Here is a 57,659-nt window from a genome sequence, read left to right on the forward strand (position 1 = left end):
AATGGCGGCAGCAATGAAGGGCATGTACATTCTGCTCGTAATGTCGGTACTCGTGGCCCTGGCTCCAGGTGGAGAGGCTCAGCTACAGTGCGGCACGGTGATTTCATACTTGCATCCATGCGTCCGTTACGTAAGCAGCCCCCAAGGTCCTCTAGGCAGCTGCTGCAGCGGGGTTAGAGGCCTATACTCCACCGCGAGGACCACCAGAGACCGACAGAGCGTGTGCAACTGCCTCAAAGGTGTTGCAAAGTACCACCCTGAGTATGATGTCAGCAAAGCCGCTGCACTTCCTGGTCTGTGCGGCGTCAACGTTGCATCTAAGATCAGCCTTTCTACTGATTGCACCAAGGTGAGCTGAATTTGAGTTGGAAGATATATGGCGGCGTCGGTGCTGCGGTACTTCTATATATTTATATTGCGTTGGAAGAGTTGTAAATTATCATGAAACTAGCTCAGTTTGATGATTAATCTGTGTTGACGTTTATATTGATCCATGTACCATTACACTTTCTGCAAACTTGCCATTAGTTAACTTGATTCAAGATGATGCCACACAGTCCATGTAATACAATCGTTGTATAATACCAAAATACGTATATATATACTGTTGAAAATTTACCCGAATATAAATAATTTGTAAACGAACTCTAACACATTGCTTTTTTTTTTTAAGAAATTTTTTTTCACTCGTTTCAGTCGATCGTTACACTCTTTCATGAAAATCAATCATAAAACAAAATGTTGTTTACAAAGAGTAAGACAACTCTTGTGAATGATTGTGTTGTTTCCAAAAATCGATTCCCGTAATTTTTGCAACGATAAACATTGTTAATTATCGATAAACTAAATAATTATGAAAATTGTTCAACGTATACGACGAGAATGTAATAATTAAAGACTACACCAAGATCTATATATGTCGATTAGAATAAAATGACAAAAACACCTTTGAAGCACTTTATCATACATTTCCGTAAAAATGGCTTTGAAATCACCATTGAAGTTTCCTACTTCTACGCAAGAATCAAACTTTGTAGCTATTGCCGTCGGCCGCCATCTTCGTACTGTTTTTTTTTTTTAAAATAAAATTATAAACTGAAATCTAAATTTTTTTCCTATGAGGAGCTTTACTATATTTTAGTTGGCTAAATTAAGAAAAGAAGATTCCATAAAAAAAATAAAAGAAAAAGACTGAAGGGAAAAATTAGAGAATAAGTAAAGAAGAAGGCAACGGAGTTGTAAGGAAGAAGAACGAGGTCAGAGGTGCAATAAAACCCCAGAATTTCGTTTGTGACGATTGTTTACGGAGAGAAGTCCATAATATTACGCCGAGATAACTCTAGCTTCCTCTGTAAAGTTCGAATTTGACGGAATTTTTGTGCCACCATTTTCTGCGCCGACCACCAAAAATTAATTTTCTAACATTCCTCTAAAATTCGAGCTTGTGCATAAGAAGCTGTGTGGATTTTCGGTACTTGAAATTTTTTTAAAAGGACAACTGGGCAGTGGTACAAGGGTAGTAGCAGTAGAGCTTCTTGACTCAACCATGGAGTTTTAGATATCAAAATGTACTATGAATCGCATACAAAGTTGGGTTTTGTGTTGCAAATTTAAAGGAGATCTTTAGGTAAAGTACAAAAAATTTATTTTACCATTTCATATTCGAAACAGATCACATATATTTTATTATATAATATTAATTATTTAATAATCTTATAATTATCATATCTCAGACGTTAAAACATACTTAAGTTTGAAATTTGATACAACAAATGACCAAAACGATAAAGAAAAAAATTACAACTAATTTTGGTATGCATAAATGGTTGCAGACGAGTTCTGTATTTGATGCTGCGATTGTATTATTTGAGCATATAAAAAAAAAGAAATATTCAAAGCGTCGGGGGCAAGGTAGATGGAATATTTATTTATTAGCAAAATGTTAGCCTCTAGATTTTTCAGTGGTGCTAAAGAAAATTTTGAGGCCGTCCTATCTCATAAAAGTATAATTAATCAGCGTACACCCACAAGTTAAGAAGGACGTGGACGTGGGAGGGGCCTCGCACTTTATTATATAATAATAATAATAATAATAATATGTCCCTTGGTAATCGTGGTCAGTTCGAGTCGGCTGGACTCTTAAAAAAAGTGAAAATTAGAGAGAAATTTGAGATAAAAAAGATTTCTATTGATATTTATTGAATGAACACAAATACGAGTAGTTGCTCTATTTTTCTCGGGGTCATATAAATTTATGAACCTCCTTCCAACACTATTTTTAGAAAAATGATCCTCCTTCGGTCACTCTAAAATTTTAAATCTTCCTGTCGCGGGAAGACCGGAGTAATAGATTTCTGAAGGGAAAAGTAAATACAAAAATTTATTAATAAAAAATCAATGTGTCGAGTTACCCTCCACATCATGCAGTTAGTATTATATAATAATGTCTTGATTTGCATACTTTCTCTACTTCTTTTTTTTTTTAGGTTTTTAAAATCGAATACCGTACCTTCATAAAGATGATAAAATAAACTGAGTTTTTATCTACTGATTTCTCGAAATATTGATATAATTTTTTTAAAAAAATAATTTTATTTTAATGATGATAAAATACATGTATGTCTTTTACCCAACATTTCATGTATATCTGTCAGTTGTCTCACATCGGTTGGACAAAATACCTGGAAGTTGTTTATACGGTTTTGGACAATCCTCCCCCTTGAGCTAGCTTTTGGGGTTGAGTTAGATTCAAATTCCAATCTTAACATGGTATCAGAGCTCAGATTCCACCGCTATGTGTTGGACTGTCCATAGTTGGGTCATCCGTTCTGGTTATAATTGGGTCATTTGTAAACTTCACGCTCCAGATGTTCATTGTTACATATATCAAATTATTTTAGTCTCACTCAAAAAACTAGGGAAAATAAAGTTTGTTTCAAAAAGAACCTACACTACTGTGGAGTTGGGAGGATCATAGGGGACGGGCTAATCTATATATGTTTACATAATTAGCGTCGCAATTACGTTGCGTTCTACACTACATATATAGATCCTGCAGAAAATTCAACTTTTATTGAATTTCCCTTTACTTCACACCAGTCCGGCCTCTATATAAGGGCCTTGTATATGAAGAACCTTTACATCGATCCATCCACTTCTACCAATCAATATTTCTACAGATTCTCTAAAGGTTTCCTTCATTTTGTATCCATGGCGTTAAAAGCAATGATCTTGATTAGCATCATGGTGGTGGTAATGTGCATGGCAGCACCTTCGAATGCACAGGGCATAAGCTGCCAGACGGTGGAGGACAACTTGGCGCCGTGCGAAAAATACCTCCAGCAGGGTGGCGACGTGCCAACTGCATGCTGCGATGGCATTAGATCTCTTAACAGCGCCACTAGCACCGCAGCAGACCGCAAGACCGTCTGCCAGTGTTTGAAGACCTTAGCAAAAGCTTATGATGTCAACCCTCAATATTCGGAAAGGCTGCCTGCCAGTTGCAACGTTGACATCCCCTATCCCATCGGCCACGACACCGACTGCAACACGTAAATCTTTCTTGCGATTATTACATTGTCGTTATTTACGTACATATTGGACAAGTGCTTGGTTTGTATATCTTCTTTTATTAACTGTTTCCTGTAAAAAATTCTTGCAGTGTGCAGTGAACGTTTGGAGCTTGCTGAGACGTGGAATTGATCAGTGATATACGTATTCAGTAAATATCGACTTATTTCTCTCTACCATGCGTGGGGAGAGTTCGTAATAAACATTAGTGAAGGGATTAAATGTGTTTTAATTTCCTTCGGTTTTTCTTTCTCATTACTTGGCCTCACTTTACTATTTCAAGTTATGTGTTTCAATAAAAATATATTTACCATTATGATAATTTTTGAAAGGTATTTTATCATTATATTCTTGTACTAATGATCATGATAAATGAAACATGAAAATTGAGAAAGTGGAGGTGGAAATAAAAGGCCACCATTCTTTGAGGAACAATCCACAGTCCACACCAAATAATCACGCTTAGCAAGAAAATTCCTCTTTGAATGTACTTAGCAAGGTAACAGTCACTCATGAACACATATCTTGGCCAGCAAAGATTAATGATCCAAGTACAATTCATGCTCACTGAGCAAGGAATTAATCAATGGTTGCAACTGTGAGACAATGTAATAAAATATCTTCTTCTGAGTTGGTGATTGACAAATAGTCAGGAGTTCGTTTCCGCTGCCTACACTTTCTCGGAAGTGTGCACCGAAGAAAGTTTTCGGGTCATAAAAAAAAATTTCTTTTGGCTTGCTCAAACGGGGATTTTGGAATCCAATTAAAGGCTAACACTATATTTGAGATTTCACGGTTAAGTTCCCATGCATAATTATTCACTTGAATGAACTGCTATTTTCTTCGGCTTTACACTATTTCATCTTTTATACTACGACTAAAGCATGTCAATCAAACACACAATTATCAATCAACATTTATTTCTTCGCTAATTTCTACTCGACCTAGTTCTACAGCAGATACATTTTGGGTGAAGAAGGAAAAAAGAACCGTTTGCATCGATGGATTTAAGAAGACGAAATTTAAAATTGTCACTTGTTTGGATAAACAAATCAATTTTCATGGTTTGTTTGAATATCCAAAATTGGAATCGATTTTCATCCCATCCATTCCAATCCAATCAAGTTATACCATTTCCCTCGAATCCATCCTCAAATCAAATCACTACGTCCCGATAAAATCCATCGTTTCAAGCTCAAGGTTACGTGAATTCTATAGAAAAGAAACATTACCGGGCTTCCTCCCTCTTCCAAAAGAAGCGAAGATATTCTCTTTGAATTATCCATGGAATTACTGCAAATGGGCCCCCGACGTTTAATCGGTTCCTTTGGGCGTGGAGGATCCAAGTTATAGGGTTCTAAATACGTTGGGCTTCATCTTTAGCCCATTGGGTCTTTGAATTGTAGGCCCATAGTAACGGCCAACAAGCCTAGGAGGAGGTTTAAAGTGTCCTTTATGCTTATTGATGCCTTTCTTCTTCGCTGATGTTGCAAGTAAACCAGCAGCAGTCATGGAGTGTAGCTGTTCGAGCAAAATCAAAGAACTTATATTTCAGTTTAAAGGCGTCCAAATTCTCGCCCCTCTCCAAGATCTTCCGGTTTTCTGTCCGGTTTAAGCTTCACCCATTTCACTTCAAAATCAAATCTGAACCTCATTCCTCGTTTTCCTGGATACCAAAATCTTTAAAACGCAAGATCTTTCAGATATTTCGTTCCAAACGAACCAAAAGGAATGAAATTTTCGGGACATTGTATGCTCGTAAGGTATCACACTATCAATCGATGAAAGTTTCGGTTTTTTTTTAATATATAAAAATGAGATAATTTTTTGTTGATCGAGTATATCACTTATTTGATCCGTCGGCTGGCCACTCCGATACTTAAGTCAGTAGCCTTTTCAGAGGAACACAAGCAATATTTGAGAGATTAGACTGCCTGTATCAATAATACTCAAGTGTGGTTCAATTCTCGAGGTAGCCCGGGTAGTCGATTACCCGGGTATTCGGATGAGAGTCCGGGCTGTGATGACTGCTTGGGAAGAGGAGAAAATACCCGGTTTCTTGATGGTACCAATGACCCGGATCCTTATAGGGGTATCACCACCCACCCCTAAAATATTCAGGCTAGAGCTTGACTCGTTGTCCCGATCAGTCATACTTGTAATTTTGTTTGAAATATAACTCAGAGTGAATAAGAGCATCGGGTCTTCAAATATTTCACATATGAAATGGGATACCGGGATCTGATACAACCCGGGTTTTGAGTAAGATGCCGGGGCCTCCTCTCTCCTGGGCTTTGCAATTCTTGTCGTTTAGTATTCTCGATCAGTCCAAGAGGTGTCATAATGACGCGTGCTTTAGCATTTACACCGCCGAAAATCCTTTCATATTTCGAGGCAATAATGAGCCTGTTCCCTCGATATCCATACGCGCCCTTTCACCTGTCTGCGCAATTTCCTAGATTCGTCTCGTTCGTCCGATTTTGATTAAGATAAACAGCGGAGATTGATTTCCTTCTCTTATATATAGTAACCCTCCTATTTTTCAATCATATTAGCAAATTCTTATCCGAGAAGCATAATGGCAGGTTCAAGTAGCTCGAAGACTCCTGATATGGCGGAGGAGTTCATACACGCAGCTTTTGAAAAGCGAAAAGATGAAATGGAAGATGAAGTCTTCCAAAAGATCCTTCGCTACTGGGAGGAGCTGCAAGGACTACAGTTTCTCTACGAATGTGGAGAAGCTACTACTCCTCGACTGGTAGCAAAGCTGGAGAAATATCGGGAACGCCTGCACGTTGCCGAGACAGTGAATCTCTTTGAAAAGACGACTACGTCTACCAGCTGATGCTTCATAAGGAGAGGAAGATTCTGACGAACATTACTGACTCCGATAGTTTCCTCAAGACGTCTATTGGAAAAATAAAAAAATGGATGACCATGTGGATGTTATTTGTAGAGGAGGAGTACTTCAATGTAATCCACAAAAATAAATAAAATGCTTATCTAGTTTATCTTTGTTTTTTACTTTGCTGCACAAATTTAATTTCATCAGTTGATATGTATATCATGAACTGAACAAAATAACTGACATAAGACTTAGCTGACAATAACTGATAAATGACGAAATGAAATGCCAGTACTTAATATCCCCCGAGTTTGAAATAAAGTGCCGGAGCCTCAAATCTCCCGGGATTATGAGACAATATGCCCGGGCCTCAAATCTCCCGGAATTTATAAAATAAGATGCAGGGGCCTCAAATCTCCCGGGTAATAAAATAAGATACCGGGGCCTCAAATCTCACGGGTAATAAAATAAGATGCCGGGGCCTCGAATCTCCCGGATAATAAAATAAGATGTCGGGGCCTCAAATCTCCAGGGCTTATGAGATAATATGCCGGGGCCTCCAATCTCCCGGGTAATTGATGTGGTGTTATAATGAGGTCATGAATCAGCATTAAATTTCCGTCGAAAAACGTTTCATATGTCGAGATGGATAAGACTGACGCCTCGATAACCGTATACGTCCTTTCGTATGCCTGGTACAATTTACGAGGCGCATCCTAGTCGTCCACGTGTGCCTAAATCAATGGCTGAGATCTTCCCCCACCGCCTATGTATACTAGGCCTCCTATTTCGGAAAAAACACTTGCAAATTCAAAATCTCGGCGAAGCCCTTGCAAAATTTTTTCTCGAAGCTCTTCCGCGTAAGCTCTTCCATCTTCGGTGAATCTCCGCCGCTGCAACCACCCATTTTTTCTTTAAAAAATCGTAAGTTCTCTCTCCTAACCATGTCTAATTCTACTTCCTCTACTTCTGGAGCCAATGCGCGAGGCTCTCCCAGTGATGAGTCCACCGCGCTGCGCTCCAACTCATCCTCATCTCCCCCTCGCCGTCGCCTCCTTTCCCAGACTTCTCAAAAATCCAGAATTCTTCAAACCAAACCCTCATTTTCAAAACCTTCTTCCTCGGATACCTCCCGAGCTCCAAAACAGGATAATGGCAAGGGTAAAGCCCGGGCTCCTGACCACCCTTCTTCTGAGACTCCGGGAGTTCCTTGGTTTTCCTCAATAAGCAGCTCTTTGCGCTCGGGGGCGATCGAGGAACTCCGAACTTTGGGGTCTATTCCTTCTTCCTACTCCATTCTAATTTCCGGGGCTTCAGATAGGGCAAACAGCCCTCCCCCAGGCTAGACTACCTTTTTCCGAGACCAACTCAGAAATGGTCTTCGTTTCCCCTCCCTCTTTTTTATGTTCAACTCGCCGAGTTTCTTGGCATGCCTGTCAATCAATTCCACCCTAACTCCTTCCGTATCATGGCCTCGACCTATGTTTTGTTTAAAATGAATAACCTCCTTATCAGCCCCCTCATTCTCCATTATTACTTTTCTTGCCGGCTCGGGGATAATGCATTTTCCCTGACTGCCAGGCAAAATGCCCGATTCCTTGATGACATCCCTTCCTCTCAGAAAGGGTGGAAAGGAAGATACATTTTTATTCAACTTCCCGGTCCTCTCCCTTGTCTAACCGGGTTCCTTTCTTCCCTTCCCACACAACCCTCCCTTCCCCAAGCCTACAAACTTGAAGAGCCCTTCCTTGTGAGTCAAACCATGGTGGAGGGCCAGAAACACTCCTCCTCTGTTCTCATTTCGAATGAGAATCTGGAAGCTTATGGGTTGAGTACCCGGGTTGGGGACCCTTTGGACAGGGTGATTGACGAGGTTGCTGGCTCGGGTGCTCAGCCTGGTATACTTTCTTTCAAATCTGTCTATCAATTTTACTTTTTATACATACTTCGCAATTTGTACTAACTTTCTTTCCCCTATTTGTGTAGATAACTCGAGGATGCAAGAGGCCTTTGCGAAGAAATGGACAGCTGAAAAGGCATCCAAAGAGAAAAAGTTGGCAGCTCGGAAAGCTGCTCTAGAAAAAAAACAGGCCGAGGAGCAGGCAACCCGGCAAGCTGAGTTGAACCGGGCGGAGGCCCGGCAAGAAGAGGTGACCCGGGATTCATCCCAGGAAGACCCTGAAGACCACGTACCCCTTACCCAGAGGAAGTGAAAGGCTTTCACAAGCCCGGAGCTGGTTTTGGTTGAGAAGAACCAGGAGGGGGTCAAGACTCCTCTCAAGCAACCCGGTCAGCCACTCCTTCCCCCCGGGAACAATCCACCCAACACCCTCTCCTCCTGGAGCAGCCTCCCCGAGCCCATATCCTGGATGCGGGATCCTCGGCAAGGGGTTTGAAGATTTTTAAGCAGCTCCTCACTCCCGATGAAGAGGCTTGCTTGAAGAATTCCCGAGCCTCTGCCAAGCTCTTCGAGGGCTCAAATAAGCTTCTGGAGGTTATCTCTCATATCTTTCCTTAGTCTTTTCTTGCTTTGATTGTTGATCATTGTTTATTCTTACTGCTATATATTTTTTAAACAGGCTGCTCACCTGCTAATCTCGGCTTTCAAGGAGGTTGCCGGTGCTGCCACTACCTCTGGTAAACGAGCCCGGTTCTTCCAAGACAATCAAGAGAGGCTTCAAGAGGAGTTAGCCCGGGCTTGAGCTGCTCACGAGGAGGTAGTGGCTAAACTGCGCGCAGCCCTGGACAAGGCCCAAGAAGACATTACTGAAGGCCTTGTCCGAGAGGAACGTCTGCAAGGCTCTCTGTCTGTCTCGGAATCGAGTTTTCGCTCTATTTCGGAACAGGCAGAGTTGCAATTGCAACGGGCTGAGCGTGCTGAGAACGACCTGGCCCTGGCTGAATACAATAAGGACAAGTGGCAGACTTCCTTCCTCCAATCTCCTGAGTTCAAGAAGGTCGTGGTGGACAAGGCCTACCCTCTTTTTCAGACCGGCTTCAAAAAATATCGGGAACAATTTGAGGAAGCCGGACTCCTGCCCCAAGATAAAGAAAATTTTCCTGATTTTGGTCTGGCCATTGCATCCCTTCCCAAGGACGGCGAGGAGGAGACAGAGGCAACCCAAGAAGAGCAGCCCGAGCCTGAACACATAGACATAGACTAGGATTTGTATTTTTCTTTTGTCTTTTCTTCTCTTGTAACTTTTCGGCCCTCGGGCTTTTATTAATGAAAATTTCATTTTCCCTTATCTTCTCTGCAATCATATCCAGAAAATTTTCTAAGTGTTGCGAATTAACCGGTAGCTTTAAATAAGTATCCGGGATATTTATCCCTGTAATGGATAAAATGACTTATATTCCGCAAGTAACCCAGATGTAAGTAACCTGAAACCCAGGTATAAAACCTTGGCGTGTATTCCAAGTAGAAAGGCCGGGCAAGAGAGCATATTTCGGGATTTTGACTGATCGAGGTGCGGTGCCCCGGGCCAGAGTGTAGTGCCCCGGGTTTTTAAGATCCAAGGTACGGAGATTTGGGCCAGAGAACATGTCGCGGGACTTGGAAATGGTCGAGGTGTGGTGCCCCGAGCCAGAGTGTAGTGCCCTGGGCTTTTAAGAACCTAGGTACGGAGCCTTGGGCCGGGGAACATGTCCTGGGACTTGGGAATGGTCGAGGTGTGGTGCCCCGAGCCAGGTTGTAGTGCCCTGGGCTTTTAAGAACCAAGGTACGGAGCCTTGGGCCGGGGAACATGTCCCGGGACTTGGGAATGGTCGAGGTGTGGTGCCCCGAGCCAGGGTGTAGTGCCCTGGGCTTTTCAGAACCAAGGTACGGAGCTTTGGGCTGGGGAACATGTCCCAGGACTTGGGAATGGTCGAGGTGTGGTGTCCCGAGCCAGGGTGTAGTGCCCTGGGCTTTTAAGAACTAAGGTACGGAGCCTTGGGCCGGGGAACATGTCCCGGGACTTGGGAATGGTCGAGATGTGGTGCCCCGAGCCAGGGTGTAGTGCCCTGGGCTTTTTATAACCGAGGCCTAGTAATTCCCGGGATACGATAACAGAAGCATTTAGAACACGCACTGAGAAAATATATCTTTCATTTATTTCATCCATAAAATAATTACATCTGTCATGCATAGTACTTCTTTAAATTAAATACATTCCAAGGCCTTTTGAGGGAGCGTCCTTGCGTATCTTCTAGATAAAAAGATCCCGAGCTGACCCTTCGAGTAATTTTATAAGGTCCTTCCCATCGAGCTTCCAATTTCCCAACATCCCCAGCAGGGTTGACTTTCTTCATGACTAGATCCCCCACTTGGAAGTCTCGGATTCGAACCTTCTTGTTATATGATTTCATAAGCCGGCTCCTGTATGCTTCCATTCGAATGAATGTTCGGTCTCTCTTTTCTTCTATTAAGTCCAATTCCATGGCCCGGATCTGATCATTGTTGTTCGGGTAAGATTCTACCCGGGAAGAAGTTTGCCCGATCTCAACTGGAAGGACTGCTTCAGAACCATATACCAGATTGATTGAATGGAGTTTCTTGAGTAGGTGCCTGGGGAGTAGTTCTGTAAGCCCAGAGGACACTGGGCAATTCTTCCACCCAATCTTTTCCTTTCCCTTGTAGTCTCGTTTTCAGTGCTTGCACAATAATTCTATTGACAACTTCTGTTTGACCATTAGCTCGAGGATATGCCACAGAGGTAAAAGATTGAGTGATCTTCATTTTCCGGCACCATGATGTAATTCCTTTGCCCTGAAATTGTCTCCCATTATCTGAGATTAGTCTCCTGGGCACCCCAAACCGGCACACAATGTTTTTTCACAAAAATTTCAATACTTCCTGCTCAGTAATTTTTGCCAAAGGCTCAGCTTCTACCCACTTGGAAAAGTAATCCACAGCTACTAACAAGAATTTTTTCTGAGCCCGACCAATTGGGAAAGGACCCACGATATTCATGCCCCATTGATCAAAGGGGCAAGATGCCCAGATAAGCTTCATGAGAGTAGCCGGGCTGTGTTTAAAATTCGTGTGATGTTGACAGCCCTCACAAGATTGGACCACCCGAGCAGAATCTTGACTAAGAGTTGGCCACCAGAAACCGGCAAGCATTGTTTTCTGGGCCAAAGACATTCCTCCGATGTGCTCAGCACAACATCCTTCATGAATATCTCGGATGACATAATCGACCTCTTTCTCGGGAAAGCATTTCAAAAGAGGTCCCTGGAACGATCTTCTGTACAAAATATTATTTAAGAGAACAAACCTGGGAGCTTGTCTCTTAGTTTTCTGAGCTCGGGCTCTGTCCTCGGGTAGTTCATTATTTACGATGAACTTGATCAGAGGTGTCATCCAGGAGTCCTCGGGTTCTGGTAACATTTCTTCCTCAGTAGAAAGGATCAGCCGAGATGCATGCAAGATTTCCCGGGTACTAACTTCTGAAAAAGAAGCAGCCATTTTTGTCAGAGCATCTGCCTCGCTATTCTCCTCCCGGGGTATTTGTTCAATAACCCAATCCGCAAAAGCTTCTGCTCGGGCTTTGATGAGCTGTAAATACTTTAGCATCATGTCATCCTTAGCTTCATACACGCCCTTTATCTGCTGAGTAATGAGTTGCGAATCAGAATATAGAATAATCCGGGAAGCCCCGACTTCTCGAGCAGCTTGAATTTCAGCTAGGACAGCTTCATACTCGGCCTCATTGTTGATTACACGGGAGTCAATTCTCAGTGCTAGTTTAATCTTTTCTCCCGGGGGAGATATTATCACAACCCATATTCCACACCCAGCAAGGCTAGATGCCCCATCCACGAATATTCTCCATACTTCCTCCTCATTGGGTTGGACCATCTCGGATAAAAAATCTTATAGAGCTTGTGCTTTGATGGCAACCCGGGGTTTGTATTCAATGTCATACTCTTCCAACTCTACCGTCCACTTGATCATTCGCCTGAATACTTCAGAGTGAGTCATGATCCTGCCGAGAGGACTATTGGTAAGAACAATGATTTGATGTGACAGAAAATAGGGCCTTAGCTTCCGGGCGGTCATGATCAAGGCCAAAGCAATTTTCTCCACTCCACTGTATCGGAGCTCGGGACCCCTTAGAGCATGGCTAACATAATAGACAGGCTTTTGATCAGAGCCTTCTTCTTTTATCAGAATTGAGCTGACAGCATACTCTGTAATGGATAGATAAACAAATAATTTCTCCCCGGGCTCCGGCTTTACCAATACAGGAAGCTCTGCAAGATGAATCTTCAAGTCCTGGAAGGCCTGTTCACATTTATCATCCCATCCAAATTGCTGGGCCTTCCTCAAGACTTGAAAGAAAGGATAACTCCTGTACGCTGATCGGGAAATAAATCGAGAGAGGGAAGCAATCCTCCCGGTCAGCTTCTGTACTTCTTTGACAGATCGGGGAAATGGCATGCACAACACAGATTTGACTTTCTCCTGATTCACCTCGATTCCCCGATCTGTCACTATGAATCACTCTTTACGCCAAAGATGCACTTGGCAGGGTTAAGCTTGATCTCGTACCGCATGAGAGTGGCAAAAGTTTCTTCCAGATCAATAATAAAGCTTGCAACCTCCCGGGTCTTGTCCAGAATATCATCCACATAGACCTCCACATTTCGCCCCAGCTGCTTATCGAAGACTTTGTTCATCAGACGCTGGTAAGTAGCCCTTGCATTTTTCAACCCGAAAGGCATTACAATGTAACAAAATGTACCTCCCGAGGTGATGATGAAGCTGGCTTTATCTTGATCATTCTTGGCCAGGGGGATTTGATGATACCCCTGGTACGCGTCCATGAAGCTCAGCAATTCGAAGCCCGATGTGGAATCCACCAATTGATCAATACGGGGCAGAGGATAATGATCCTTGGGACAGGCCTTATTAAGATCGCGGAAGTCTACACACATGCGCCATTTTCCGGTAGATTTGGGCACCAATACCACATTTAAGAGCCATGTAGGGAATTGAATTTCCCGAATGTGGCCGGCCTTCAGGAGTTCTTTCACCTGCTCATCAATGACTTTGTCCTTTTCAGGACCAAAGTGTCTCTTCTTTTGTTTTACCGGGTGAGATCCTGGGAGAATGTTCAGTTGGTGCTCCGATATTAAGGGAGAAATCCCTGTCAGCTCCTGTTGGGACCAGGCAAACACATGGATATTAGCTTTTAAACAATTAATTAAACTAACCCGGGTGGATGTACTGAGATCCCGAGCCACCCGGATTTGTTGGCCTAGTCCGACTTCTACTATCTCCTGCTCTTCTTCTGCTACAAAATGCACTTCCCCTTTTTCCACCACTCTTCCTCCTGCTACATCCACTTTGGCTTTCTTCTCTTCCCTCTTGGATTTGCTCTGATCCGCCCGGACCGCTTCCACATAGCATTTCCGAGAAGATGGCTGATCTCCCCGGACTTCTCCCACCTTGGCTCCCACAGGAAACTTTATCTTTTGGTGGTACGTAGATGCCACAGCCCTCAGCTCATTCATGGCCGGTCTCCCTAGAATGATGTTATAAGATGATGGGGAGTCTACCACAGTGAAAGAAGTCATCACCATTTTCTTGAGATCCTAGGAGCCTAGGGTTAGTGGTAAGACAATCTCTCCTTCCGGGTAGACCACATGGCCAGCAAAGCCAAAGAGGGCAGTTTCAACAGTTTCCAAGTGATAGCCATGCAAATCCATCTGCACAAAGGCATCTTTAAAAATTACATTTACAGAGCTGCTCGAGTCAATAAAGACTCTCAGAATGTCATAATTTGCCACCCGGGCTTGGATCACCAAGGCATCAGTGTGGGGTAGATTCACTCCCTTTAAATCCTCAGGGCCAAAACTGATGACCGCCTCATTTCTCCTCATCCTTTCTACCTCCATACACTCCCTCCTACTCCTCGACTTCCTCGCCCGGTTGGAGTCTCCGTCAGTAGAGCCTCCTGATATCATTTTTATCAACCCCGTAGCAGGGGGTGAATTCTTTTTTCTCTCAACCTCACGGACTATTCCTTATACCTCCTCCCCGGGCGTTGGACCCTGACTGCCGAGATGTCCAAGGTGGCAATCTCGGCTCTCTGTTGTTGTGACTGGGTCCGGGGATGGAAGATGAGACATAATTTCCCTTTAATGTTTTGCAATCTTCAGTGTTATGGTAATACTTTTTGTGGAAGGTGCAAAATCCTCTCTTTTCTGTCAAAGATAATTGATGGTCCGGGGCCAGGTCTCTACTGCATTCTTGTACTTCCCTTTCCCGGGCAATCTTCAGAGGCACGTGCTGAGAAAAATGTCCTGGATTACTCCTCTTTTGCCCCCTCTCCTCGGGCTTAGACACCCGATCTCCTCTCTCCTTCTTAACAGCCTCCCTCTTCTGCTTCTGAGCCTCTTCCATGTTAATATACTTCTCTGCCCGGGACAATAAGTCCTCAAAATCCCCGGGTACCTTTTAGTCAATGATTTGAAAAACTCACCCTCTCTCAGGCCCTGAGTGAATGCGGTAGTCTTTGTTTCAGTGGCACAAGTTGGAACGTCCAGAGTCACTATGTTGAATCTTTGAATATAAGCCCTCAGACTCTCCTCCGGGCTCTGCTTGACTTCGAAAAGACTAAAAGCAGTCTTCTTGTACTTTTTGCTGCTACTGAAATGGTGCGAGAACGCCTTTTGGAAGTCTCTGAAAGAACTAATACTTTGAGGGGTCAAACCTTCGAACCACCTTTGAGCCGAATCCACCAATGTTGTCAGGAACACCTTACACTTGATTCTATCAGTGTAACAGTGTAGCATGGCCATGTTCTCAAATCTGGCCAAATGTTCCTCTGGGTCTATGTTGCCATCATAATCATTTATTTTGGCTGATTTAAAATTTCCGGGAAGAGGTTCCCGGACAATGATTTCAGCAAACGGGCATCCCCTAGGGACTGCCCGGGAAGTACCTTGATTCTATAAATGTCCTTCCAGCACCTTCATCTTCTGTCTCAACTCCAACAACTCCTCCGCCACGGTAGGGGATTTGGACCCGGCGCTGGATTCCTCATCTTCTCCTCTCTGCTCCTCCTCCCTCATCTCCTGCTCCTGCTCACGCTCCTGTCTATCCCCGGGTGGCGTAACAGGATAAGAAACTTCTTTCCTCGCCATGGCTTGCTTTATGGCATCGGACACAATCTTTTGCAACTCTTCCGGGGACAAAGTGATGAGATTTGGTCCAGTGTTATTAACACCAACTTGTCTTGAAGTCTGCCCTCCACCATCCTGGGCGCGAGAATTATCTTGATTAGTTCTTCTGGTACGAGCCATATCAACGTCTTGAACTCAAGTTTCCCACAGACGGCGCCAATGATGTGATCTGTCTGAAATGGATGAGCCGGGTAAGGAGCTCCAACGGATCAAATCAACAATTTATAATGTTTGGGAATTTTGAGTGAAGATAATAGCTTAGACAGCACCTGCAAATAAGAAAGTAACTCGTGAATCGGCGCCGGAGGGGTATCCGGCGTGGCCACTCCGATGCTTAAGTCAGCAGGCTTTTCAGAGGAACACAAGCAATATTTGAGAGAAAATATGTGTAATGCTTGGGATTAAAAGATTTAAGAATCGTTTAATGACATTAATACCTGCTATTTATAGTAAAAATGGGGTAGGTACCTCGATTCTCGTGCCACCTACTAAGTATGGCAAGTCGGCTGCCCATACTTGTAGCTTCTGATGGCTTCTAGGACACTCCAAGCCCAATTTGTTCTGACAGATTAGACTGTTTGTATCAATCATACTCGAGTGTGGTTCAATTCTCGAGGTAGCCCGGGTAGTCGATTACCCAGGTATTCGGATGAGAGCCCGGGCTGTGATGACTGCCCGGGAAGAGGAGAAAATACCCGGTTTCTTGATGGTACCAATGACCCGAATCCTTATAGGGGTATCAATCACCTTTGCAGTGTTGTGTTTGTGTGAGTGTGGCATTGGTTGGAACAGTAATCCCACATTTGTGCAAATTAATATGGGATCATAACTGCTTCTCATTCTTGTGGCTGTACTTTCTGGGTCTTGGATTGAAGAGTTGGTGGTTTGGAGGAAGGAGAAGTCACAGCTTTTGGTGGATAGTCGTCACGGTTTCAGCAATGGGTCTGCAGCAGCTGAGTAATTTATTTGTCTGGGACTATTTTTGTAACGTACCGTACTTTTACTACTCAAAATTTGCGGAAGAATTAAAATTTTTCTTAAAAAAACGTGAACATTCAAAATTTGCTAAAATAAATAAACTATACGCCTCACAAGTTGTCGCAACAACAGATTTGAAAGTTAAGGTTTGACAAAAATGTTCAATATTTTCATAAAGCTTAAAACATGGCGGTCCTCGGGTTTAGCCTCCCGCTCAGTCCAAGCCTGCTCCTCGGTCCCCACCTTCAGTCTTCCTCATAAATATCCTCACCTGCATCGATCAAGTCTAGTGAGTCTAAAGACTCAACACGTATAAACTGGAAGTAACGAGTAGTACATAATAAAATCACATGCAACTTTAAAATAGGACATACATACTGAAAACTTGAACTTGCATAATAAAATTGAACATACGTACATACATACTTAGACGTGACATCAACATAAACTTTTCTTAAACGTGCTTGCATACATGAACATACTTGAACATACATAACTTCATCATTTTGCGTAGAGGATGTTTCAAAGCAAGTGACCCATAACATAATTCGTCTGATCAGACTAAACCACAGTACTGGGATGACAGGGACGTATCCACTGCCACATACATGAGATCCCCGTTCATAATTTAACGGGCTGATTGGTCCACGTTCATAATTTAACGCTTTTCAATCACGATCTAAACCTGTTCATAATTTAACGGGGTGGAGAGGTCTTCGGCCACGTTCACCGACTTCCAAACTCATTCATAATTTGGTCACAAGACATTTAGCATACCTCAAAAAGACTTGAAATATTTTCTTTTGCACGTCAACATACTTACTTGGCGTTATGGGATTCGTTGGACTTCAATTGGGGCCGTTGCTGCACATACTAATCATGAATTTACATGCTTAACTTGCATAACCTAGACGTAGGTAATCATGCTTACTTACGAGTTCATTCAATTCCTTAGGACGTTCTAAAATTCCCGACCTGACCTTGTAAATCATCGTACTAAACCATGACATCAAACCCCGAACATGTTATATAAAATTTTTCCCAAAGTATGAAGGACACGGACCCCGTGCCTAGGTCCGGGTAGGGGTCCGTGTTTGTGCGCTAAAATGTGTCGTGCAGAAGAAGGAAGGCACAGACCCCGTGTCTAGGTCCGTGTAAGGGTCCGTGTGTGTGCGCAAATTGACACCGAAAAGAATACAAAGGCACGGACCCCGTGCTCTAGTCCGTGTGGAGGTCCGTGTCCGTGCGCAAAAATGACGATCAAGAATAGACAAAGACACGGACCCCGTGCCAGGGTCCGTGTTCGGGTCCATGTATTCTCGTTGGACGCGAACTCACGAAAATCCTATACGTGTCATGCTTAACATTCTAGACTCGTTTGTACGGACCAAGAACCGACACCTCGAGACACATCCTAACATGCCAAAACATCGAACCAATTACATACAAGTACCCAAAGCAACGATGTTCACCCTACGACACATACAATTCAAAAACGTGGCAATTGACACCAAATCGGTTCCTACGACTTCTAGTGTATTCGAGTGCCTAAAAACACCGAACGACATGTCAAATAACAACCCAACATCATACTAATCATACCTAGACGCAGCAACGATCACCCGTCGATTCCCAACGAAGCCTGCAACAATAAAATCTCAAAAACGCATCAACACATAATTTTCTGAAAAACGAAGTTTGAGCAGTCCCACAAAAAACGTCATAACTCACTCAATTTTTATCCAAATATTTCGAATTTTATATCAAATCGAAGGTATCAAAAAATTCTACAATTTTCACGTTGAAAGTTTTCTCAGAATCCCGACCGAAAAATCTCAGTGTTCAAAAGAATATCAAAAACGGGATTTGAGATCTAGACTTATTTCAAAACTGATCCAAATCGTTTTCCGCTCAAACAACGAACGTCACCCATGAATTTTTACACATAAATAACAACGCAACGCATAATATGACGAGGTCGATGCAGAAATAACAGAATATACGTGCCTTTTGATATTCAAAAATACTGTGACGACGATACCGAAGCGGGGAGAGATGCGAGGTTGATCCGGGATGATCGTGGCGCTAAAATCTTGCAACGAAATTAAAGAAAAGTTGCTGGAAGGTTTGAAGGAGAGGGGCGGCCGCTTCTTAGATGAAAACCCTAGGTTTTGCACTCTCAAAATAATAAAAATCTGAATTGTGATAGTGTGTGTGTTTTACGGTTTAGTGTGTGTAAAAACGTGTAAGTGTGTGTGGGTGTGTGTAACGTGTGTGTGGGTTTTTGATTAGGAGAATTAGTGCTAAATTAACTAAGTTAAATACTAATTAAAAGTTAACACACACTAATTTAATCAAACTCCTCATTTAAAATGATTACACACTAATTTTAAAAGTTCAAAACTCTTAAATTACTAATTACATAAACAAAATAAGGCTTTAAAATGCTAACACTAAATAAATTATTTAAAACGTCCCATCCTTAACTTAAAATAAAATATCATCTTTTGAAATTGCCAAAAATCGTCACCGGGTCTTTTCCTCAATCCCGTCTCGAATAATCGCCTGAAACATGAAACTCGAAAAACATTTTAACGTGCATCACATAAACATGACTAATTTAAAACAATGTATTTAAATAAATCATGCACTACTAGAACTCGCTTTAAAATTAAATAAATGCTTTAATAATTAAATAAATGCATGAGTTATACGTGCACTGAATTTTTGGCCACTACAATTTTAGCAGGTCTCGCATTTCATTTTCAAGGTATATTTGTTCATTGTTCAGGTGAACTGCAATGGAAGAATTTGAGTTATATTTATTGTTGGAGCTCTATTCAATTATCACTGTGTTTTGGCTTATTTTATAACTTATATAATGTGGCAAGATATCAGTGGAGTTTGTGTTTGCTAAGTTAACAACTTTGGAAATCTATAATCATTGCAAGATGTATGTTTAAAGAGGGAAAAAGAAGGATTTATAATATTTTATTTATATTCGGATCTCAACCTGTCATGCTAAAAATCCAAAAAGGGGGAAGTAAAATGAAAATTCCACATGACATGCCAACAGCTATTGAAGACTTCTCCTATCTAATTATAGGGTAACAATTACACACATTTTTTTACAAATATTTTTTGATGTGATGCTTATGGTTTGATGAATCAAATATTTATCGACCACTTTGTATTTTGGATAGTTCTGTAATCTCAAGAATAATATTACCAAACTACATGTCCAACACAATATTATATCAGGTGTTAGTTATATATGATTTGAAAAAATTTCCTTTAAAACAATGTAATTTATTCTATTTTATTAAAGTTGAGGACATGATAATAACTACCTAATAAAGACACCAACTTTTAAGCTCGGGATAGATTCAACAACAGTAGTGCAGTGGCTCAACGGTGAAGTGACCCCTTGTTCGCCATCGTCCAACGTAGTCTATAATTGTCAAAAGTTACTCGCGAATGAATGGGAAGTTCGGGTGCATCACATATATAGAGAACAAAACAGAGTGGTTGACTTTTTGGAATCGATATCACTGGATTACGACAGAGGTTGGAGGAGTGTCGAGGATCCTTCGCCAAGGCTGAGGAAGATTATTGATGAAGACAAGCTAGGAATAAGTAGACATAGGAAAGTGCCTAGAAATAGTTTTATGTAACCGGTATCCCCATCCCGTAGAACAAAAAAAAAGGACGCCAACTTTTTCTTCCAACTTTACCCTTATATGATATTAATATTACACTTTTATTTTTTAAAAAAAAAAATTTCAACACATTTTTATTTATTTTATTTCAAAAATTCAAATATCAATTTAGTCTCTTCATAATTTGTTAAATTTCACTTTAATCAATCGATAATGATAAAAAACTGCACACACAAGCATCGCATTTGCAGAGTAACTGGTTACTGCTTTTGACCAGCAACAATTTTCAAACATGGGAATTAGGAGGTGTTTTAATTGAGTTGAAATTACGATTTTCATGAATGAATCGTAAATGGTTGTATTCAAATTTGAAACTCGTATTCGAATATCTTGGGCACATCTTTTTGTTTTTTCCAAAAAGTAAGCATGTTTGTTTAACGTTCGTTCTCATGATATTACATACTAGTACACCATTTGAAACTGAATTCAAATTCAAAATTCCATGAATTCATTGAAGATCAAAGACGCAAGAACTTACACAATCATGAATTTTTATAAGATCAATTTTTTTTAAAAAAAAATGAAGTGGATGCCAACAATTTGTCATCTGAAATACATAAAGAATCGATGATAGACTAGATATAGAACGTACATGCATGAGACGAAAGAAGTGATTCAAGCCTACCCGGAAAGAATCGCGGAATGGTTCGAAAAATATGAGGTACGCAGTATGTTGGCTACTTGGGATCAGTTGCAGCAGCATATGTTCTTGATCCTCTCTTACAAAGATCAAGAATGGGTTGGAACATTCTCTTTATCACAGCCTGAAAACCCGACCCCCGATTGCGCCGCCCTCTTCTCAAAGGAGTTTGGCCAATAGCTGGGATCGATCCCGACAGGCTCCGCGCCAGCATGGCTTGGTTGAGGTGCAGCTCAAAGGATAGCCGCTCATACTGGTCAAGCAATGTGCTTTGTTCGTCACCGAAACTCTTGGAGATGGAAGTCATATCCTCCAGTGTTTCCAATTGGTACAGCAAGTTGTTGAAGATAACCACTCGCATGGTTGAAGTAAATTTAAATGCGCAGAAATGTAAAGTTTGCACGTTTTGTCAAATGGCCGCCATTCAAGAAAATAGAGTTTGGATTTAGTTGCGAATTAGATCAGAATAGAAGGAATACAGCAAACAATCCTTGAAAAGGTGGATAACAATATGACACAAAGCATGAAAAAAGAATAGAAAAGAAAAGAAAAAAGCCCTATGTGATGAATTATTGAATTTATTGCACATAGCAACGTTCAGGAAAAAAAAGAAAGACAAAAAGTAACTTGTTTCTCTCACGCATAATTTGAAAATGCATTATTTTGTTACCTTTTTTGGATCAAATTAATATTATTAAATTAATTTAAAATAAATCACCAAGACAGCAAATGAAGAAAAGAGTAAAATAAAATAAAATGCTGATGCAACACGGCAAACATTTATTTCTTATTCAAATGTAACATTACACTCTCCCTAGGGGCAGCTGACTGGGTACCCCCCCTTGATTGTCCAGAGGCATGTATTGTGCCATGATAGCTCGTATCTCGGAATCCATGTATCTCTGCGTAAAAACAACTCATGTATTATCATCATCGCCGTAGTAAAAAAACTTGAGTAAGACTGTGTATTCGAATTCATAGATACCCGAATCATGTACATATAAACAGCATATCCAGAAACTCCAGTCACCGCCAACCCGACAATCACAAACGACGTAAACCCCCAACCTACTTCTCCACTGCCATCTTTACCTGAAAAAATAAAAGACACAGACAACATAACTAAATCTCGTTAACTAACATGATATGTACGTAGTTGGTTTCTACGCACAAAATGATTTGTGATAGATGAAAATGCCTTGAGCTTACTTATACATGTGTCGTGTTCGTGTATATATAGAGTTGCCTCTGCAACTGCATTCATAACTTTCCCAGGTGTTCTTGCATTTGCAGTCTGCGCATTGGCATGCCAGTTTTTCCTTGCATTCATCGATATCTGAAAGAAACAACCCAGAGTTAAACTCACATTCCGCCTCTGAAACTGTAATTATTTTATTAAATTCATTAAAAATTAAATTATATATTTAAAGAAAAATATAATATTTTTATTAAATTTTGTAAATTTATTATAATAAATAAATTTAATAAATTTTTATATATATTACATGAACAATGTACAAAATCAATAAATCAAACATCAAAACTATTATTTTTCATTTAAAAGATGACTCATGAACTTACAAACGAAAATGTTCACGAGCTAACGAGTCGAATATTGTAAAGTTTGAATTTGGTTTGTTTATTTTAATGAACCTCATTGAACGAGATCAGACGTTTCAAAAAAAACTCATAAATGATTTGGTTTATTTATATCTCTAATAATTATTATTATTATTATTATTTTATATATTCCTAAATTTAAGGGGTTAGAAAGGCCCGAAATCGAGCTTTTATAAGGAGAATCACGGGTGAAACTAGTAAAGTCAGAGCTCTAGTTGACAAGATATAAAATTACTGGAGTAGTAGATTAATTCAACATATAATATTTTGGACCTCAAGTTTTCAAAGCTCTACTAGATTGTAGACTATTTAAACGGGGTTAAGTCATACTTATTATGATTTTATTACATTGGCTAATTTTCAAGCTAGCTGCTTGAATTATTTTTTATTCAGTTAATTTTCTTAAACAAACACCTTCGTAAACATCGAAAATAAAGTTCAATATATTTTCTAAAAAATTAAGTAATAAATAAACGAAGTTCAAAAAATGTAGTTTTTTTTTTATAAAAAAAATAACAATAATAAATAAATTTCAACACACAAGAGGGGACATAAATTCTCACAGCAGCTGTGTGCACTTATCCCGCGTCCACCCACCTTAGCGATAATGGCGTGTTCAGCAGCTGCTTCAGTGGCCGCTCTCCTCTCATCCAACCCCAATCTAAAACCCTCCATCTTCTCCAAACCTCCCGCGCCTAAATCTCTCTGCAGCTCTCAATCTATCTCGGGTTCTTCATCATTCTCCGGTCTCTGCAAGCTTTCTGTATCCCACGCTTCCTCGTCTTCGACCTCGAAAAGATGCAATTTCATCGTCCGTGCCGTAGGTGCTTCTGTTGAATTGCATGTCTGGAATTTATTTGCTATTTTAAATCGGTTTTTAACCAGTGATCTTGTGTTTAAAAGGACAACTGGGCAGTGGTACAAGGGTAGTAGCAGTAGAGCTTCTTGACTCAACCATGGAGTTTTAGATATCAAAATGTACTATGAATCGCATACAAAGTTGGGTTTTGTGTTGCAAATTTAAAGGAGATCTTTAGGTAAAGTACAAAAAATTTATTTTACCATTTCATATTCGAAACAGATCACATATATTTTATTATATAATATTAATTATTTAATAATCTTATAATTATCATATCTCAGACGTTAAAACATACTTAAGTTTGAAATTTGATACAACAAATGACCAAAACGATAAAGAAAAAAATTACAACTAATTTTGGTATGCATAAATGGTTGCAGACGAGTTCTGTATTTGATGCTGCGATTGTATTATTTGAGCATATAAAAAAAAAGAAATATTCAAAGCGTCGGGGGCAAGGTAGATGGAATATTTATTTATTAGCAAAATGTTAGCCTCTAGATTTTTCAGTGGTGCTAAAGAAAATTTTGAGGCCGTCCTATCTCATAAAAGTATAATTAATCAGCGTACACCCACAAGTTAAGAAGGACGTGGACGTGGGAGGGGCCTCGCACTTTATTATATAATAATAATAATAATAATAATATGTCCCTTGGTAATCGTGGTCAGTTCGAGTCGGCTGGACTCTTAAAAAAAGTGAAAATTAGAGAGAAATTTGAGATAAAAAAGATTTCTATTGATATTTATTGAATGAACACAAATACGAGTAGTTGCTCTATTTTTCTCGGGGTCATATAAATTTATGAACCTCCTTCCAACACTATTTTTAGAAAAATGATCCTCCTTCGGTCACTCTAAAATTTTAAATCTTCCTGTCGCGGGAAGACCGGAGTAATAGATTTCTGAAGGGAAAAGTAAATACAAAAATTTATTAATAAAAAATCAATGTGTCGAGTTACCCTCCACATCATGCAGTTAGTATTATATAATAATGTCTTGATTTGCATACTTTCTCTACTTCTTTTTTTTTTTAGGTTTTTAAAATCGAATACCGTACCTTCATAAAGATGATAAAATAAACTGAGTTTTTATCTACTGATTTCTCGAAATATTGATATAATTTTTTTAAAAAAATAATTTTATTTTAATGATGATAAAATACATGTATGTCTTTTACCCAACATTTCATGTATATCTGTCAGTTGTCTCACATCGGTTGGACAAAATACCTGGAAGTTGTTTATACGGTTTTGGACAATCCTCCCCCTTGAGCTAGCTTTTGGGGTTGAGTTAGATTCAAATTCCAATCTTAACATGGTATCAGAGCTCAGATTCCACCGCTATGTGTTGGACTGTCCATAGTTGGGTCATCCGTTCTGGTTATAATTGGGTCATTTGTAAACTTCACGCTCCAGATGTTCATTGTTACATATATCAAATTATTTTAGTCTCACTCAAAAAACTAGGGAAAATAAAGTTTGTTTCAAAAAGAACCTACACTACTGTGGAGTTGGGAGGATCATAGGGGACGGGCTAATCTATATATGTTTACATAATTAGCGTCGCAATTACGTTGCGTTCTACACTACATATATAGATCCTGCAGAAAATTCAACTTTTATTGAATTTCCCTTTACTTCACACCAGTCCGGCCTCTATATAAGGGCCTTGTATATGAAGAACCTTTACATCGATCCATCCACTTCTACCAATCAATATTTCTACAGATTCTCTAAAGGTTTCCTTCATTTTGTATCCATGGCGTTAAAAGCAATGATCTTGATTAGCATCATGGTGGTGGTAATGTGCATGGCAGCACCTTCGAATGCACAGGGCATAAGCTGCCAGACGGTGGAGGACAACTTGGCGCCGTGCGAAAAATACCTCCAGCAGGGTGGCGACGTGCCAACTGCATGCTGCGATGGCATTAGATCTCTTAACAGCGCCACTAGCACCGCAGCAGACCGCAAGACCGTCTGCCAGTGTTTGAAGACCTTAGCAAAAGCTTATGATGTCAACCCTCAATATTCGGAAAGGCTGCCTGCCAGTTGCAACGTTGACATCCCCTATCCCATCGGCCACGACACCGACTGCAACACGTAAATCTTTCTTGCGATTATTACATTGTCGTTATTTACGTACATATTGGACAAGTGCTTGGTTTGTATATCTTCTTTTATTAACTGTTTCCTGTAAAAAATTCTTGCAGTGTGCAGTGAACGTTTGGAGCTTGCTGAGACGTGGAATTGATCAGTGATATACGTATTCAGTAAATATCGACTTATTTCTCTCTACCATGCGTGGGGAGAGTTCGTAATAAACATTAGTGAAGGGATTAAATGTGTTTTAATTTCCTTCGGTTTTTCTTTCTCATTACTTGGCCTCACTTTACTATTTCAAGTTATGTGTTTCAATAAAAATATATTTACCATTATGATAATTTTTGAAAGGTATTTTATCATTATATTCTTGTACTAATGATCATGATAAATGAAACATGAAAATTGAGAAAGTGGAGGTGGAAATAAAAGGCCACCATTCTTTGAGGAACAATCCACAGTCCACACCAAATAATCACGCTTAGCAAGAAAATTCCTCTTTGAATGTACTTAGCAAGGTAACAGTCACTCATGAACACATATCTTGGCCAGCAAAGATTAATGATCCAAGTACAATTCATGCTCACTGAGCAAGGAATTAATCAATGGTTGCAACTGTGAGACAATGTAATAAAATATCTTCTTCTGAGTTGGTGATTGACAAATAGTCAGGAGTTCGTTTCCGCTGCCTACACTTTCTCGGAAGTGTGCACCGAAGAAAGTTTTCGGGTCATAAAAAAAAATTTCTTTTGGCTTGCTCAAACGGGGATTTTGGAATCCAATTAAAGGCTAACACTATATTTGAGATTTCACGGTTAAGTTCCCATGCATAATTATTCACTTGAATGAACTGCTATTTTCTTCGGCTTTACACTATTTCATCTTTTATACTACGACTAAAGCATGTCAATCAAACACACAATTATCAATCAACATTTATTTCTTCGCTAATTTCTACTCGACCTAGTTCTACAGCAGATACATTTTGGGTGAAGAAGGAAAAAAGAACCGTTTGCATCGATGGATTTAAGAAGACGAAATTTAAAATTGTCACTTGTTTGGATAAACAAATCAATTTTCGTGGTTTGTTTGAATATCCAAAATTGGAATCGATTTTCATCCCATCCATTCCAATCCAATCAAGTTATACCATTTCCCTCGAATCCATCCTCAAATCAAATCACTACGTCCCGATAAAATCCATCGTTTCAAGCTCAAGGTTACGTGAATTCTATAGAAAAGAAACATTACCGGGCTTCCTCCCTCTTCCAAAAGAAGCGAAGATATTCTCTTTGAATTATCCATGGAATTACTGCAAATGGGCCCCCGACGTTTAATCGGTTCCTTTGGGCGTGGAGGATCCAAGTTATAGGGTTCTAAATACGTTGGGCTTCATCTTTAGCCCATTGGGTCTTTGAATTGTAGGCCCATAGTAACGGCCAACAAGCCTAGGAGGAGGTTTAAAGTGTCCTTTATGCTTATTGATGCCTTTCTTCTTCGCTGATGTTGCAAGTAAACCAGCAGCAGTCATGGAGTGTAGCTGTTCGAGCAAAATCAAAGAACTTATATTTCAGTTTAAAGGCGTCCAAATTCTCGCCCCTCTCCAAGATCTTCCGGTTTTCTGTCCGGTTTAAGCTTCACCCATTTCACTTCAAAATCAAATCTGAACCTCATTCCTCGTTTTCCTGGATACCAAAATCTTTAAAACGCAAGATCTTTCAGATATTTCGTTCCAAACGAACCAAAAGGAATGAAATTTTCGGGACATTGTATGCTCGTAAGGTATCACACTATCAATCGATGAAAGTTTCGGTTTTTTTTTTAATATATAAAAATGAGATAATTTTTTGTTGATCGAGTATATCACTTATTTGATCCGTCGGCTGGCCACTCCGATACTTAAGTCAGTAGCCTTTTCAGAGGAACACAAGCAATATTTGAGAGATTAGACTGCCTGTATCAATAATACTCAAGTGTGGTTCAATTCTCGAGGTAGCCCGGGTAGTCGATTACCCGGGTATTCGGATGAGAGTCCGGGCTGTGATGACTGCTTGGGAAGAGGAGAAAATACCCGGTTTCTTGATGGTACCAATGACCCGGATCCTTATAGGGGTATCACCACCCACCCCTAAAATATTCAGGCTAGAGCTTGACTCGTTGTCCCGATCAGTCATACTTGTAATTTTGTTTGAAATATAACTCAGAGTGAATAAGAGCATCGGGTCTTCAAATATTTCACATATGAAATGGGATACCGGGATCTGATACAACCCGGGTTTTGAGTAAGATGCCGGGGCCTCCTCTCTCCTGGGCTTTGCAATTCTTGTCGTTTAGTATTCTCGATCAGTCCAAGAGGTGTCATAATGACGCGTGCTTTAGCATTTACACCGCCGAAAATCCTTTCATATTTCGAGGCAATAATGAGCCTGTTCCCTCGATATCCATACGCGCCCTTTCACCTGTCTGCGCAATTTCCTAGATTCGTCTCGTTCGTCCGATTTTGATTAAGATAAACAGCGGAGATTGATTTCCTTCTCTTATATATAGTAACCCTCCTATTTTTCAATCATATTAGCAAATTCTTATCCGAGAAGCATAATGGCAGGTTCAAGTAGCTCGAAGACTCCTGATATGGCGGAGGAGTTCATACACGCAGCTTTTGAAAAGCGAAAAGATGAAATGGAAGATGAAGTCTTCCAAAAGATCCTTCGCTACTGGGAGGAGCTGCAAGGACTACAGTTTCTCTACGAATGTGGAGAAGCTACTACTCCTCGACTGGTAGCAAAGCTGGAGAAATATCGGGAACGCCTGCACGTTGCCGAGACAGTGAATCTCTTTGAAAAGACGACTACGTCTACCAGCTGATGCTTCATAAGGAGAGGAAGATTCTGACGAACATTACTGACTCCGATAGTTTCCTCAAGACGTCTATTGGAAAAATAAAAAAATGGATGACCATGTGGATGTTATTTGTAGAGGAGGAGTACTTCAATGTAATCCACAAAAATAAATAAAATGCTTATCTAGTTTATCTTTGTTTTTTACTTTGCTGCACAAATTTAATTTCATCAGTTGATATGTATATCATGAACTGAACAAAATAACTGACATAAGACTTAGCTGACAATAACTGATAAATGACGAAATGAAATGCCAGTACTTAATATCCCCCGAGTTTGAAATAAAGTGCCGGAGCCTCAAATCTCCCGGGATTATGAGACAATATGCCCGGGCCTCAAATCTCCCGGAATTTATAAAATAAGATGCAGGGGCCTCAAATCTCCCGGGTAATAAAATAAGATACCGGGGCCTCAAATCTCACGGGTAATAAAATAAGATGCCGGGGCCTCGAATCTCCCGGATAATAAAATAAGATGTCGGGGCCTCAAATCTCCAGGGCTTATGAGATAATATGCCGGGGCCTCCAATCTCCCGGGTAATTGATGTGGTGTTATAATGAGGTCATGAATCAGCATTAAATTTCCGTCGAAAAACGTTTCATATGTCGAGATGGATAAGACTGACGCCTCGATAACCGTATACGTCCTTTCGTATGCCTGGTACAATTTACGAGGCGCATCCTAGTCGTCCACGTGTGCCTAAATCAATGGCTGAGATCTTCCCCCACCGCCTATGTATACTAGGCCTCCTATTTCGGAAAAAACACTTGCAAATTCAAAATCTCGGCGAAGCCCTTGCAAAATTTTTTCTCGAAGCTCTTCCGCGTAAGCTCTTCCATCTTCGGTGAATCTCCGCCGCTGCAACCACCCATTTTTTCTTTAAAAAATCGTAAGTTCTCTCTCCTAACCATGTCTAATTCTACTTCCTCTACTTCTGGAGCCAATGCGCGAGGCTCTCCCAGTGATGAGTCCACCGCGCTGCGCTCCAACTCATCCTCATCTCCCCCTCGCCGTCGCCTCCTTTCCCAGACTTCTCAAAAATCCAGAATTCTTCAAACCAAACCCTCATTTTCAAAACCTTCTTCCTCGGATACCTCCCGAGCTCCAAAACAGGATAATGGCAAGGGTAAAGCCCGGGCTCCTGACCACCCTTCTTCTGAGACTCCGGGAGTTCCTTGGTTTTCCTCAATAAGCAGCTCTTTGCGCTCGGGGGCGATCGAGGAACTCCGAACTTTGGGGTCTATTCCTTCTTCCTACTCCATTCTAATTTCCGGGGCTTCAGATAGGGCAAACAGCCCTCCCCCAGGCTAGACTACCTTTTTCCGAGACCAACTCAGAAATGGTCTTCGTTTCCCCTCCCTCTTTTTTATGTTCAACTCGCCGAGTTTCTTGGCATGCCTGTCAATCAATTCCACCCTAACTCCTTCCGTATCATGGCCTCGACCTATGTTTTGTTTAAAATGAATAACCTCCTTATCAGCCCCCTCATTCTCCATTATTACTTTTCTTGCCGGCTCGGGGATAATGCATTTTCCCTGACTGCCAGGCAAAATGCCCGATTCCTTGATGACATCCCTTCCTCTCAGAAAGGGTGGAAAGGAAGATACATTTTTATTCAACTTCCCGGTCCTCTCCCTTGTCTAACCGGGTTCCTTTCTTCCCTTCCCACACAACCCTCCCTTCCCCAAGCCTACAAACTTGAAGAGCCCTTCCTTGTGAGTCAAACCATGGTGGAGGGCCAGAAACACTCCTCCTCTGTTCTCATTTCGAATGAGAATCTGGAAGCTTATGGGTTGAGTACCCGGGTTGGGGACCCTTTGGACAGGGTGATTGACGAGGTTGCTGGCTCGGGTGCTCAGCCTGGTATACTTTCTTTCAAATCTGTCTATCAATTTTACTTTTTATACATACTTCGCAATTTGTACTAACTTTCTTTCCCCTATTTGTGTAGATAACTCGAGGATGCAAGAGGCCTTTGCGAAGAAATGGACAGCTGAAAAGGCATCCAAAGAGAAAAAGTTGGCAGCTCGGAAAGCTGCTCTAGAAAAAAAACAGGCCGAGGAGCAGGCAACCCGGCAAGCTGAGTTGAACCGGGCGGAGGCCCGGCAAGAAGAGGTGACCCGGGATTCATCCCAGGAAGACCCTGAAGACCACGTACCCCTTACCCAGAGGAAGTGAAAGGCTTTCACAAGCCCGGAGCTGGTTTTGGTTGAGAAGAACCAGGAGGGGGTCAAGACTCCTCTCAAGCAACCCGGTCAGCCACTCCTCCCCCCCGGGAACAATCCACCCAACACCCTCTCCTCCTGGAGCAGCCTCCCCGAGCCCATATCCTGGATGCGGGATCCTCGGCAAGGGGTTTGAAGATTTTTAAGCAGCTCCTCACTCCCGATGAAGAGGCTTGCTTGAAGAATTCCCGAGCCTCTGCCAAGCTCTTCGAGGGCTCAAATAAGCTTCTGGAGGTTATCTCTCATATCTTTCCTTAGTCTTTTCTTGCTTTGATTGTTGATCATTGTTTATTCTTACTGCTATATATTTTTTAAACAGGCTGCTCACCTGCTAATCTCGGCTTTCAAGGAGGTTGCCGGTGCTGCCACTACCTCTGGTAAACGAGCCCGGTTCTTCCAAGACAATCAAGAGAGGCTTCAAGAGGAGTTAGCCCGGGCTTGAGCTGCTCACGAGGAGGTAGTGGCTAAACTGCGCGCAGCCCTGGACAAGGCCCAAGAAGACATTACTGAAGGCCTTGTCCGAGAGGAACGTCTGCAAGGCTCTCTGTCTGTCTCGGAATCGAGTTTTCGCTCTATTTCGGAACAGGCAGAGTTGCAATTGCAACGGGCTGAGCGTGCTGAGAACGACCTGGCCCTGGCTGAATACAATAAGGACAAGTGGCAGACTTCCTTCCTCCAATCTCCTGAGTTCAAGAAGGTCGTGGTGGACAAGGCCTACCCTCTTTTTCAGACCGGCTTCAAAAAATATCGGGAACAATTTGAGGAAGCCGGACTCCTGCCCCAAGATAAAGAAAATTTTCCTGATTTTGGTCTGGCCATTGCATCCCTTCCCAAGGACGGCGAGGAGGAGACAGAGGCAACCCAAGAAGAGCAGCCCGAGCCTGAACACATAGACATAGACTAGGATTTGTATTTTTCTTTTGTCTTTTCTTCTCTTGTAACTTTTCGGCCCTCGGGCTTTTATTAATGAAAATTTCATTTTCCCTTATCTTCTCTGCAATCATATCCAGAAAATTTTCTAAGTGTTGCGAATTAACCGGTAGCTTTAAATAAGTATCCGGGATATTTATCCCTGTAATGGATAAAATGACTTATATTCCGCAAGTAACCCAGATGTAAGTAACCTGAAACCCAGGTATAAAACCTTGGCGTGTATTCCAAGTAGAAAGGCCGGGCAAGAGAGCATATTTCGGGATTTTGACTGATCGAGGTGCGGTGCCCCGGGCCAGAGTGTAGTGCCCCGGGTTTTTAAGATCCAAGGTACGGAGATTTGGGCCGGAGAACATGTCGCGGGACTTGGAAATGGTCGAGGTGTGGTGCCCCGAGCCAGAGTGTAGTGCCCTGGGCTTTTAAGAACCTAGGTACGGAGCCTTGGGCCGGGGAACATGTCCTGGGACTTGGGAATGGTCGAGGTGTGGTGCCCCGAGCCAGGTTGTAGTGCCCTGGGCTTTTAAGAACCAAGGTACGGAGCCTTGGGCCGGGGAACATGTCCCGGGACTTGGGAATGGTCGAGGTGTGGTGCCCCGAGCCAGGGTGTAGTGCCCTGGGCTTTTCAGAACCAAGGTACGGAGCTTTGGGCTGGGGAACATGTCCCAGGACTTGGGAATGGTCGAGGTGTGGTGTCCCGAGCCAGGGTGTAGTGCCCTGGGCTTTTAAGAACTAAGGTACGGAGCCTTGGGCCGGGGAACATGTCCCGGGACTTGGGAATGGTCGAGATGTGGTGCCCCGAGCCAGGGTGTAGTGCCCTGGGCTTTTTATAACCGAGGCCTAGTAATTCCCGGGATACGATAACAGAAGCATTTAGAACACGCACTGAGAAAATATATCTTTCATTTATTTCATCCATAAAATAATTACATCTGTCATGCATAGTACTTCTTTAAATTAAATACATTCCAAGGCCTTTTGAGGGAGCGTCCTTGCGTATCTTCTAGATAAAAAGATCCCGAGCTGACCCTTCGAGTAATTTTATAAGGTCCTTCCCATCGAGCTTCCAATTTCCCAACATCCCCAGCAGGGTTGACTTTCTTCATGACTAGATCCCCCACTTGGAAGTCTCGGATTCGAACCTTCTTGTTATATGATTTCATAACCCGGCTCCTGTATGCTTCCATTCGAATGAATGTTCGGTCTCTCTTTTCTTCTATTAAGTCCAATTCCATGGCCCGGATCTGATCATTGTTGTTCGGGTAAGATTCTACCCGGGAAGAAGTTTGCCCGATCTCAACTGGAAGGACTGCTTCAGAACCATATACCAGATTGATTGAATGGAGTTTCTTGAGTAGGTGCCTGGGGAGTAGTTCTGTAAGCCCAGAGGACACTGGGCAATTCTTCCACCCAATCTTTTCCTTTCCCTTGTAGTCTCGTTTTCAGTGCTTGCACAATAATTCTATTGACAACTTCTGTTTGACCATTAGCTCGAGGATATGCCACAGAGGTAAAAGATTGAGTGATCTTCATTTTCCGGCACCATGATGTAATTCCTTTGCCCTGAAATTGTCTCCCATTATCTGAGATTAGTCTCCTGGGCACCCCAAACCGGCACACAATGTTTTTTCACAAAAATTTCAATACTTCCTGCTCAGTAATTTTTGCCAAAGGCTCAGCTTCTACCCACTTGGAAAAGTAATCCACAGCTACTAACAAGAATTTTTTCTGAGCCCGACCAATTGGGAAAGGACCCACGATATTCATGCCCCATTGATCAAAGGGGCAAGATGCCCAGATAAGCTTCATGAGAGTAGCCGGGCTGTGTTTAAAATTCGTGTGATGTTGACAGCCCTCACAAGATTGGACCACCCGAGCAGAATCTTGACTAAGAGTTGGCCACCAGAAACCGGCAAGCATTGTTTTCTGGGCCAAAGACATTCCTCCGATGTGCTCAGCACAACATCCTTCATGAATATCTCGGATGACATAATCGACCTCTTTCTCGGGAAAGCATTTCAAAAGAGGTCCCTGGAACGATCTTCTGTACAAAATATTATTTAAGAGAACAAACCTGGGAGCTTGTCTCTTAGTTTTCTGAGCTCGGGCTCTGTCCTCGGGTAGTTCATTATTTACGATGAACTTGATCAGAGGTGTCATCCAGGAGTCCTCGGGTTCTGGTAACATTTCTTCCTCAGTAGAAAGGATCAGCCGAGATGCATGCAAGATTTCCCGGGTACTAACTTCTGAAAAAGAAGCAGCCATTTTTGTCAGAGCATCTGCCTCGCTATTCTCCTCCCGGGGTATTTGTTCAATAACCCAATCCGCAAAAGCTTCTGCTCGGGCTTTGATGAGCTGTAAATACTTTAGCATCATGTCATCCTTAGCTTCATACACGCCCTTTATCTGCTGAGTAATGAGTTGCGAATCAGAATATAGAATAATCCGGGAAGCCCCGACTTCTCGAGCAGCTTGAATTTCAGCTAGGACAGCTTCATACTCGGCCTCATTGTTGATTACACGGGAGTCAATTCTCAGTGCTAGTTTAATCTTTTCTCCCGGGGGAGATATTATCACAACCCATATTCCACACCCAGCAAGGCTAGATGCCCCATCCACGAATATTCTCCATACTTCCTCCTCATTGGGTTGGACCATCTCGGATAAAAAATCTTATAGAGCTTGTGCTTTGATGGCAACCCGGGGTTTGTATTCAATGTCATACTCTTCCAACTCTACCGTCCACTTGATCATTCGCCTGAATACTTCAGAGTGAGTCATGATCCTGCCGAGAGGACTATTGGTAAGAACAATGATTTGATGTGACAGAAAATAGGGCCTTAGCTTCCGGGCGGTCATGATCAAGGCCAAAGCAATTTTCTCCACTCCACTGTATCGGAGCTCGGGACCCCTTAGAGCATGGCTAACATAATAGACAGGCTTTTGATCAGAGCCTTCTTCTTTTATCAGAATTGAGCTGACAGCATACTCTGTAATGGATAGATAAACAAATAATTTCTCCCCGGGCTCCGGCTTTACCAATACAGGAAGCTCTGCAAGATGAATCTTCAAGTCCTGGAAGGCCTGTTCACATTTATCATCCCATCCAAATTGCTGGGCCTTCCTCAAGACTTGAAAGAAAGGATAACTCCTGTACGCTGATCGGGAAATAAATCGAGAGAGGGAAGCAATCCTCCCGGTCAGCTTCTGTACTTCTTTGACAGATCGGGGAAATGGCATGCACAACACAGATTTGACTTTCTCCTGATTCACCTCGATTCCCCGATCTGTCACTATGAATCACTCTTTACGCCAAAGATGCACTTGGCAGGGTTAAGCTTGATCTCGTACCGCATGAGAGTGGCAAAAGTTTCTTCCAGATCAATAATAAAGCTTGCAACCTCCCGGGTCTTGTCCAGAATATCATCCACATAGACCTCCACATTTCGCCCCAGCTGCTTATCGAAGACTTTGTTCATCAGACGCTGGTAAGTAGCCCTTGCATTTTTCAACCCGAAAGGCATTACAATGTAACAAAATGTACCTCCCGAGGTGATGATGAAGCTGGCTTTATCTTGATCATTCTTGGCCAGGGGGATTTGATGATACCCCTGGTACGCGTCCATGAAGCTCAGCAATTCGAAGCCCGATGTGGAATCCACCAATTGATCAATACGGGGCAGAGGATAATGATCCTTGGGACAGGCCTTATTAAGATCGCGGAAGTCTACACACATGCGCCATTTTCCGGTAGATTTGGGCACCAATACCACATTTAAGAGCCATGTAGGGAATTGAATTTCCCGAATGTGGCCGGCCTTCAGGAGTTCTTTCACCTGCTCATCAATGACTTTGTCCTTTTCAGGACCAAAGTGTCTCTTCTTTTGTTTTACCGGGTGAGATCCTGGGAGAATGTTCAGTTGGTGCTCCGATATTAAGGGAGAAATCCCTGTCAGCTCCTGTTGGGACCAGGCAAACACATGGATATTAGCTTTTAAACAATTAATTAAACTAACCCGGGTGGATGTACTGAGATCCCGAGCCACCCGGATTTGTTGGCCTAGTCCGACTTCTACTATCTCCTGCTCTTCTTCTGCTACAAAATGCACTTCCCCTTTTTCCACCACTCTTCCTCCTGCTACATCCACTTTGGCTTTCTTCTCTTCCCTCTTGGATTTGCTCTGATCCGCCCGGACCGCTTCCACATAGCATTTCCGAGAAGATGGCTGATCTCCCCGGACTTCTCCCACCTTGGCTCCCACAGGAAACTTTATCTTTTGGTGGTACGTAGATGCCACAGCCCTCAGCTCATTCATGGCCGGTCTCCCTAGAATGATGTTATAAGATGATGGGGAGTCTACCACAGTGAAAGAAGTCATCACCATTTTCTTGAGATCCTAGGAGCCTAGGGTTAGTGGTAAGACAATCTCTCCTTCCGGGTAGACCACATGGCCAGCAAAGCCAAAGAGGGCAGTTTCAACAGTTTCCAAGTGATAGCCATGCAAATCCATCTGCACAAAGGCATCTTTAAAAATTACATTTACAGAGCTGCTCGAGTCAATAAAGACTCTCAGAATGTCATAATTTGCCACCCGGGCTTGGATCACCAAGGCATCAGTGTGGGGTAGATTCACTCCCTTTAAATCCTCAGGGCCAAAACTGATGACCGCCTCATTTCTCCTCATCCTTTCTACCTCCATACACTCCCTCCTACTCCTCGACTTCCTCGCCCGGTTGGAGTCTCCGTCAGTAGAGCCTCCTGATATCATTTTTATCAACCCCGTAGCAGGGGGTGAATTCTTTTTTCTCTCAACCTCACGGACTATTCCTTATACCTCCTCCCCGGGCGTTGGACCCTGACTGCCGAGATGTCCAAGGTGGCAATCTCGGCTCTCTGTTGTTGTGACTGGGTCCGGGGATGGAAGATGAGACATAATTTCCCTTTAATGTTTTGCAATCTTCAGTGTTATGGTAATACTTTTTGTGGAAGGTGCAAAATCCTCTCTTTTCTGTCAAAGATAATTGATGGTCCGGGGCCAGGTCTCTACTGCATTCTTGTACTTCCCTTTCCCGGGCAATCTTCAGAGGCACGTGCTGAGAAAAATGTCCTGGATTACTCCTCTTTTGCCCCCTCTCCTCGGGCTTAGACACCCGATCTCCTCTCTCCTTCTTAACAGCCTCCCTCTTCTGCTTCTGAGCCTCTTCCATGTTAATATACTTCTCTGCCCGGGACAATAAGTCCTCAAAATCCCCGGGTACCTTTTAGTCAATGATTTGAAAAACTCACCCTCTCTCAGGCCCTGAGTGAATGCGGTAGTCTTTGTTTCAGTGGCACAAGTTGGAACGTCCAGAGTCACTATGTTGAATCTTTGAATATAAGCCCTCAGACTCTCCTCCGGGCTCTGCTTGACTTCGAAAAGACTAAAAGCAGTCTTCTTGTACTTTTTGCTGCTACTGAAATGGTGCGAGAACGCCTTTTGGAAGTCTCTGAAAGAACTAATACTTTGAGGGGTCAAACCTTCGAACCACCTTTGAGCCGAATCCACCAATGTTGTCAGGAACACCTTACACTTGATTCTATCAGTGTAACAGTGTAGCATGGCCATGTTCTCAAATCTGGCCAAATGTTCCTCTGGGTCTATGTTGCCATCATAATCATTTATTTTGGCTGATTTAAAATTTCCGGGAAGAGGTTCCCGGACAATGATTTCAGCAAACGGGCATCCCCTAGGGACTGCCCGGGAAGTACCTTGATTCTATAAATGTCCTTCCAGCACCTTCATCTTCTGTCTCAACTCCAACAACTCCTCCGCCACGGTAGGGGATTTGGACCCGGCGCTGGATTCCTCATCTTCTCCTCTCTGCTCCTCCTCCCTCATCTCCTGCTCCTGCTCACGCTCCTGTCTATCCCCGGGTGGCGTAACAGGATAAGAAACTTCTTTCCTCGCCATGGCTTGCTTTATGGCATCGGACACAATCTTTTGCAACTCTTCCGGGGACAAAGTGATGAGATTTGGTCCAGTGTTATTAACACCAACTTGTCTTGAAGTCTGCCCTCCACCATCCTGGGCGCGAGAATTATCTTGATTAGTTCTTCTGGTACGAGCCATATCAACGTCTTGAACTCAAGTTTCCCACAGACGGCGCCAATGATGTGATCTGTCTGAAATGGATGAGCCGGGTAAGGAGCTCCAACGGATCAAATCAACAATTTATAATGTTTGGGAATTTTGAGTGAAGATAATAGCTTAGACAGCACCTGCAAATAAGAAAGTAACTCGTGAATCGGCGCCGGAGGGGTATCCGGCGTGGCCACTCCGATGCTTAAGTCAGCAGGCTTTTCAGAGGAACACAAGCAATATTTGAGAGAAAATATGTGTAATGCTTGGGATTAAAAGATTTAAGAATCGTTTAATGACATTAATACCTGCTATTTATAGTAAAAATGGGGTAGGTACCTCGATTCTCGTGCCACCTACTAAGTATGGCAAGTCGGCTGCCCATACTTGTAGCTTCTGATGGCTTCTAGGACACTCCAAGCCCAATTTGTTCTGACAGATTAGACTGTTTGTATCAATCATACTCGAGTGTGGTTCAATTCTCGAGGTAGCCCGGGTAGTCGATTACCCAGGTATTCGGATGAGAGCCCGGGCTGTGATGACTGCCCGGGAAGAGGAGAAAATACCCGGTTTCTTGATGGTACCAATGACCCGAATCCTTATAGGGGTATCAATCACCTTTGCAGTGTTGTGTTTGTGTGAGTGTGGCATTGGTTGGAACAGTAATCCCACATTTGTGCAAATTAATATGGGATCATAACTGCTTCTCATTCTTGTGGCTGTACTTTCTGGGTCTTGGATTGAAGAGTTGGTGGTTTGGAGGAAGGAGAAGTCACAGCTTTTGGTGGATAGTCGTCACGGTTTCAGCAATGGGTCTGCAGCAGCTGAGTAATTTATTTGTCTGGGACTATTTTTGTAACGTACCGTACTTTTACTACTCAAAATTTGCGGAAGAATTAAAATTTTTCTTAAAAAAACGTGAACATTCAAAATTTGCTAAAATAAATAAACTATACGCCTCACAAGTTGTCGCAACAACAGATTTGAAAGTTAAGGTTTGACAAAAATGTTCAATATTTTCATAAAGCTTAAAACATGGCGGTCCTCGGGTTTAGCCTCCCGCTCAGTCCAAGCCTGCTCCTCGGTCCCCACCTTCAGTCTTCCTCATAAATATCCTCACCTGCATCGATCAAGTCTAGTGAGTCTAAAGACTCAACACGTATAAACTGGAAGTAACGAGTAGTACATAATAAAATCACATGCAACTTTAAAATAGGACATACATACTGAAAACTTGAACTTGCATAATAAAATTGAACATACGTACATACATACTTAGACGTGACATCAACATAAACTTTTCTTAAACGTGCTTGCATACATGAACATACTTGAACATACATAACTTCATCATTTTGCGTAGAGGATGTTTCAAAGCAAGTGACCCATAACATAATTCGTCTGATCAGACTAAACCACAGTACTGGGATGACAGGGACGTATCCACTGCCACATACATGAGATCCCCGTTCATAATTTAACGGGCTGATTGGTCCACGTTCATAATTTAACGCTTTTCAATCACGATCTAAACCTGTTCATAATTTAACGGGGTGGAGAGGTCTTCGGCCACGTTCACCGACTTCCAAACTCATTCATAATTTGGTCACAAGACATTTAGCATACCTCAAAAAGACTTGAAATATTTTCTTTTGCACGTCAACATACTTACTTGGCGTTATGGGATTCGTTGGACTTCAATTGGGGCCGTTGCTGCACATACTAATCATGAATTTACATGCTTAACTTGCATAACCTAGACGTAGGTAATCATGCTTACTTACGAGTTCATTCAATTCCTTAGGACGTTCTAAAATTCCCGACCTGACCTTGTAAATCATCGTACTAAACCATGACATCAAACCCCGAACATGTTATATAAAATTTTTCCCAAAGTATGAAGGACACGGACCCCGTGCCTAGGTCCGGGTAGGGGTCCGTGTTTGTGCGCTAAAATGTGTCGTGCAGAAGAAGGAAGGCACAGACCCCGTGTCTAGGTCCGTGTAAGGGTCCGTGTGTGTGCGCAAATTGACACCGAAAAGAATACAAAGGCACGGACCCCGTGCTCTAGTCCGTGTGGAGGTCCGTGTCCGTGCGCAAAAATGACGATCAAGAATAGACAAAGACACGGACCCCGTGCCAGGGTCCGTGTTCGGGTCCATGTATTCTCGTTGGACGCGAACTCACGAAAATCCTATACGTGTCATGCTTAACATTCTAGACTCGTTTGTACGGACCAAGAACCGACACCTCGAGACACATCCTAACATGCCAAAACATCGAACCAATTACATACAAGTACCCAAAGCAACGATGTTCACCCTACGACACATACAATTCAAAAACGTGGCAATTGACACCAAATCGGTTCCTACGACTTCTAGTGTATTCGAGTGCCTAAAAACACCGAACGACATGTCAAATAACAACCCAACATCATACTAATCATACCTAGACGCAGCAACGATCACCCGTCGATTCCCAACGAAGCCTGCAACAATAAAATCTCAAAAACGCATCAACACATAATTTTCTGAAAAACGAAGTTTGAGCAGTCCCACAAAAAACGTCATAACTCACTCAATTTTTATCCAAATATTTCGAATTTTATATCAAATCGAAGGTATCAAAAAATTCTACAATTTTCACGTTGAAAGTTTTCTCAGAATCCCGACCGAAAAATCTCAGTGTTCAAAAGAATATCAAAAACGGGATTTGAGATCTAGACTTATTTCAAAACTGATCCAAATCGTTTTCCGCTCAAACAACGAACGTCACCCATGAATTTTTACACATAAATAACAACGCAACGCATAATATGACGAGGTCGATGCAGAAATAACAGAATATACGTGCCTTTTGATATTCAAAAATACTGTGACGACGATACCGAAGCGGGGAGAGATGCGAGGTTGATCCGGGATGATCGTGGCGCTAAAATCTTGCAACGAAATTAAAGAAAAGTTGCTGGAAGGTTTGAAGGAGAGGGGCGGCCGCTTCTTAGATGAAAACCCTAGGTTTTGCACTCTCAAAATAATAAAAATCTGAATTGTGATAGTGTGTGTGTTTTACGGTTTAGTGTGTGTAAAAACGTGTAAGTGTGTGTGGGTGTGTGTAACGTGTGTGTGGGTTTTTGATTAGGAGAATTAGTGCTAAATTAACTAAGTTAAATACTAATTAAAAGTTAACACACACTAATTTAATCAAACTCCTCATTTAAAATGATTACACACTAATTTTAAAAGTTCAAAACTCTTAAATTACTAATTACATAAACAAAATAAGGCTTTAAAATGCTAACACTAAATAAATTATTTAAAACGTCCCATCCTTAACTTAAAATAAAATATCATCTTTTGAAATTGCCAAAAATCGTCACCGGGTCTTTTCCTCAATCCCGTCTCGAATAATCGCCTGAAACATGAAACTCGAAAAACATTTTAACGTGCATCACATAAACATGACTAATTTAAAACAATGTATTTAAATAAATCATGCACTACTAGAACTCGCTTTAAAATTAAATAAATGCTTTAATAATTAAATAAATGCATGAGTTATACGTGCACTGAATTTTTGGCCACTACAATTTTAGCAGGTCTCGCATTTCATTTTCAAGGTATATTTGTTCATTGTTCAGGTGAACTGCAATGGAAGAATTTGAGTTATATTTATTGTTGGAGCTCTATTCAATTATCACTGTGTTTTGGCTTATTTTATAACTTATATAATGTGGCAAGATATCAGTGGAGTTTGTGTTTGCTAAGTTAACAACTTTGGAAATCTATAATCATTGCAAGATGTATGTTTAAAGAGGGAAAAAGAAGGATTTATAATATTTTATTTATATTCGGATCTCAACCTGTCATGCTAAAAATCCAAAAAGGGGGAAGTAAAATGAAAATTCCACATGACATGCCAACAGCTATTGAAGACTTCTCCTATCTAATTATAGGGTAACAATTACACACATTTTTTTACAAATATTTTTTGATGTGATGCTTATGGTTTGATGAATCAAATATTTATCGACCACTTTGTATTTTGGATAGTTCTGTAATCTCAAGAATAATATTACCAAACTACATGTCCAACACAATATTATATCAGGTGTTAGTTATATATGATTTGAAAAAATTTCCTTTAAAACAATGTAATTTATTCTATTTTATTAAAGTTGAGGACATGATAATAACTACCTAATAAAGACACCAACTTTTAAGCTCGGGATAGATTCAACAACAGTAGTGCAGTGGCTCAACGGTGAAGTGACCCCTTGTTCTCCATCGTCCAACGTAGTCTATAATTGTCAAAAGTTACTCGCGAATGAATGGGAAGTTCGGGTGCATCACATATATAGAGAACAAAACAGAGTGGTTGACTTTTTGGAATCGATATCACTGGATTACGACAGAGGTTGGAGGAGTGTCGAGGATCCTTCGCCAAGGCTGAGGAAGATTATTGATGAAGACAAGCTAGGAATAAGTAGACATAGGAAAGTGCCTAGAAATAGTTTTATGTAACCGGTATCCCCATCCCGTAGAACAAAAAAAAAGGACGCCAACTTTTTCTTCCAACTTTACCCTTATATGATATTAATATTACACTTTTATTTTTTAAAAAAAAAAATTTCAACACATTTTTATTTATTTTATTTCAAAAATTCAAATATCAATTTAGTCTCTTCATAATTTGTTAAATTTCACTTTAATCAATCGATAATGATAAAAAACTGCACACACAAGCATCGCATTTGCAGAGTAACTGGTTACTGCTTTTGACCAGCAACAATTTTCAAACATGGGAATTAGGAGGTGTTTTAATTGAGTTGAAATTACGATTTTCATGAATGAATCGTAAATGGTTGTATTCAAATTTGAAACTCGTATTCGAATATCTTGGGCACATCTTTTTGTTTTTTCCAAAAAGTAAGCATGTTTGTTTAACGTTCGTTCTCATGATATTACATACTAGTACACCATTTGAAACTGAATTCAAATTCAAAATTCCATGAATTCATTGAAGATCAAAGACGCAAGAACTTACACAATCATGAATTTTTATAAGATCAATTTTTTTTAAAAAAAAATGAAGTGGATGCCAACAATTTGTCATCTGAAATACATAAAGAATCGATGATAGACTAGATATAGAACGTACATGCATGAGACGAAAGAAGTGATTCAAGCCTACCCGGAAAGAATCGCGGAATGGTTCGAAAAATATGAGGTACGCAGTATGTTGGCTACTTGGGATCAGTTGCAGCAGCATATGTTCTTGATCCTCTCTTACAAAGATCAAGAATGGGTTGGAACATTCTCTTTATCACAGCCTGAAAACCCGACCCCCGATTGCGCCGCCCTCTTCTCAAAGGAGTTTGGCCAATAGCTGGGATCGATCCCGACAGGCTCCGCGCCAGCATGGCTTGGTTGAGGTGCAGCTCAAAGGATAGCCGCTCATACTGGTCAAGCAATGTGCTTTGTTCGTCACCGAAACTCTTGGAGATGGAAGTCATATCCTCCAGTGTTTCCAATTGGTACAGCAAGTTGTTGAAGATAACCACTCGCATGGTTGAAGTAAATTTAAATGCGCAGAAATGTAAAGTTTGCACGTTTTGTCAAATGGCCGCCATTCAAGAAAATAGAGTTTGGATTTAGTTGCGAATTAGATCAGAATAGAAGGAATACAGCAAACAATCCTTGAAAAGGTGGATAACAATATGACACAAAGCATGAAAAAAGAATAGAAAAGAAAAGAAAAAAGCCCTATGTGATGAATTATTGAATTTATTGCACATAGCAACGTTCAGGAAAAAAAAGAAAGACAAAAAGTAACTTGTTTCTCTCACGCATAATTTGAAAATGCATTATTTTGTTACCTTTTTTGGATCAAATTAATATTATTAAATTAATTTAAAATAAATCACCAAGACAGCAAATGAAGAAAAGAGTAAAATAAAATAAAATGCTGATGCAACACGGCAAACATTTATTTCTTATTCAAATGTAACATTACACTCTCCCTAGGGGCAGCTGACTGGGTACCCCCCCTTGATTGTCCAGAGGCATGTATTGTGCCATGATAGCTCGTATCTCGGAATCCATGTATCTCTGCGTAAAAACAACTCATGTATTATCATCATCGCCGTAGTAAAAAAACTTGAGTAAGACTGTGTATTCGAATTCATAGATACCCGAATCATGTACATATAAACAGCATATCCAGAAACTCCAGTCACCGCCAACCCGACAATCACAAACGACGTAAACCCCCAACCTACTTCTCCACTGCCATCTTTACCTGAAAAAATAAAAGACACAGACAACATAACTAAATCTCGTTAACTAACATGATATGTACGTAGTTGGTTTCTACGCACAAAATGATTTGTGATAGATGAAAATGCCTTGAGCTTACTTATACATGTGTCGTGTTCGTGTATATATAGAGTTGCCTCTGCAACTGCATTCATAACTTTCCCAGGTGTTCTTGCATTTGCAGTCTGCGCATTGGCATGCCAGTTTTTCCTTGCATTCATCGATATCTGAAAGAAACAACCCAGAGTTAAACTCACATTCCGCCTCTGAAACTGTAATTATTTTATTAAATTCATTAAAAATTAAATTATATATTTAAAGAAAAATATAATATTTTTATTAAATTTTGTAAATTTATTATAATAAATAAATTTAATAAATTTTTATATATATTACATGAACAATGTACAAAATCAATAAATCAAACATCAAAACTATTATTTTTCATTTAAAAGATGACTCATGAACTTACAAACGAAAATGTTCACGAGCTAACGAGTCGAATATTGTAAAGTTTGAATTTGGTTTGTTTATTTTAATGAACCTCATTGAACGAGATCAGACGTTTCAAAAAAAACTCATAAATGATTTGGTTTATTTATATCTCTAATAATTATTATTATTATTATTATTTTATATATTCCTAAATTTAAGGGGTTAGAAAGGCCCGAAATCGAGCTTTTATAAGGAGAATCACGGGTGAAACTAGTAAAGTCAGAGCTCTAGTTGACAAGATATAAAATTACTGGAGTAGTAGATTAATTCAACATATAATATTTTGGACCTCAAGTTTTCAAAGCTCTACTAGATTGTAGACTATTTAAACGGGGTTAAGTCATACTTATTATGATTTTATTACATTGGCTAATTTTCAAGCTAGCTGCTTGAATTATTTTTTATTCAGTTAATTTTCTTAAACAAACACCTTCGTAAACATCGAAAATAAAGTTCAATATATTTTCTAAAAAATTAAGTAATAAATAAACGAAGTTCAAAAAATGTAGTTTTTTTTTTATAAAAAAATAACAATAATAAATAAATTTCAACACACAAGAGGGGACATAAATTCTCACAGCAGCTGTGTGCACTTATCCCGCGTCCACCCACCTTAGCGATAATGGCGTGTTCAGCAGCTGCTTCAGTGGCCGCTCTCCTCTCATCCAACCCCAATCTAAAACCCTCCATCTTCTCCAAACCTCCCGCGCCTAAATCTCTCTGCAGCTCTCAATCTATCTCGGGTTCTTCATCATTCTCCGGTCTCTGCAAGCTTTCTGTATCCCACGCTTCCTCGTCTTCGACCTCGAAAAGATGCAATTTCATCGTCCGTGCCGTAGGTGCTTCTGTTGAATTGCATGTCTGGAATTTATTTGCTATTTTAAATCGGTTTTTAACCAGTGATCTTGTGTTTAAAAGGACAACTGGGCAGTGGTACAAGGGTAGTAGCAGTAGAGCTTCTTGACTCAACCATGGAGTTTTAGATATCAAAATGTACTATGAATCGCATACAAAGTTGGGTTTTGTGTTGCAAATTTAAAGGAGATCTTTAGGTAAAGTACAAAAAATTTATTTTACCATTTCATATTCGAAACAGATCACATATATTTTATTATATAATATTAATTATTTAATAATCTTATAATTATCATATCTCAGACGTTAAAACATACTTAAGTTTGAAATTTGATACAACAAATGACCAAAACGATAAAGAAAAAAATTACAACTAATTTTGGTATGCATAAATGGTTGCAGACGAGTTCTGTATTTGATGCTGCGATTGTATTATTTGAGCATATAAAAAAAAAGAAATATTCAAAGCGTCGGGGGCAAGGTAGATGGAATATTTATTTATTAGCAAAATGTTAGCCTCTAGATTTTTCAGTGGTGCTAAAGAAAATTTTGAGGCCGTCCTATCTCATAAAAGTATAATTAATCAGCGTACACCCACAAGTTAAGAAGGACGTGGACGTGGGAGGGGCCTCGCACTTTATTATATAATAATAATAATAATAATAATATGTCCCTTGGTAATCGTGGTCAGTTCGAGTCGGCTGGACTCTTAAAAAAAGTGAAAATTAGAGAGAAATTTGAGATAAAAAAGATTTCTATTGATATTTATTGAATGAACACAAATACGAGTAGTTGCTCTATTTTTCTCGGGGTCATATAAATTTATGAACCTCCTTCCAACACTATTTTTAGAAAAATGATCCTCCTTCGGTCACTCTAAAATTTTAAATCTTCCTGTCGAGGGAAGACCGGAGTAATAGATTTCTGAAGGGAAAAGTAAATACAAAAATTTATTAATAAAAAATCAATGTGTCGAGTTACCCTCCACATCATGCAGTTAGTATTATATAATAATGTCTTGATTTGCATACTTTCTCTTCTTCTTTTTTTTTTTAGGTTTTTAAAATCGAACACCGTACCTTCATAAAGATGATAAAATAAACTGAGTTTTTATCTACTGATTTCTCGAAATATTGATATAATTTTTTTAAAAAAATAATTTTATTTTAATGATGATAAAATACATATATATCTTTTACCCAACATTTCATGTATATCTGTCAGTTGTCTCACATCGGTTGGACAAAATACCTGGAAGTTGTTTATACGGTTTTGGACAATCCTCCCCCTTGAGCTAGCTTTTGGGGTTGAGTTAGGTACAAATTCCAATCTTAACATGGTATCAGAGCTCAGATTCCACCGCTATGTGTTGGACTGTCCATAGTTGGGTCATCCGTTCTGGTCATAATTGGGTCATTTGTAAACTTCACGCTCCAGATGTTCATTCATGGATGTGAGATGTGTGTGTTAGTTGTCTCATATCGGTTGGATAAGGGCCTTGTATACGAAGAACCTTAACAATATCCATTGTTACATATATCAAATTATTTTAGTCTCACTCAAAAAACTAGGGAAAATAAAGTTCGTTTCAAAAAGAACCTACATTACTGTGGAGTTGGGAGGATCCTAGGGGACGGGCTAATCTATATATGTTTACATAATTAGCGTCGCACTTACGTTGCGTTCTACACTACATATATAGATCCTGCAGAAAATTCAACTTTTATTGAATTTCCCTTTACTTCACCCCAGTCCGGGCTCTATATAAGGGCCTTGTATATGAAGAACCTTTACATCGATCCATCCACTTCTACCAATCAATATTTCTACAGATTCTCAAAAGGTTTCCTTCATTTTGTATCCATGGCGTTAAAAGCAATTATCTTGATTAGCATCATGGTGGTGGTAATGTGCATGGCAGCACCTTCGAATGCACAGGGCATAAGCTGCCAGACGGTGGTGGACAGCTTGGCGCCGTGCGAAACATACCTCCAGCAGGGTGGCGACGTGCCAACTGCATGCTGCGATGGCATTCAATCTCTTAACAGCGCCGCTAGCACCGCAGCAGACCGCAAGACCGTCTGCCAGTGTTTGAAGACCTTAGCAAAAGCTTATGATGTCAACCCTCAATATGCGGAAAGCCTGCCTGCCAGTTGCAACGTTGACATCCCCTATCCCATCAGCTACAGCACCGACTGCGACACGTAAATCTTTCTTGCGATTATTACATTGTCGTTATTTACGTACATATTGGACAAGTGCTTGGTTTGTATATCTTCTTTTATTAACTGTTTCCTGTAAAAAATTCTTGCAGTGTGCAGTGAACGTTTGGAGCTTGCTGAGACGTGGAATTGATCAGTGATATACGTATTCAGTAAATATCGACTTATTTCTCTCTACCATGCGTGGGGAGAGTTCGTAATAAACATTAGTGAAGGGATTAAATGTGTTTTAATTTCCTTCGGTTTTTCTTTCTCATTACTTGGCCTCACTTTACTATTTCAAGTTATATGTTTCAATAAAAATATATTTACCACTATGATAATTTTTGAAAGGTATTTTATCATTATATTCTTGTACTAATGATCATGATAAATGAAACATGAAAATTGAGAAAGTGGAGGTGGAAATAAAAGGCCACCATTCTTTGAGGAACAATCCACAGTCCACACCAAATAATCACGCTTAGCAAGAAAATTCCTCTTTGAATGTACTTAGCAAGGTAACAGTCACTCATGAACACATATCTTGGCCAGCAAAGATTAATGATCCAAGTACAATTCATGCTCACTGAGCAAGGAATTAATCAATGGTTGCAACTGTGAGACAATGTAATAAAATATCTTCTTCTGAGTTGGTGATTGACAAATAGTCAGGAGTTCGTTTCCGCTGCCTACACTTTCTCGGAAGTGTGCACCGAAGAAAGTTTTCGGGTCATAAAAAAAAATTTCTTTTGGCTTGCTCAAACGGGGATTTTGGAATCCAATTAAAGGCTAACACTATATTTGAGATTTCACGGTTAAGTTCCCATGCATAATTATTCACTTGAATGAACTGCTATTTTCTTCGGCTTTACACTATTTCATCTTTTATACTACGACTAAAGCATGTCAATCAAACACACAATTATCAATCAACATTTATTTCTTCGCTAATTTCTACTCGACCTAGTTCTACAGCAGATACATTTTGGGTGAAGAAGGAAAAAAGAACCGTTTGCATCGATGGATTTAAGAAGACGAAATTTAAAATTGTCACTTGTTTGGATAAACAAATCAATTTTCGTGGTTTGTTTGAATATCCAAAATTGGAATCGATTTTCATCCCATCCATTCCAATCCAATCAAGTTATACCATTTCCCTCGAATCCATCCTCAAATCAAATCACTACGTCCCGATAAAATCCATCGTTTCAAGCTCAAGGTTACGTGAATTCTATAGAAAAGAAACATTACCGGGCTTCCTCCCTCTTCCAAAAGAAGCGAAGATATTCTCTTTGAATTATCCATGGAATTACTGCAAATGGGCCCCCGACGTTTAATCGGTTCCTTTGGGCGTGGAGGATCCAAGTTATAGGGTTCTAAATACGTTGGGCTTCATCTTTAGCCCATTGGGTCTTTGAATTGTAGGCCCATAGTAACGGCCAACAAGCCTAGGAGGAGGTTTAAAGTGCCCTTTATGCTTATTGATGCCTTTCTTCTTCGCCGATGTTGCAAGTAAACCAGCAGCAGTCATGGAGTGTAGCTGTTCGAGCAAAATCAAAGAACTTATATTTCAGTTTAAAGGCGTCCAAATTCTCGCCCCTCTCCAAGATCTTCCGGTTTTCTGTCCGGTTTAAGCTTCACCCATTTCAGTTCAAAATCAAATCTGAACCTCATTCCTCGTTTTCCTGGATACCAAAATCTTTAAAACGCAAGATCTTTCAGATATTTCGTTCCAAACGCACCAAAAGGGATGAAATTTTCGGGACATTGTATGCTCGTAAGGTATCACACTATCAATCGCGGTTTTTTTTTTTAATATATAAAAATGAGATAATTTTTGGTTGATCGAGTATATCACCTTTGCAGTGTTGTGTTTGTGTGAGTGTGGCATTGGTTGGAACAGTAGTCCCACATTTGTGCAAATTAATATGGGATCATAACTGCTTCTCATTCTTGTGGCTGTACTTTCTGGGTCTTGGATTGAAGAGTTGGTGGCTGTACTTTCTGGGTCTTGGATTGAAGAGTTGGTGGTTTGGAGGAAGGAGAAGTCACAGCTTTTGGTTGATAGTCGTCACGGTTTCAGCAATGGGTCTGCAGCAGCAGAGTAATTTATTTGTCTGGGACTATTTTAGCAGGTCTCGCATTTCATTTTCAAGGTATATTTGTTCATTGTTCAGGTGAACTGCAATGGAAGAATTTGAGTTATATTTATTGTTGGAGCTCTATTCAATTATCATTGTGTTTTGGCTTATTTTATAGCTTATATAATGTGGCAAGATATCAGTGCCCAGTGGAGTGTGTGTTTGCTAAGTTAACAACTTTGGAAATTTAAAATCATTGCAACTTTACCCTATATTAATATTATAATTTTGTTTTTTTGTTTTTTTTTTTAAAATTTCAACACCTTTTTATTTTTATTTATTTTATTTCAACAATTCAAATATCTCCATAATTTGTTAAATTTCACTTTAATTCATCGATAAAAAACTGTACACACAAGTATCGCATTTACAGAGTAACTGGTTAGTGCTTTTTACCAGTAACAATTTTCAAACATGGGAATTAGGAGGTGTTTTAATTGAGTTGAAATTACGATTTTCATGAATGAATCGTAAATGGTTGTATTCAAATTTGAAACTCGTATTCGAATATCTTTGGCACATCTTTTTGTTTTTTCCAAAAAGTAAGCATGTTTGTTTAACGTTTGTTCTCATGATATTACATACTAGTACACCATTTGAAACTTAATTCAAATTCAAAATTCCATGAATTCATTGAAGATCAAAGACGCAAGAACTTACACAATCATGAATTTTTATAAGATCAATTTTTTTTTTAAAAAAAATGAAGTGGATGCCAACAATTTGTCATCTGAAATACATAAAGAATCGATGATAGACTAGATATAGAACGTACATGCATGAGACGAAAGAAGTGATTCAAGCCTACCCGGAAAGAATCGCCGAATGGTTCGAAAAACATGAGGTACGCAGTATGTTGGCTACTTGGGATCAGTTGCAGCAGCATATGTTCTTGATCCTCTCTTACAAAGATCAAGAATGGGTTGGAACATTCTCTTTATCACAGCCTGAAAACCCGACCCCCAATTGCGCCGCCCCCTTCTCAAAGGAGTTTGGCCAATAGCTGGGATCAATCCCGACAGGCTCCGCGCCAGCATGGCTTGGTTGAGGTGCAGCTCAAAGGATAGCCGCTCATACTGGTCAAGCAATGTGCTTTGTTCGTCGCCGAAACTCTTGGAGATGGAAGTCATATCCTCCAGTGTTTCCAATTGGTACAGCAAGTTGTTGAAGATAACCACTCGCATGGTTGAAGTAAATTTAAATGCGCAGAAATGTAAAGTTTGCACGTTTTGTCAAATGGCCGCCATTCAAGAAAATAGAGTTTGGATTTAGTTGCGAATTAGATCAGAATAGAAGGAATACAGCAAACAATCCTTGAAAAGGTGGATAACAATATGACACAAAGCATGAAAAAAGAATAGAAAAGAAAAGAAAAAAGCCCTATGTGATGAATTATTGAATTTATTGCACATAGCAACGTTCAGGAAAAAAAAGAAAGACAAAAAGTAACTTGTTTCTCTCACGCATAATTTGAAAATGCATTATTTTGTTACCTTTTTTGGATCAAATTAATATTATTAAATTAATTTAAAATAAATCAATAAGACAGCAAATGAAGAAAAGAATAAAATAAAATAAAATGCTGATGCTACACGGCAAACATTTATTTCTTATCCAAATGTAACATTACACTCTTCCTAGGGGCAGCTGACTGGGTACCTCCCCTTGATTGTCCAGAGGCATGTATTGTGCCATGATAGCTCGTATCTCGGAATCCATGTATCTCTGCGTAAAAACAACTCATGTATTATCATCATCGCCGCCGTAGTAAAAATACTTGAGTAAGACTGTATTCGAATTCATAGATACCCGAATCCTGTACTTATAAACAGCATATCCAGAAACTCCAGCCACGGCCAACCCGACAAGCACAAACGACGTAAACCCCCAACCTACTTCTCCACTGCCATCTTTACCTGAAAAAATAAAAGACACAGACAACATAACTAAATCTCGTTAACTAACATGATATGTATGCAGTTGGTTTCTATGCACAAAATGATTTGTGATAGATGAAAATGCCTTGAGCTTACTTATACATGTGTCGTGTTCGTGTATATATATAGAGTTGCCACTGCAACTGCATTCATAACTTCCCCAGGTGTTCTTGCATTTGCAGTCTGCACATTGGCATGCCAGTTTTTCCTTGCATTCATCGATATCTGAAAGAAACAACCCAGAGTTAAACTCACATTCCGCCTCTAAAACTGTAATTTACACACTGATGGGTTACCTTCACAACTACTAACTCCATCTCCCCTGAATCCTGGTGGGCACTTGCAACCTTTTGTATGGTCATCCTGAAGCTGTCGGTCAAACATCATCACCCAGCCACAAAACATTAATCTTTGAGGATTAGGTGTGCTTCAGATGGAAAAAAAGGTAGTAAAATAAAATTTTAGCTGTTTGAAAACTCACAATGCATGCTGAGTAAGTTCTTCCACCCTTGGTTCCCTTCCAACACCCTCCGTTATTTATCTCACATCTTAACGCTCCTGAAGCTATGAGACCAAGAAACAAAGACGAGTATATTAAACAAAGTATGCCAACTAAATAATGAAACAAAAAAAAAAAAAACAAATAAGGCTCCCTTTCCATTCTCTTTCCAATGTTAAAGAGGAATGTGTTACGCTAATCATGAAACAAAGAGATTTCTCTAGGAAACAATGAGCTAAAACAACTACAAAAAGAGTTTCGACAATAGTTGGTTCAGGAGACAATTTGGCATCGTTTATGGACAGGACTTAAAAAGCAAACAATCACCTTCACAATAAGTATAACCATCACCAATGAATTTCACCCCCTGCACAATTGGGCACTCGCACACCCTACCACGGAAAGTATCCTGTAATAACATTTGTAAAAAATTGACAACATTTAGCAGCTAAATGATGAAACTGAAGCAAAAATATTAGGGTACCCGGCAAGCAGTAATATTAGCAGCCTTGTCTTGCCAGCATCCACCATTGTTATGCAGACACTCATTTGTTTCCATATCTGCCCCCAAAGAACACATAACGGAACTTTCACATGTGAGGTAAGTAATCAAGGTGATAGTCCTAGACATGATTAGTCTAATGCCTCAAGATTGTGTTTGTTGGTTTGTACAGAATTTTGTGACTTAGAAAACGAGCAGGAACAATAACGACCTTTACTCAGACAAATGGCAGGCTCTGTAGTCTCCTCAAAACCTGAACAAATGGCTTTGAGAACAGCTCCTTTGTCCAGCTTACCTGCATATCAGAATCGGTAACATGAAATTCAAATCTTTTTTCAGGAAAAAACGTAGTGTGGGGAAAAATCGCTTCAAAGATTCTACCTCTATATTGTCTGCCATTAACTACAAGAGTTGGCAAGATAGTAACATCTCCTCGTGATCCCTTCCCTATCTGAGAGAGATTAATCTTTCCATTATCATCTTAAACTGGTTCATGAAGCACACAAAAAGAGCTTTTAAGAAACAATTAACCTGTGCTTCCTGTTCGGCTTTTAGAACCAGGTTGTCAACATCAGCTTCAGTGTCTCCGATACATTCGTCAATCTTCCTTGTTTCAATTCCTGCACAGAATCATTCATCAAGTAGCCAAATACTTTTTGCTTTTAACTGCAAGACTATTATGCAAGACGTGCAGGAAGAGGTTACCACATGTCCACATCAATAAGCAAGCAGCAACTATAATTACTCATAAAACAATAGCTATCGGCACATATGCAAAATCCTCAGAAAAAATTAAGAGAGAAAAATTCTACATAGGACTTGCAGCACATATACCAAGTGATATTCGAAAAAGATAGTTTGACAGACCTGATAATTTAGTCACACCTTGGAAACAAATATATATATATATATATATATAAGCATTGCTGAATGATAAACATATAAAAGTCAATTAACGTACCCAGGGACCTGATTACTTGATCAGAACAATCCTTAGTATACTTTTTCTCTTTCATGGGACAGCGAATGGAAAAATCTGTCACATAGTCCCACCACTGCCATGGCTTTCCACTTTCTTTTGCTATCTTAAAGAAGCAGGCTTGCCTTAGATTTTGCACCACCACATCCTTCCCGTCATATCCCCTGCTAAAATCTTGCTCAGGATCCGGTGCGCAATACCTCCCGTTATTGATGCACTGTGACTTGCACTGTTTGCTCAAAATGAATGCCTCCGGACAATACCAAGTTATGTAATGAGGAGTGAACTGAGTGTAGCCTTTCTGCTCAAGTATCTGGGCAGCCCCCTTGAAACTTCTGACAAATTCTAACTGGCTGTCACACTTGGGACCACATTCATCGTTGCTATTTGTCCAGAACTCGTACTCAACCCGGTCATCAGGATGCGGCAGGGCCTCCCTCCAATCAATATTCATGTTCACCATTTCTCCTTTAGCTAGTTCTTTCCTTATTTTGTCCCCAAGTTCCCTGCTGATAAGAGTTGATGGGATAGTTATGTTCTGTATATAATCCACCATCGCATCATCCCCCTCTGGGGTGTCCATGGTGATAAGAGGCTCAACCCTATCATCCACAACGACAATTGCAGCGGCTCCTGCGTTCTGAGCATTCCATGCTTTCAATGTAAAATAGCAATCTGGCATTAAAGTAAAGACAAAAATCATATACCTGGTGCAGGTGTTCAGCAAAAAGTTAAAAAAGAAATGATATACATGCAACATCTTGGAAATGAAATCGAACAAATATCGATTGTACCTCCTCTGTCTACTAAAAGGAAGACAGGAATTCCACCAGGCTTATTATTACTCAACGAAATATCAGCATCTTCAAACCTCTTGCATGCGTTCTGGTTGGATCTTGGGTACAAGACAGACCCAACCATTGTCCCACCATATTGAGGAACCCCAAAATTCCCTATCGCGCATTCATACACGCTTTTCAGCGACGGAGGTGACGTCACCGTCAGGTAGTTCTTCTCCACAACAAATCTCCCTGAACAACAACCGTGTAGGCTAAACCAAACGCACACCAATACTCCAAAATATTCCCTCATTTTCTCCGCTCTGTCCTGCTTTCCTTCAACGAAAAAAGAAGATAAAAGGGAGAAATTTGAAACAATCCCGACAAGCCCCTCCGCTTCTTTATTTATATCAACCGAAAAGATCACTTTTTTACATACACTCTTTGGGTACAAAATTCGAGCAAGAAAAAAACAGAAGAGTAACGAAGGTGTGCAATTAAACCCGAGACTCTATACTGAATGTAATATGTGATGAAAGAGTGGGAGAGAAAAGTGGTTGATGTGGAAGTAGTAAATTATAAACAGAATGTAGATCTAAGGAAGAGCTTGGTTGATCGAGTCAGGAGGAAGAAGCGGTGGGTTCAGAGTAGGAAACGAAACAGTGGCTTATTATTTTTTGGATTTCCCGGTTCGGAGTGTTGCATGTTTACCACGTGTGCTTGGAATTTTTTTTGGTAATTAACATATTTGTTGCTTTTTTTGTAAAACGTATTTATGTGACGAAAATCAAAAAAGTTGTAAGGGACAGAGGTTTGATTTCAATTTTTTTAAATAAAAAAATTATATATATACACATTAAGGGCAGGTTTTTTTAAACATTTTGTAAGGTGTTTTTTTTAAATTTATTATTTTAATCATTTTCTCTATACGACGCTGATGTGTCACTAATACAATTTTAAAATGATTGAAAGATAAGCATAGAAACCTGAAATTTCAAAATATAGATGACCAAAATTGTAAAAAGACGAGCGAAGGAAACCAAAAAATAAAGTTTTCCCTAAATCATCTTAGTCAATATGCATATCAGCAGTTATATGCAATTTCAATTATCAAATATAGTAGAAGCATTTACGAGTATAGGGACATGAAATCTTAAGTTTATTTTAGACTATATAGATATGGTTGTTCGATGGTCGGAATATGAAAAATTAAAATTTAGCGACTAGGCGTGAAATTTATAAATAACAAGATACATGACGATTATATTTTTTTTACATTACTCAAATAAGAGATTTTTAATCGCTTGATGATATTGAGATAATATAAAAGTTTTAGATGTGAGGGAATGTATATGAATTCTTACATTTCCTTCTACTGTTGAATAACTTATTTTTTGTCTCATAGTTAACGAGGTGGACTTGGATTACTTGCACTGATCCCACCGTGTCCTTTTTATGGTGACTGGAGGTTTTTTTATGGGCTTCCGTCGTTTTGTTGTGCTGGTAAGATTAGGCTGACCTTACCAGTTTCTTACGAGCCTTTGCTCCTTTGTTTCGTCGAAAAATCCAGCTGTATAATAATATATTTTCATTTTGTATTTTTGGGGTTCGACTTGATAAGAATCTTGTTTCGTTGAATCGTGGGTTGTGTACATTTCGTGTTTCAGGACAAATGTTTCATTCATTTCTTCCTCTTATTCCCTCCGAGGACGGGCCTAGATATTTGCAGCTCTGTTTTTGGGACAACGTTGCATAATAGAATGTCTGTTGCTGATCAATCAGATGTCGATGAAGGCACCATGGTGTCGCTGATAGATATATTAATAGTTAACCCTTAAGTGTTCAGCTTCTAAAAAATAATAGATCAGTATCCTACTTAAGGTTGCATATTTGTAGGAATGTGCATGTTTATCAGAAGTGTTATAATTGTCCATCTGCGGTTGCAGCTATTTGGCTGGAGGGTAATGATGGTGTTAATATTCCTTAATCCTTAACACCACCTGTGGAATGATAGGATGGTGTCTTGTAGAGAGTATTACTGCTATAAGCTGCAAATCCAGGATTCTGATATGTCTGTTTTGTTGTATGGTGGAAGATTGTTACAACAGTTTGTTGTCTATATGTACATCAAGTTGGAGACGACAGACGGAAACAAGCGGAGATTTGATCCGAGATGTAGTCAGGGAATAGATGACAGCGATGTTGGTGAGGAAAATCGTGGAAGTGAAATTGGTCACCGTGTTGTTCTTCCTGCATCATTCATTGAAGGTCCTAAGGATATGCGTAGGAGGTATCTTGATGCAATTGCTCTGGTGAGCATTTGAAAACCAGACTTATTTATTACGATGACTTGTAATCGGGAATGGAAAGAAATTAAGGACAATCTCTTTGATGTTCAAGTTGCTCAGGATCGCCAGGATTTAGTTTCGTGTATATTTCGTGCGCAGTTGGTTGAGTTGGCTATGTCTATGTTTTATTGAGTTCCAGAAGCGAGGTTTGCAGCATTGCCGTATGCTTATTATTTTGGCCGCTGATTGCAAAATTGATTCACCCCATACGTTTGATTCGTACGTTGTTACCGAGATCCTGTATGCAGATAAATCCACAAGCTGTTTCATTTAGTCTCAAGGCACGTGATGCACTGCCTGTGCGGTTTGTTGAACAGAAAGTGTCCTCCTTGTATGGTTGATGGACGATGCAGAAATCATTATCCCCGTTCGTTTTCCGATCATTCAATGCAAGAGCGAAATGGGTATCCGGTGCATAGACGGAGGAATGATGGCCAAACTGTCGAGGTCCGAAAACGTACATTGAACTCAACCTCCTGCCTTCCTTGAGGTTTGAGTTGCAAGAGTAGCTTTCCTTTCAATTGCTTCCGCCTTTGATGGAGTTGCAGTCCTTGGGGTTTGAGTTGTTGGAGTTTCAGTTTGATTCTAGCCAAAGCCCAACCTTTAATCAAGCCTGCCAGCTAGACACCCCGTCTCGTACTCCCCGAAACTGGCAGGCACACAAGGCGGGCAGTGGATTGTTTCTTATAATCCATAGTTTTTGTAATGTCGAGGTTTGTTCCCGTCTCACTTTCGTGAAATATCTTTATAAGTATATATATAAAGGCCATGATAATCTCCTCAAGTCAATCCATATTTTACATAGAAAAAAATCTAAACAAAATTTCTCTTTTTAAATCGAATAATTCTCCTAAATTGAAAATAATTTCATGTTAATTATTTAGTATTATTTGCTCAAATTAAAAATAATAGTATATATTAA

At 40.4% G+C, this 57,659-nt stretch overlaps 1 protein-coding gene and 3 long non-coding RNA genes across 5 annotated transcripts; 2 read left to right on the plus strand and 2 right to left on the minus strand.

Moving 5' to 3' along the window:
- Window positions 1-20,993: 20,993 nt before the first annotated feature.
- On the minus strand, window positions 20,994-22,245 carry LOC142529798 (uncharacterized). The gene is made up of 3 exons (XR_012815964.1): window positions 22,139-22,245; window positions 21,915-22,021; window positions 20,994-21,831 (listed from the first exon to the last, which is right to left on the minus strand). It is a non-coding gene; the product is annotated as an uncharacterized LOC142529798 (long non-coding RNA).
- Window positions 22,246-25,027: 2,782 nt separating this feature from the next.
- Window positions 25,028-38,529, plus strand: LOC142529186 (uncharacterized). Its single transcript, XR_012815848.1, has 3 exons — window positions 25,028-25,510; window positions 25,621-27,292; window positions 38,308-38,529. It is a non-coding gene; the product is annotated as an uncharacterized LOC142529186 (long non-coding RNA).
- Window positions 38,530-47,668: 9,139 nt separating this feature from the next.
- On the plus strand, window positions 47,669-49,832 carry LOC142530170 (uncharacterized). Its single transcript, XR_012816046.1, has 3 exons — window positions 47,669-49,334; window positions 49,419-49,543; window positions 49,577-49,832. It is a non-coding gene; the product is annotated as an uncharacterized LOC142530170 (long non-coding RNA).
- Window positions 49,833-51,246: 1,414 nt separating this feature from the next.
- On the minus strand, window positions 51,247-55,057 carry LOC142528993 (vacuolar-sorting receptor 1-like). 2 transcript variants are annotated; one of them, XM_075634329.1, is made up of 12 exons: window positions 54,405-55,057; window positions 53,593-54,285; window positions 53,163-53,251; window positions 53,013-53,082; window positions 52,843-52,926; window positions 52,614-52,690; window positions 52,457-52,538; window positions 52,112-52,194; window positions 51,927-51,999; window positions 51,727-51,855; window positions 51,503-51,609; window positions 51,247-51,418 (listed from the first exon to the last, which is right to left on the minus strand). In XM_075634329.1, exons 1-12 carry the CDS (start codon window positions 54,700-54,702, stop codon window positions 51,320-51,322), a joined length of 1,884 nt encoding a protein of 627 aa, XP_075490444.1. In that variant the 5' UTR covers window positions 54,703-55,057; the 3' UTR covers window positions 51,247-51,319. The 2 variants fall into 2 exon arrangements, with proteins under 2 accessions (XP_075490444.1, XP_075490445.1); XM_075634330.1 differs by having other exon boundaries at window positions 51,927-51,993; window positions 54,405-55,056.
- Between the last annotated feature and the right edge of the window lie 2,602 nt (window positions 55,058-57,659).

Source organism: Primulina tabacum, chromosome 16 (genome assembly GCF_025594145.1).
Source record: "Primulina tabacum isolate GXHZ01 chromosome 16, ASM2559414v2, whole genome shotgun sequence".
Classification (NCBI taxonomy): Eukaryota; Viridiplantae; Streptophyta; class Magnoliopsida; order Lamiales; family Gesneriaceae; genus Primulina; species Primulina tabacum.

What these genes read in the sequence shown, in the direction of transcription:
- LOC142528993 (XM_075634329.1), bottom strand. Translation starts at nt 54,702, where the DNA reads ATGAGGGAATATTTTGGAGTATTGGTGTGCGTTTGGTTTAGCCTACAC. An exon ending in TAATGGCAGACAATATAGAG is followed by an intron (nt 52,927 to 53,012) that starts GTAGAATCTTTG and finishes TCTGATATGCAG; the next exon opens with GTAAGCTGGACAAAGGAGCT. An exon ending in CTAATATTACTGCTTGCCGG is followed by an intron (nt 52,539 to 52,613) that starts GTACCCTAATAT and finishes ATGTTATTACAG; the next exon opens with GATACTTTCCGTGGTAGGGT.